Genomic DNA, 68,565 nt, shown 5'->3' on the forward strand with positions numbered 1-68,565 from the left:
TTTAACGGCGTATATACGTTTGTTAAATGAAACCCCCCATTGACCAACAAGTTGGCTGACATTGTGTGGTCAAAAAAAAATTATATTTCATACTGTGCATATGTACTGTACATACTCAGTCACAACTCCACAGCCAGTGCATTCAGCTTGTTGTAACAGCGATTCATTGTCGCTAAACATATACCTGTACTTTTAAATTTCTGAAAACCCGTCGTAACTCCAAGTCCGTTAAGTGAGGACCATCTGTACTTTATTGATTTCAAGGTGGAAATTGCTTATATTTAGCAATGGAATACTAATTGCTAAACCTTACATGAAGGTAGAAGCTGATTACTTTCTGGAAGAAGCCAGTTGTCATCAGTGTTCTCTCCATCAAAGGCAACAATGATCTTCAAAGAAAAGATTGGTATAAAGCATATTTGGCTTTAAATGCTGTTTAACCCTATCCCAACATCAAAGAGTGATCCTTTGATGTTGACATGTCAGGTTCCTGTATAAGTGAAATTTGCATCAATAGTCCAGCTCATTGAGCCAGTTCAGGCAAAAACAACAAATCAACCCATGGAACATGAACCCACTAGTCAAGTTAGTCAACTCTGCATGGTGCAGATGCCAGCAAAGCCCATCAATGTAGTGCTGCCCAACAAAAAGCTTCCAAATGGCCTTCAACGAGTCTCCCAGGTGAAAGTTGTGTGCCCAATTAGCACTAAGAGCCCACGCAGAAGCATCCCACCCACCAATGTGCGACCAGTCCGCCTCCCACCAATTGACCAGCCGATAAAGCATAAAATGAGGACAATAGGGCCATTTATGGAAGAGAAGCCCTCCCCAGCCAACTACCTCAAAAAATATTCTGGAGCATCCAGAATGTTACCTATAGCACGTCCAAGAAAGTCTCATACTGCTGTTACGACGATTTCCAAATCCGTTCCTCTGATAATTCATCTGGCCAGAGACTTTGTGAAAGAAGCCAGGAAAAAAGTGTTTGTCACGGTGAAGCCAGCAGTTACCGATATCAAATACGTGGAGAAGAAGGATTACGGGGAAGTACCTCAGTACCTTCTGAAGCAGAAGAAAGTGAAGCGAAAGGAGAAGGAGGAGACCCTGGTGAAGGAGCAATTCCTGACAGAGGAGAGACAGAATGAAATTCTTCAGCAACTGTGGAAAGAGCGGGCCAAGAAAAATGATGAGTTACGTATGCTCCTAAGGTTCAGAGAGAGCAGGTCAAATCAGGCCCTGAGGTATAAACTACAGGCAGCCATCAAAGACCTAGAATATGACATCAAATTATTTGAGAGAGGCGAGAAGCTGAACATAGCATGCCTGTTTGTCACCATGAATTACGCCCACAAATTTATCTGAAGCAATGCATCTGCCTGAACGGGTGATGTTCAGAATCAGAATGTTTTCATTGCCTTAATTACTTCCGCCGAGGGGGGCGGGGGTTATGTGATCGTGATCGTTTGTCCGTCCGTCTAGAATCAGAGACTTTAGTGCAACTTTAAGTCCCTGATTTTAGGGACAACCCTCCCACCTCTCTCCTTGCATTTATATAGTCGAAAGGTCTGCGTTCACACTGTGGTTGCTTCACGAAATAAACTTTCGGAGCAGCGTCATGTGGGCTGAAAGAGGCGCTGGTCGTTTGGACAAAGTAGAAGGGGGTTAGGGTAAGGGGTTACCTTATGGCGGGTAACTGTTGTTCTGATTGTTAAAGTTCCCAGGTCAGTTCGGAACAACGGAATAAAAAATGTAAAGATTTTTATGCTTCAAAATCGCTGACAGACAATCATCCAATCATCATGTCCCAGACGCTGATGGGCGGGACAAAGCCCAGCATTTATCCAATGACCGTCCTGTTTCGATCGATGCTCATGCTAAGCGCCTGTGCTCCGTGGCGCTGCAGAGAGAAGTCGTGTCAGTTACCGGTGATAAGTAGCTGATTCTGAACAAAGGATGAAAGTATTATAATACTTATGCATTATAATAACTTATAATGCGTTATAATACTTTCATCCTTTGTTCAGAATCAGCTACTTATCACCGGTAACTGACACGACTTCTCTCTGCAGCGCCACGGAGCACAGGCGCTTAGCATGAGCATCGATCGAAACAGGACGGTCATTGGATGAATGCTGGGCTTTGTCCCGCCCATCAGTGTCTGGGACATGATGATTGGATGATTGTCTGTCAGCGATCTTGAAGCATAAAAATCTTGAAGCATAAAAATTAAGTTTTTCATGACATTGTTCTGAACTGACCTGGGAACTTTAACGATCCCCAACGACTTTGTCTGTTAGAAATGACTAGCGTTTTGTAACATTTATGATTTAGGCCAGAACCAGTGTAGGCCAGTGGTCATTCAATGAGCTTCTCTCATTGAATGACCACTGGCCCCCTCCAAACCAAAACAAACATGGGAGAGGGAGGGACTTACCCTAACCCTACTTTGTCCAAACGACGAGCGCCTCTTTCAGCCACATGACGCTGCTCCAAAAGTTCGCTCCGCAAAGAAATCACAGCGTGAAAGCAGACCTTTCAACTAATTATAAATGCAACAATTTGCTCCCAATCGAACCGAGTCCTCTTGGTGCAGTGTGAAAGCACTCGCGACAACCCCCCCCTGCCCATCCCACCCCTCTCTTCTCTCGCTCTACTTTTCCAGGGCAAACAACATCGTATTATATCTTTTGCTTTTAAAGACTGTCCAGCACCAGGACAAGAGACCTGGATAGATGAATCCAGGGAGTCAGTGTCAGATGTTGTCAATGACAAGATGGATTTTAGTTTTAAATAAAATAAAATTGGTTCTCTTTAGAATAAAAAAAATTGTTTTTCATTCACTCTTTGCTTATAGTATTGATGATTTAGTTAAATAGAAATATTGTGATGTAGTTCTATAATTTGATTTAACTTAAGGTATAACTTACATGAACCTGACAGATTTTTATGGGGACTTGTGCATATATCTGATGGCAAGAATGGTGTATAGGCTGTGGTTGACAATATGGAAGCGGCAGATACAGAAGTGCAGGTTCAGAAGCACGGATCCACATGCACATCATCCATTGCAAAAGAAAATTTTGCTCATGGTTTATTATTTGTATTGGAGACCCGGGCACTTTTATTTGTCAAGATAGTTGTTTTTACATAGTCCTTTTATTGTTTTAAAATGATCCGACGAGAGGTGGAGGAGGGAGCCACCCTCACCTTTGCGTCTGATCGGTTTCACCCACTTCGAACTCCGGATCTGTAGGAAACCTAAATAAACTGACACCGTCCTTGTGGGTATTTGAATAAAATCCTGCATCACAACGCGAAGGCATTTCCGAGCACTTTTCTCTGTGAAAAACATAAATACTGTACGTCGGATAAAGTCACCAGTTAAAACTGCTGTCCCGGGTCCATCGTCTTTCAGTGCGACAAATGCTAGTCCGGTAAAAATGCTAATCACAGGAACGTTTTCTTGTTCTCAGTGGGATTATGCAATGCTTGTTTGTAACTTGTAAATATTTCATTGGGTTTGGATTTCTATATTATATATTATGTTTAAAAATGTCAATTTCATATCATATTTAAGGGCTTATTATTCACTGAAAGTAGAAGTACAAATCATGCAACTGTTATAAATAAGTCCCCAGCACTTTGGTTGTAAATGTCTTTCCTGCCTTTTTATGTTTTTAATCGCATAGTGACACCATTGCCCTGTCCCCTGCTACACACTAGGTGGCTACATTTGCATGACAACCAGAGGGAACCGTGATAATGCTGATTACAAAGTTGCCCTGGAGAATGAGCTGAAGCAGATGGAGGAAGAGGAATTGTGGACCTGTGTAGAAGTCACTGTGGAGAAGGACTGGGAGAGAGCGGTGTCAGAGCACGAGCATGGCTACATCTCTGGTGCTGTGTACATCTATAAGAAACTATAAATGGTGTAATGCATGACCATGTTTAAAAAAAAAGTCTATTTCTGTCAGTGAAGCTGTAAATGGACTTTAAATTTCATAACAGTATATTTCAGTAAAAAAAAAAAAAAAAAAAAAAAATTAAATTAAATAAAGGCATTGCAAATACCTCAGCAGAGACCAGTGGTTAATTTATGTGAGATGTAAATGTAGGTGTAAGTGCCTGTTCTCACTGTTCAAGATTAAAGCAAAGTACTGCTCAGCAGATTTAGTTATCGGTGACCATTCTGCAAACGTTATTACATGTAAAACAAAAAAAAGAGAGAGTAGGAAAGCTCTGTGTGAATCAAATGTAAACCCAACATTAGCCTGTGAAATAATATTTAATCTTTATTCAATTGCTAGTCTCTTACTTAAACTGTGATCATCTTTGCATAATATCATTTCCTCCACAGGTATGTACGGACTTCACGGACAATGTGCTACAGTTCATTATGAGGAGATGCAGTACACTTACAAGTGGTTATACTTCTATTTGATGATTTATAGGTGCTTGAATAAAAAGTAACGAAAGCAACTACAGCGGTTTGGTGACTCCCTGCACTTCTGTTCGATGCCGAGGGCTGCTACAGAAACTTTATTCTCCTTGACAGAGTACCATGGCAATTGGGGAAAGCTTTTGAATTGTCCTAAAGAAACATAAGTAACATTTTGGATAATATTTGTTTAACAAGGATACATTTTTCTTTACAAAGAATTCTAAAGGTAGCCAATTAATTCAATTTTTAGGGATTTTTTTTTTTATAAGACTGGGTTATTATTTATAGGGGGGTGGGGGCAAAGTGGTGTAGTGGTTAGCAAGAAGGTACCGAAACCTATCTGTGGAGAGTTTGTATGTTCCCCCTCGTGTCCGCATGGGTTTTCTTCAGGTTCTCCGCTTTCCTCCCACCTCAAAAAAACATGCAATTTATGTGAATTAATTCCTCCAAATTGTTTGTTGTGTATGAGTGTGTGCGTGAGTACGTAATTGTTCGCCTCTGTGTGGCCTCGCGATGCAATCGGGGTGTACCTGCCCTCTCACCCATATGGCAAGCTGGGATATACTCCAGCAACTCCTGTGACCCACAAAGCGGGAAAGTGGCAAGAAAATGGATGGATGGGGATGGGTTGGCCTAGATGCTGGGACTGTCATCAAGGACAAATGATGATGGGGAATGGAAGCAGGTGACTAAATTTAGGAAGTCTGGAATTTTTAACAAATGAGAACTTTTTTTTCCCCAGAGTTATACTGTAAATGTAATAAAGTGGGAACCTTCTTACATATAATGTGGGACAGTAGGTTTATTTGTGTCATCTTGAGTTACACATGTATCAGATATTGGAGCTAGTATTTCTTTTACTGTTTTACCTTTAAGTGATGCACGTAATCAGTGTTTCTAAATCTTAGAGAATACCTCTGCCATGTCAAAATGTTGTTGATGGCAAAGGAGGGCAGTTAATTAAAGGAGGTTGGTGACTATAAGGTTGTGGTAGTGTCGCCAGCCAACATAGACTGGTGGTGTGTAAGATGACTCTAGTGGTGAGGACGAGGACTAGGGCAGAGTAGAGGACAACATGGTGGAGGCTAAAGAATGAAGTGTGGTTGTGTGACTTTCAGGGAAGAAGTGAGACAGGCTTTGGGTGGGCAAGAGAGGCTTCCAAAAGACTGGAACTCAACAGCTAAGGTGATCAGGGAGACAGGTAAGAGACTACTGGGTGTGTCTTCAGGAAGGAGACCTGGTGGTGGAACCAGGAAGTGCAGAAGTGTATATAGGAAAATAGGTTAGATAAGAAGAAGTGGAACATTGACAGAAGAGAGTAAACGGCAGTACGGGGACATGAGATACAAGGCAAAGGCAGAGGTGGCAAAGGCCAAACAGAGGGCATACGATCACCTGTATGCCAGGTTAGATAGTAAAGAGGGAGAGAAGGATCTGTACAGGCTGGCCAGGCAGAGACACAGATGGGAAGGATGTCCAGCATGTTAGAGCAGTATCGTATTTCACAAGATCATTCATTTTTAATAAAGTTCATTGAATAAAAATATTATTACTCTGTGCTACTAATTCAGCCTTGTGTATAATTCTTACTGCTCATTTTTGTAGAATGAATAATGGATGTAATAACTGTGTCCCCCCACACTTCAACACAGTAGGTGAGATAGGGGAGTACTAGGGATCGATATTTGAAAACTGTGGCCGCAAGGAGAAGGACCTGGATATTTACACAGATTTTTTTTTTTTTTTTTTTTACTTTTAGTTAAATACAGTGGAACCTCGGTTGGTTAATTCACGCAAATTATACTGCTGGGAATGCCTGTTGCTTGCAACTAATCATTTGGTGTTTGGAGCTACACTGGATTTGCCAACATAATCCAGCGAACATTGATGCTGGGAAAAGGAGCTCCTTAATATCAAAATCAGACTTTTCGGGTTATCTCACACTGCACTGTTATAAAACAGAGGAAAATTGTGCATGTCCCTGAAGACAGCATGTTCATGTTTAACCCCACAATTTGAATAAAAAAAGTTCACTCTCTGGAAGAAGAGGAAAATGCATTTGGCAAACAAATGACTTTTGGACCACATGCATGAATGGCTGCGTTTATAGCCTGTGGGGGCCTGATACAATTTTCCATTCAGTATCTCCAAAAGATACTGTAAGTTACATATTAAACAAGATAAGAATAATAAGCACAAACCTTTCTGAGGGAAATGTAATCCTGACTACAAACTGTCCCACTTTAAATGGTGAAAGGTTAATAATTAAGGCTCATATGGTCCAAAAGTCACCCGGCTGATAGGCAACTGCTTTCTCTAAAATCTTAGACAGAAATGGAAGGTTTGAAATTGGCCTATACACGTCAGTCTTTATTGTTGTTTTTTTGAGAAGAGGTTTAATGACTGCTGCTTTAAAAGACTTGGGTACATAACCTGTCAGTAAGGATAGATTAATTATATTTAACAAAGGGATATAAAAGGGTTAATTGGAAATACAATTAATTGATTGATAACAACACCATATTGAGAACAAGATCCAAGATGCAATTAAAGCTTTGGGTGCTTTCTTTTACTTTCTGAGAGAAGCCTGAGGTAAACATAAACCTAAAGTGAACTTTGACTCAAATTAAATAATGTATAACTGAGCCGCCATGCCATAAGTACAAATTCCATGTGTGTCACCACAGAGCTTACAGAAGCCTGCATCTCTTGAGAGACAAGTTCAAGAGGACCACTCTGATTTAAAGAGCTCACTCTAAGGTAATTAACACACAGATTTCAGGTGATTTTACACAAAGGAAAATTTAATTATTATGTTCTATTTTTGCATTGATGAATGTTCAGCATACAATATGCATCTGCTGTAATCATTCATTTGACAACATTTTGCTCTGGTTCTTTCTTCTGTGGAACAGGTGTATATAATGTCAGCTATCAATAAAGCCTTTGAAAATGCGAAAGGAAATCTTATACCAGCCTTGAAAGACTGCACAGCAGGAGAAAAGGTGGACTACTACAACACCTGGGCGAAGACCTATGAGGAGGTAAGAAAACGGAAGTACATTAAAACCTGATATTTGATTATCAAGTACCATCTTAATTCTTTTAGATTTAAAGCTTTTGACACAGTGGACCATGCCATTTTAATCGACTGTTTAAAAACATGGGATCACAGACAAGGCTGGTTTAAATCATATATCTTTGAAAGAACTTTTGCGGTCACCAAAGACAACTTTTTTCTTCAACAGCACCGGTGGTTTGATTTTAGGCCCCATTTAATTTTCTATTTATATGCTTCTACTGGACCAGATCATCCGTCTCCTTTCATTGCTATGGAGACGACACACAAATATAATTTCTCCTGAGACCTGGTGACCCAGTAAGCCTAGCTGCTGTTTTTAATTGTCTTGATGATATTAACTGTTGGATGGCACAAAACATTCTTCAATTGAATAACTCCAAATCAGAAATCATTCTGTTTAACCCTTCGGATCCCTTCAGTCATTTAGTGCTTGATCCACTATCATGCAACCTCAAACCAACTGCCAAAAACCTGGGAGTGATATTTGGCTGCAATCTGCACTTCACCTCATCAATTCAACTGTTCAATCATACTTCTTTCACCTCCAATTAATCAGAAAAGTATGATTGACAGTTTGAAACAGTTTGCCTGCACTCCGACCTTGGAATGACAGCTTTCCCTTTATCCAATAGAATGGGTGAATATCACAAGCTTGGCAACAGGAATTCAGCGGCACGGCATGCAGTGGGTCTTACATGAAAGTGTGTGAATCATTGTTCCTTCTTTTGGTACAATGATCTACAGTCTCACGTTAAAGAGTAATCCTTTTTCCATTCCATTCATGGTAAAAACAATGAAGTAATCTACAATTGTATGTGTTAACTTTAGCCACTTATTCAGAATACACAAAAAACACTAAAACTGAGTAAAGGTCGGCTGCACTGAGATTGAATAAACACAGTAAATCTGTTTTCAGATGGTGTTAGACGGTAATTTGTGGCTTTCACTAATGTGATCTGTACTAATTAACTTTGAATCCTGACTGGAAAACCTGAAACTGTTTGGGAAAACCTCAGGCAGCTGACTGGCGACTGCTTTCTCTAAGATCTCTTACAGAAAGGGAAGGTTTGAAATGGGCCTATACTTAGCAAACATCAGGATCCATTGTTGGCTTGAGAAGAGGTTTAATGACTGCTGTTTTAAAAGACTGGGGTAGATAGCATGTAAGTAAGGAAAGATTAAGTATGATTAGCAGAGGTATGTTAATCGAGGGAAAGACTTCTTTCAGTAGTTTTGTTGGGCCTGGGTCGGAGAGACAAGTGCATGGTTTAGATGAGGCAATAGTTTAATTGATGCAGGCTGATGGGGGAGAAGCTGATAAATGTCATCACTAATGGGATGGGCAGATAATCCCAAGGCTTCCGAGCTCGTGTCCCTCTTCCTGAAGTGGAGTGACTCGAAACATCGTGTCGGAGCAACACACCAATCTCACATAACCAAAGAAGTTTGACGCTTCGAACGTCATCGCTGCTTCACTTCAGCTATCATTGCTTCAAAATGTTTCCAAGCATTGCATTGGCTCATAGTCTTTTGGTGCGTTCTGAACCAATGATTGCTTGACAGGTTTGAGTGGTTTGGCACTATATAAAATGCATCCCAGCATTGACCGTCCCCTGTGAAAGGATTTTTTTTCTTCCAAAACTGGATAAGTTCTTTGCAAAAAAAGGTAACCGTCTAAAAACAGTAGAAAAACTATTGCTGCTGAATAAAAACCTCTGAATCCCCTTTCCACAAAGTCCCAGTTACACGAGCACACCCCATCAATCATTCAATTTCCCAAATTTTCCTCTTTCCATATCCTAACTACTAATACTACATTTATTGAATCGCGTGCACAATTGATCAATGTCATTGAAAATGTCATTCAAACAAGCCTGAGTGACACTTAAATTAGAAAGAAAACGTTTGCCGTCTCCCATTTCACCACTAGATGTCATTCAAACGATCCTTTGAATGCATAAATCCATTTTCAATACAATTGATGAAGCGGTTCAATATTGGTTAATGCTTCATTTATCCATCACTACTAAAAGGTTTGATCTTGTTAATGAATTAAAGAAGCGCATGAAATCATCACTACTGAGACCTGTGGGAATAGAAGGACCAGTAGAGCTGGAGCTTTGTGTTAGCCTATCTACAGGATCAATGAGGAACCTATCAAGCTGTGACAAAACAGGCAGCCGGAACCCAAAAGACGGCAGATAGAGGCAGTTGAAGGCAGATAAGGAATCAAAGTTCAGATTTAATTAAACAAGCAGTTTAAAACAAATAAACAAACAGGTAGTCTGGTCAAACAGATCCAACAAGGGATGAGCAGCAGGCAGAATCCGGGGATCAGGGAGATAACAGGAAGGTAGAAACTGGGACAAATGCCAACAATGTGGTGGAGAACTGAGGGCTGAGCAGCGTATATGTAGGGTGGAGACTGACTGAGAGATGGGTTACAGGTGATTCAGGAAGCACAGGTGAAGGGGATGAACTTGATTAAAAGCAGGGAGGTGCAGAAGGCGCTGGAATGAGAGGAGATTCTATTGCAGGAAAACACCAAAAATGAATAGAATAAAAAAAAAACTCAAGTTATGGCAGGTGTCATGAGAGAAACCTTGGATCGCTCTTGTTCTCCTCTATTAGAGATGAACAATATGTTACTCTGGCCTTGCAGAGGTCCTTCCTATATGTTGTGAGGCTGTCTTGTCAGATTAAACAAGACATCTCCAATTTATTTGAGTGCAAATTATCTCTAGGCTTCAGGCTGTTTGCTTTACTGAGCTAATTTGGGAATTAAACCATGGAGCTTGCCTTTTTAGTTGAGTTTTTTTTAATTCCTAAGGGAGCAATGGAATCAAGCCGTGTGCACGACAAATACCCAGAATCAACCACAAGATGGTCTATTTGGGAGGGACTAATGCTACCACATGTCTCCTCTCTGTCTCCTGGTCCTGACTCTGGATGGTCAGGGATTTGGCTGTCTAACAAACTCGGCCCGGTTTCTAGAAATGAGAGCTGCACCATCAAAAGCAGGATCGATACCGTCTCCCGTAATCAGACCAGGTTCCCCCCAGAATGTCCGCCAATTATCTATGAAGCCCACCTGCTCCGACTTTCCTTCATCAGTGCTTGAAGTCACTGTTAATTCTCCTTTGAATAGGATGTGCTTGCTCTGGAGTACCGTGCACCATGTCTAGCAGCGAACATCATCTCCTCCCATTTCAGCGGCGACCGTGAAGCAGCTGTTGTGTTGGACGTGGCCTGTGGTACAGGACTGGTGGCAAAGCAGGTAAACTCACATGGTTAAACGTGGTGATCTGGATCACCACCAAAATGTTATAAATTGTTCTGGGTATCTTTCCGTGCATTTGTTCCTTTAACTCTTTTAATAATGAGAGCAATGAAATTTGTAGTAACATACTTTAATTTCTGAAGGAACAACATGATAATAAATCTTGCTTTATTTAGTTGTTTTCTATCGTTGAGTTTGTGGTATTAAAGAGGAACTTGCTGTGATGAGTGCCATGAAGTTTTTAAACTGAAAACAACTGATTGTGTGACTAACGACTAAATGTGTCTGTTCTACAGCTGAAGACACATGGATTTAGAAAATTTGTGGGTGTTGATGCAAGCAAGGCAATGTTGGCGTTGGCTAGAGAGACTGGGTTGTACCAGGAGCTGAAGCAGTGCATGCTGGGAGATTATCCACTACCTGTTCAATTGGGTAATTTCATGATCTATTAGAAGGACGCTATTAATATTAGGGTCAGACCTTTGAGGGCTCACCCCCATGACCAGGACAGATATTTGTATGCAGAAGGCTCAAAATGCACAGAGAATTGTATTGATAACATTCTGGCACATCATATATTTCTCAGATCGCTATTTCATCAAACTCATAATTTTTGTAGTGCAGTATAAAGGTAGCGCCAATCTCTGGGCTCATACTTAGTTATACAGTAATTAATCAGACGAAGCAAAGAATGCTGACCAATGGGTGTAAATGAACTGCTGGCGTGTTTAATTTAACGGGGTTGGAAGTCAACGCAGTTAGAATAACAGAATATAACATAAATGTAGACTAATTAAACAATTAAACCTGTGCTTGGCTCAGTTCTATTTAAATTTAAATTCTTCATTCTATTTTAGGATCCTGTTATATGTTACAGATTTATGACAAATTTATATTAACATTGGATTTTAATAATTTTACAAGTTGTGGTAGTTTCATTATAAACCCTTAAAGTGTGTGTGTTTAAACATGAAAACTTATGTTAAAACTCTCTAGATATTGTAGCTACTAAATATAAATGTTCACTTCCTATAGATTCGGCTGATGTGATTGTGATTGTTGGAGCATTGAGTGCTTTCACAAAAGTCCCAGTTAGTGTGGTCAGAGAGATGTGCAAGGCTGGCAAATCAGGTAAGAGTTATGCAGGCGTACGTCACACATCTCCGGTTCTATTTTGGGATTTATGCTGTACTTGTACAATGCAAAAGTCAAAATCTTTATGATCACAAACAGCAATCAGTTTTATTTGGTAAATGCACAACTGCATAGTCTTCTCTTCCAAGTCACCTAATGCATTATTGATGCACAGAAGTCTGCCATCTTATTGGTGGTTCCCAATAATGTCTCCCAAACATTTCTTTCAGTAACTAAGTAATTTCCAACAGCAAATATGCATTTATGGTTAAACCTAATCTTGCCTGCATTATTGTAGAGCAATATCATTTTGAAAAGGGAGTTTGATCCTTGAGCACTATGTGGTTAGTTATTTAAGTAGGTTTAGTTACAATGAACTTAGCCTGCATATTATTATAAAATGACTGTGTCCAAGCTGCCACTATCTTATTGTCCAGATTTTACATTATCTATAGGTGAGTTGACTGAAGAAGCTAAAAATGCTATGAACACTAATTGGTCTCTTTCAGGTCCTTTTTTGAATAAGCTCTTCGGATGTAAACAAGTATTTGACTTCTAAATTTAGTTTTAATCACTCGAAGATATTACAGCATTGTAATCTATTTTACACCAGGTGGCTACATTTGCATGACAACCAGAGAGGGACCTGCCAATCAAGAGTTCAAAGCTGCCCTGGAGCGTGAGCTGAAGAAGATGGAGGAAGAGGGCCTGATAACTTGTGCTGAGATCAATCATGTGAAAGAATTTGAGCTGGGAGTGTTAGAGGAGGAGTCTGGCTACGTATCCGGTTTTGTGTACCTCTATAAGAAAGTATAATTGAAGCACTCAGAACGAAATTATTTCTGAAGATAGGAAACCAATCAGCAAGATTTTCTTTAAAATGATTCCTGTCAGTGAAGCTGCATTTGTGCACGGCTCAGTTTGGCTCAGTTTCATGTTGAACCAGTTAAATGAGAGAGTACACTGCAAACGCCAGTAGATCACTTCTGTCATATGCAAATGCCTGACATTAAAGCCAATTAACAGTCAATGGTGGTTGTCTGTGTTCATTGTGTCAGTCATGATAATGTGTTTTGTATTGCATGTTACTGTGGTATAACAACCAACCAACACCAACGCCCTGTTTAATAGGTGAAATGGTAGATGTGTTTCAATTTGTCAGAGGTAGGTCTTGCCAGAATGATGAGCAGTTTACCTATGTTAACAGCTAGGGTCATTATTTCAACAGATATCTGCTAATGTCCATGTCAAGTATGAGTGCCTTAAGCCGTGGGCCTTCACACGATCTTATTATGTTCGCATAATGACAATAAAGAATCTTGAATCTTGAAGTTGTGTAATTGTTTCTCAATTTGTGTAACTATACAGCAAATATGTGAGATGTCTAAATGTGAGGAGATTTGTGAATGTACATGGGAATCTAAAAGTGTGCATTCAAAATCACAATTATGAGTGTAATGAGATTCATAATTGTAAAAAACCCCAGATTGGACTGGAGACTGTAAAAGTTCAGAGTCACACTGTTAAATTTGTATTGTTAAATTTGTATTGTTAATTGTGGATGATTTATGTACGAAGGACTTTCAACGGAAAGACCGCAAGGGCTTTTTTGAAATGCTCCTCTTAGACAGGATGTTTGACTTTATTTGTACTGTAATAAATGCTACTGTGTGACTGTACTTGTACTCTAACATTCTATCTCATAAATATATTCATTCATTCATTCAGGTACAGCACATTTTGCCATTCCCACACATGCTAATCATTACGAAATTTATTTGACAGGTGTGTAGCAAAAGGTTCAAATAAAAACCTAGAAAACGACAATCAGAGATTGCAGACCCTCGCCTCCAAAAGACTATTGGATCTTGTGAGACAGTAAACAGGGTTTCCGGATCAGAGGGGCCAAACCTGCTCTAGCTTGCTGCTCCGGAACGTACTACAAGACAGCTTCTGGACTCTTTTTCCCATCATGCCATTCGTGTCCCTCCCTCTTAAAGTGGCAGTTTACAGCACAGGCATAATTCCAGATGTAAAAATAATTCTAGAATCTGGATCCAGATCCGGATCAACGCAATTCTCGGGGAGGACCGAGCCACGGACAGAACCTTGCTTCTGTAAAAATTTCAAGTCGAGTGGGTTACTAGTTTTTGACTTATGTGCTCGGACAGACAAACAAACAAACAAACAAACATACAAACGCACCCAATTGCAATACCCTTGTCTCCTCTTCGGCAAGGATAACAAGGCTGCATTCAAACTGCAGGCTGAAGTGACCCAAATCGGATTCTTTTTTTTTTTTTTTGCCCCTATGTGACCTGTATCCGATCCTTTCATGACAGTCTGAACGACACTGATCCGACTGCAGGGCTTAATGCTCAAAGTCAGCGATCTGCTTGAAATGTTTCTCTGCACAAAAAGGTTGTTTTCTGACGTTTTTGTTGAAAACCTTTGTGAATTCTACCTCTCTTCTACAGCCAATAACTCCAGAATGGAAACACACTCTGTGTTTCTGATGGAAGATGAGACTTTGATCTTTCATTTGATAGGTTTGATGTTTACAAAGTCATAGTACACAAAAATAGGGCTAAATGAGCAAAAACTGCTGGAACTGGCTGTTCTGAACATGGCTGGCATTGAATGAGTTAATAATCACAAACATATGGGTCTTGCCTCAAAATATTATGTGCTGTAATAGTGACAGTCCATAAGATTCCAAATACAGATCTAAACGACTTATTCTTAATGAATTAACGCACAACATTTCAGATGATTACACACAACGGAAAAATATTAGGGCTAGAATATTCTCCTTCTGCAAATAGACAGATTAAAAGGAAGAGAGGGTTGTCTTCCGGGAATGCTGGTGGTGTAGAGTGGCAAGGTGTGGTGGAGGAGTGTCCCCATTAAAGGACACGGATACAGATGTCCAACTCAAGGTCGTTTTATTTTGCTGTGGTCTGTAATAACACAGTAACAGACATTATAATTATCAACACAACTCAACGGTTAGAACAAAGGACTGTATTTATCTATTAGGTAACTCGGCGACACTAGCATGCACAGCTAAACGAGCACACATTAGCACAATGTGCACATTCAACTTCTAGTAAATAACTGTAATTACACTCACCTTCTGGCATGTACGCACAGCGCTGAACTGAAGGAAGTAGACGTTATCTGTTAAGACAGACAAGCCACGGTAAAAGGGCAAACTATTTCCAGCTTCGACGCTGCACACGAGATATGGTGCATTCAAAGGCGTCGGAGAACTATGGTGCGTTCACGAACGTGGGATATGTGACGATTTACGTCAGAACAAACAATTATCGGCTGGAAACGCGTCTATGAGCCGTGCAACGCCAAACTAATAATATGGGCTTTCTAACACAGCCGCCCACGACTGTCTACATAGACAGTTGAATCTAACATAGAAAGACCATTCAGACAGTTGAATCACCATCAGTGTCTTCAAGCTTAGGGAGCTGGACCAGACGAGCTACTGGTCGAATGTATGTCCGATCCTTCACCTTAATGGCGGCAGTCCAGACACGTCCATCAGCTCCTGGGTAAGTAGCTGTCACTTTACCAACTGGCCATAAACCTTGTGGGCGCTGAGGATCCACGATGAGCACCACTCGGTTCGGTTCGAGGTGTTTTCCATCCTTCTGCCACTTCTGTCTCTCCTGTAGACGAGGCAAGTAGCAACCAGTAAATCTGGACCAGAAGTGGTCGACGAGAACTTGGCTGTGTCGCCATCGGCGACCAATCTTCACAGTGAAGGGGCCAAAACAATCAACTCCAGTTGAATAAGAGGGTGGCTTATAGAGACGTGGACGACAAGGCGGCAGGTCTGCCATTTTAGGAATAGATGGATTGGTACGCCGCTTAACTTCCGCCCCTCGTAAAATCCAAGACCGACGATGTAGTTCTGCTAGGACTCTTTCGGGTCCAGGAGGCAGGAGGTTCTCATCACAGGCCTGGATGATACGATTGGTATGAGGATGCTTTGGATCTAGTAGGACTGGGTGGATGGTGTCTGGCTCTAGCTGCTCCGCTCTTCGTAACCTTCCCCCGACTCTGAGGAGTCCTGTGTCCCTATCGTGCTCTGGAGATAGGGAGCCCCAACGACTGGAGGTTGAGAAGGGTCGATCAGATATGAGCGCCTTCACCTCTTCTGGTAATGTCTCTAGCTGTGCCTGTTTTAAGAGGAGAATCTCAGCTTTGCTGGAATCTGCCGCTTTGCTTGGCGAGCTAGAGCTTGGATAGGCCGTCCCGTGTAGGGACTGCGCTGCTGCTTGCAAGAGCTCATTCCGTGTGGCGAACATGCTCACATCAGGGAGTCGAGGACAGGAGTCAACAGTCACCTGTCCACAAAGGGAGGGTTTCCTCAGTTCGTTAATCTCAGGCTCTAGATAGACTGATCGGTTGTTCGGCCATTGATCCTCCGTGTGACGCAGAAAGTCAGGACCTTGGAGGGTGATGGAGTTGGCTCTGCGCAGTGGCGGTGTGGCATATCTATGGACTCCGTCAACCGTGGCCCTGGAAGTGGGTGTCTGGAGCGGGTTTAAGGCTTGCTGATCCTGTTTCGATCGGGTCACCTGCTTCTCACTTGTATAAGGCAGTGTATCGATCTGCCGGAGGCGCTCAACGTTCTTGAGGAGTTCGCAGGTGGGTCAGACTGTCGCTGCGAACAGGCACTGCTGTTCGGATGCAGAAGCTTGGTCGATACCGGTGGGACCTTGAAGTGACCAAACTAGCTTGGTGTGGACTGCAATGTGTCCTCCTGGTGGGCCTAGCTGCACCGGCTCTATGGGTGTCAGCAGGTGAGGCATGTCAGACCCGATGAGCAGAAGGGGTTGAGCATGGTCTATGAGGGGCAAAGGTAGGTGGAGGAGGTGTTTATACCTCTGCCGTAGAGTTCTCACGGGATGATCTGTTTGTTATATAAATATTTTAATCTTTACCCACGTCCTCCTCATTGACTACGCACCCACGAAGGAGAACAAAGAACCGGAAGAGGGTTTGGTAAAACCCTACAGTTCGGATAATCCTAGGTTGTCAGCCGTGAATGCCTGACATATGTTGTACTTCTCTTCGGGTTTGAGCGGGGAAGACACGGAAAAGGCAACTGAAGCACCATGGAGCTGCACTACGTCTTGGTGCACAGTTCGAAGAGTAAGTGTTTCAGGCTGTCCATGAAGTTTCAGGCATTGCACTGCCTGTAGCAAGATGATGCTTCGCTCCGAGCCATCGTCTAGTACTGCATAGGTCTCCAGTACTCTGTCTTGGTTATGAATTAGAATTTTCACAACCTTAAGCATGACCTTGGGAGATCTATTTGGTCTATCCAGGTACACCTTTGCGGTAGGAGTGTTTACCATGAGCACACTCCTTTGGGTTTGGTGGGCTGCATCATAGAGTACCGTCAGATGTTGTTCTTTGCAGGTACTGCAAGGTCTCTTGAGGGTGCAAACCTCAGGCTTGCGAGATGAATGAACTTTGATCTTTCATTTGATAGGTTTGATGTTTACAAAGTCATAGTACACAAAAATAGGGCTAAATGAGCAAAAACTGCTGGAACTGGCTGTCTGTAATAACACAGTAACAGACATTATAATTATCAACACAACTCAACGGTTAGAACAAAGGACTGTGTTTATTATTATTATTAAAGACTGTGTTCACTGAGATATGGTGCATTCAAAGGCGTCGGAGAACTATGGTGCGTTCACGAACGTGGGATATGTGACGATTTACGTCAGAACAAACAATTATCGGCTGGAAACGCGTCTATGAGCCGTGCAACGCCAAACTAATAATATGGGCTTTCTAACACATATGAATATATTTGAAATTGCTTGCGATGTTGGCAATGAATGTCTTCAGATGAGAAAAATTGAAGCTTTTATAACCAGGTATTCACGGAATCAACCCAAATCCAATTTGGGTCTCTCCTGACATACAGCTTTTATTTCAGCCTTAACCTGTTTCTGGCTCAGCAAGAGGGAGGAGTCAGGTTAACTTATTAAGTACAGCAGAGACAGTTTAAATTACCTTACATTCTAGAACAGAAACCCCAGGACTACCTTCTGTTAAAGAAACGTGCTTCCGTAATACTCCTTTGGTATAATGTCATCGGTCAATAAAATAGCAGAAAGTGCAGAAGCGTATTTTGTATCTTTGTCTACAAGTTCCACACCAAGAGAAAAAACTAACTACTACAACTCCAATGCTGAGGTCTACGAAACGGTAAGAAAAGCAAGGAGCAGTGTAGTATTTTAGATGTTTTTATTCTGGTTAAATTGATACATTTTGAGACCATTTGAGCATCAGAAATTCAATAATTAAACTAATGAAAGTATTACAATATTAATTAAATAAAAATGCATTATATTGCTTTATATCCCATTTTATTTTACTTTAATAATTAGAATATATATTTTCAATTCAACAGTATGATTTTTCTCACGCCATAGTCTGATAAATGTGTCCATCGAATAATTGAATTATGTTCAGAATCAGATACCTCTTCATGTTTGTCTTCTTCATTGGTGATTCATTGGTCTTTCTTAAATCTTATTTGGATAGATTACCACTATGTTAGACTACCGTGGACCAAGTGTAGTCGCGAACATCGTCTCCTCCCATTTCAGCGGTGACCGTGAAGCAGCTGTTGTGTTGGATGTGGCCTGTGGTACAGGACTGGTGGCAAAGCAGGTAAATTCACGAGAAAGAAAAGAATATCACATAACCAAAAAAACAAAAGATCAATTCATCTTTGTGTATTTTATTTATATAGATCAAACTTTTATGTATAGGATGTCAGGATCTTAAAAGTTAAGAGGAATAACATCAAAAACCCAATCAGCTTGTAAATCCCGTGTCCCATTTATTTAACCAATGTGATTGATTAACAACCAAATGTGTGTCTGTTGTGTAGCTGGTGACACATGGCTTTAAACAAATTGTGGGTGTTGATGGAAGCAAAGAAATGTTGGAGTTGTCCAGAAAGACTGGGTTGTACCAGGAACTGAAGCAGTGCCTGCTTGGAGAGGAACAAATGCCTGTCCAGTGGGGTAAATCAATGGTTCATTATTTCACACCAGACATGTGTGTCATGTTTGTGTTTTTTCCCTTCTATTATTTTATGTTTCCATGCCCTGCCTTTATGTGTTGCATTATTTCCTGTGTTCTTTCCCTCTCTTTGTCACACCTGCTCCTGATCCCTGTCCCTCCCTCTGTATTCAGTCGTCTGCCGGTTTGTTGAACCTCAGCGTTGCGTTCAAGTCTTTCTTTTTTTCCCATGCCATAGTCTTGTTCCTGAACCTTCGCCTGATTTTTAGACTTTGCCTTTTGCCTAACGAGCTGGATACCTTTGCCATGGTGGCGCTGTTTTCTGTATACCGAACCTTTTTTCTGGATTAAACCCTTCTGTTGCTCTGCTGTCAGTCTGTGGCTCTGCATCTTGACTCCATACCATCTGTTCAGCGTTCTTGACAATTTGAGATTATATTATAGTTACTTAGTCTTATGCCTATCGATGTGTGTGTCATCAATCACAAATAACATCAGTTCATGCATTACTTTTGGATTTTTTTATTTGCCAAATTAATCCTATGTATCTTCACTCTCCTACCTTAACGCCTTTCATTTCCCACAGGTCTGTTTGACGTGGTTGTGATTGTTGGAGCACTGAGTATTGGTCATGTCCCAATTAGCGTGGTTAGAGAGTTGTTCAACTTTGCTAAACCAGGTAAGACTATGTTCTTGGTTTCATACTCTCTCAAATATAGTTAATACCAGTTTTGAATCTCTCCATAGAAAGCCAGAAATGGGAAGAGCAGACACTCGTCTCCCAGTCTAGTTCCGCCAGCTCCCAAAGAGTTCCCAGGCCAACCAATAGATAGAATTTCTCCAGCGAGTTCTGGGTCTTCATCTGGGTACTCTCCCAGATGGACATGCCTCGAACACCTCTCTAGGAAGGCATTCGGGGGCATCCTGACAAGACCACCCTGAGCCTCGATGACTGAGCTCCTCACCCTATCTCTAAGGCTGAGCCCAGCCACCCTACAGAGAAATCTCATTTCAGCCACTTGTAGTCTGGATTTTACACTTTTGGTCATCGCCCAGAGCTCATGACTATAGCTGAGTGTTGGAAAGTAGACAGAGCCGCAAATGGAGAACTTCACTTTGTGGCTCATCTGTCTCTTTACCACCATAGAGTGACCATCATTGTGGACGCCTCACTGATCTGCCTGTCTATTACCCATCCCATTTTTTCCTCACTTGTGAACATGATACCGAGATACCGATGCGCTGGAGATGCTTCCGTGGTATCCTGCCTCTCGCCGATAGAAAAGCTGGGATAGGCTCCAGCAACCCCTGTGATTCACAAGGCAGATAAAGCGAACATGAAGATGAATAAATCTACTACTACTGCTGTACTTCCGGCTTGTCCCGTCAAGGGTCGCCACATCAAATCAACCTTCTCCACTTCACCCTGTCCTTTGCATCGTCCTCCCCAACACCAGCCACTCTCATGTCCTCTCTCACTACGTCCACGTATCTTCTCCTGGGTCGACCTCTAGCCCTGTTCCCTGGTAGTTCCACCCTCGACATCCTTTTACTGATATAGTCCCCGTCTCTCCTCTGGACATGTCCAAACCATCAAAGTCTGGTCTCTCTGACCTTGTCTCCAAAACGTCTAACCTTCACTGTCCCTCTTATTGTCTCATTTATAATCCAATCCAACCTGGTCACTCCCAGGGAGAACCTCAGTATTGTCATCTCCACCTCTTGTCTTTTCCCCAGACCCACTGTCTCTAAGCCGTATATCATGCCTCGCTGACTCTCTCCTGTCACAGAGTACACCTTTAAAATGCTACACAAGTACAAGACGGCCGTCCGCAAAATCTATTTTATTTGGGACTTAAAGGACATATTCTAATCAAATATAACACTCAAATTATGTGGTTCTGGAGGCCAATGTAATGCCATCCCCAGCACTTGTTTCAATAATATTCCTGAGAAGTTTAGGACTTCAGTTTTATCTGTATTAAGTCGCTGAAAATTTCAGATTTCACCCTTTTTGTTGTTTTATGTCTTTAAAATACGTTTAAAGTCTAGTCACCTGTTTTTTTTTGTTTTTTTTTACTGTACTGTTTCCTATTTTTCCATAGCTGGCTACATTTGCATGACAACCAGAGATACCTGTGATAATGCTGAATACAAGTCTTCCCTGGAGAATGAGCTGAAGAAGATGGAGGAAGACGGCCTGTGGACTTGTGCAGAGGTCGCTGAGAAAGACTGGATAAAAGCGATACCAGGGCAGGAGCATAACCACAAGAGTGGTGTTGTATACCTCTATAAAAAAATCTAAATAAAGCACAACGCATTCCCATCAATATGTGTCATTGCACCCACATAAAGCCAAAACTTTCTAGAAGATAGTCCATAATATAATATACTCACTACACACTTTTATCTACAGATAGATAGATATACTTTTAACTGTCACAGTATGCTAAACAGTCGGCAAGAATAAAATAACTGAACATAATTTATTTCCCTGGGAGGTAATTGATACTGTAAAAATGTTTAGAGGGTTTATGTTAAATCAAGTAGAGTTTATATGCTCGCAAATAAAAGGGGGCGGAGGAATCACGATCAAGTCAAGCTCAGTGAACTTTTTATTTCAAACCGGGCTGCTGCATTCTCAAGCTTTAAAAAAAATATAAAATAGTGTTGGAGGAGACGTGGACATGCAGAGTCTGAAGCATTCTTCGTCTTGAAGTAGATGGTAGTGATTAGTTATGGCAAACCCAATTATTTTTCCATTATCCATTGTGCCTCAAAGTTGCTCAAGAGTCAAGGTCAGGTCAGTATTCACTGTTTCCCACAGCTTCTTGTCAGCAGCACTGGGCCAGTTCACACACAGTCTGTGCCCTGGGAGTTTCCTATCAACGACCCCGTCAGGCCTAAGGCAGGTAAGAACCCAAATGCGAGGCGGTTTGAACGGGAGCCCAAAAACAGGTTTAATGTTCAATACCAGGGAGTCAGTCCAGAGCAGCAGACAGAGCAGGTCAGGGGCAGGCACAGAGACAGGTCCAAGGGGCAGGCGAAGGTCAGGCACCGGGTGACCAGGCAGGTCGGGCAGACAGGTCCGGATCAGAAGGCGAGCAGACGGGGTTCCGGGGACAGGCAAGGTCAGTACACGGGGAGGCAGGCGCTGGAAGGTTGCTGGAAGGAGGACGTACACGACACTACAATCCGGCGTCGGTGTGTCGTCTGGGCTGGGCTTATGTAATGGCTGGGGTTGATTGTTGATCCGCTGCAGCTGGTGACGGGAGCACAGGTGACAGGGATCAGCTGATCGCAGAGCGGAGCCGTGGAGGCGGCGAAGTGGGCGTGGAGAGCGGCACAGCCGTGACAGACCCTCTTGAATGAAAGTCTGCTGCTTAATCTGATCAGATAATCAGTATGTAATTAGGACTTTGCTCCTGTTTCCAGACTGACTTATGTAACAAGATATCTGATAGAAAACTTCTCTCTTAACAATCCACATGGTCTCAAAGGGCAGCCAATAATACACCTTGTATAAAGTGGCGGTGAGATTATCACAGATCTCACCTGCTCTCAGGACTTCAGCTGCAGCACGCCTTTATCCAAGAGAAATTTAACGTTTTTGAGGAGCTCTTTTGAAGAGGACCGCTCCCCTTCATAAAAATACAAAGAGATCATTTTTAATAATTTAAAACAACTTTGAGTGTGTGGCAGGATATTTTGTGACCAAAACAGAGCTTGCCCACCATGTCATCTGCCAATACACAATCTGAAAATGCAAAGAAAACAATTGCATCAGTTCTTACAAACTGCACACCAAGAGAACAGGTCGACTTCTACAACTCCTGGGCCAACAACTATGATACGGTAAGAACATTGAAGTATATTACAATAACTTTGATTTTTCCATCCTGGTTAAATTGCAGTATCCATTTCATAACAACGAAAAGGTCTAAGATCATTTGAGGATCCCATAAATTGATTTTTGTTTTACATTTACAACTAAGATTGTGTATTCAAGGATTTCAATGGGGATTTCTTTTTTTTTTATTCCATACATTTGTTCGTTCTTAACCATACAACTAAACCTGAATGTGTGCGGTTTGTATTTGACATTCCAATAAGTGTGGTATTTGAATTTGTGATCAAGGTGTGGAATGTTGAATTTATTAAGGACTGGCAGAAGTTGATTGATTATCAAACTGATACATTTGGTTTGCATGTTTTGTTTTCTGATGAAAGGATTCCTCTTAGTCTTTCCCCCTAAATCGCTGCAAGCTATGGTTTGAATCTTGGAACTCTTGCTGCAAACCACTAAACAAGATCAGCATTAGCATCATCATCTGCCATTAATTCTTCACTTTGTTTAAACTATGTCCACATACATTAGGTTTAGGGGTGCTGGCCGGCTCCCCTATGTATTTGTTTTTATTTTATTTAAGCAGAAGTGATTTAGTTGAGATTGTTGCCTTTGAGCAAGATATTTTGGTTGATAAGTTTTAAAGAACTTATAAAGTATGTAACATAAGTGGCTAAAGAAGGCAAACATTCCTGTCTTAGTTAAAAAAGATTTATGGGTGATCAATTTCCATGATCTGATGGCAGACTCGGTTAATTTCCGAATACCCCCAAAATAAAAGAAAAAATATAATGCACTTTTAGGGGTATTATCATGAGATAAATATAGTAAAAACACACCTTGGTGAAAAAACAAGGCAGTTCAAACATACATGCATATTTAACAATAAGTCAATTTGTGTTTGTGTGTTTCATAAAATAAAAAGGACTTCTCATTACTTTTCATTTCATGTCATGTAGCTTCACACCCTTCCTGGAAATTCCACAATGTTCTCCGTATAGTATGATACTACATATAAAAAATATTCCTGTTTACCTTCTCATGTTTGTCTTTGTCTTCAGTGCCTAAAGCCATTGTTGTCTATTAAAACTTGTTTGAATAGGATATGGCTTCTGCAGAATACCGTCCACCACTTCACGCAGCAAAAAGCATCAACACCCATTTCAGCGGCGATCGTGAAGCAGCTGTTGTGTTGGATGTTGCCTGTGGTACAGGACTGTTGGCCAAAGAGGTGAACCCACACAATAGAGGGAAAACAACTATGTCTTGTCAGTTACACAAATTAAACATTGTTTCAATAAAAAAAAGATTTTAAAAGTATGTTAATGTATGGTGGTTTCAATTTAGAAGAAAAAGTTATTTCAACCAATGTCTGACTCTGTCCTTGAATAATTCCCTTATTTGTCTTGAGACCTTTATTTAACGTCCTTCATTTCCTTATCGCCGAGCCAATGAGCTTGTCCTTCCCATGTCCTTGACTGGTGTGACTGATTAGCAATCAAATGTGCTTCTGTTGAACAGTTGAAAACAAAAGGATTCAGACATTTTGTGGGCATTGATGGAAGCAAGGGAATGTTGGAGCTTGCCAAACAGACTGGGTTGTACCGGGATCTGAAGCAGTGCCTGCTGGGAGAGGATCCACTACCTGTCCAGTGGGGTAATTGTCATGATTTTCCATTTCCCAAGTCATTGACTCAACCTGAGGTGGGGTGTCTTTATTTAGTTTAGTATTAGATAAGTATTTAGATTGATGGTCATTAGTCTTTAGTCTTTTTTCACAACAGATCGTATCATAATAACGTTAAGATTTAGCATGTTTTATTGAAGTGTGGTTTTCTCAAATGTACAAACTTACTGTAAAATATACACTACCGTTCAAAGGTTTTGGGGTCACCCAGAAAAGGGAAGGTCAGTTTCATAGCTTCTCTAACCAGCTAAACTGGTTTCAGCTGCGCTAACATGATTGCACGAGGGTTTTCTACTCATCCATTAGCGATGTAGATATTGCACCACATATCTACACTGCCACTCCTCCTCCTCACCCCTCTTCCTTTCCTACAGGTGTGTTTGATGTGGTTGCTATTGTCGGAGCGCTGATTGTTGGTCATGTCCCAGTTAGTGTTGTCAGGGAGTTTTGCAACTTTGTCAAACCAGGTGAGATTATCTTTATTGATTTTAAGATGTCTCAACTGAAGTTTTGGGGTGTCATTTTTTTTTAAATGGTGCATAGAATCCATGCATAACTATTTATAATGTTCAGTTTTGGAATCAACTTGGTGAAAATGTGTGCACGTCAATCAGTCAGACAGACATAAGCAATCTCAATCTCACTATCATATTTTTTTAGTGTGGGAGGGGCCTCATTATAAAATCTGGTTTATAGTCGCCACTTCACTGAGTCACCAGTTTCCAAGCGCATAAATATTCATAAACATGTCAGGCACCTATTCTCCAATGAAGTTTGTTTTCTTAGAATGAAACTTTTACATGGAGGGTGGCTCAAATTCTTTTCAGCCCTGACTCATATTTTTTGTATGGGTATGTAACTGCCGCCCCCCCCCCCCTGAACTTTGTAAGTCTGTATCTCACATCTGTATTGCTGTTGTGTATTAATCACTCAATGACACGACTGTACTGTTGCCTATTTCACACTAGGTGGCTACATGTGCATGACAGCCAGAAATGCGCAAGATAGTTCAGACGTCAAGTCTGCCCTGGAGCATGAGCTGAAGCAGATGGTGGAAGAGGGCCTGATAACTTGTGTGGCGGTCACTGAGGAGAAGGAATGGCTGAAGCTGTCGTCAGGGGAGGGGCACGGCGATGATTCTGGCGTTGTGTACCTCTATAGGAAACCATAGCTAAAGCGCAGAGCTTGACAATGTCGTGGTAACACTGCACCCACAGAGGCATCTAACTTAACATTTCAGGAAGATGATATTCATTACACTATATTGACAGAGATCATCAGAACAGCACACAGAAACAACACTCAAACGGCAGGATGTGGCGTTGGGCATATGGGGCTAGACGATGGTTGCCAACAACGCCACTTTAGGACTTTCAACCTAAAGATCGTTTTTTTCCTTTTGGTGCCCAGCTCGTTCTAGCGGGTTTCCCGACGGCACTTACGCACAGGCCCGCTCGCACTGAAGACCGGCACAGCATTAGTAATTCAAAATATTTATTAACACTCCAAAAACAAGCTTTGCGTTAAAAGCACTATAAACACGCAAAAGAAAAGGAGAGACACAACAGTGACAGTCTACAACCAACCTGCCTTCGAGACGGGGAAAACACAAATGAGGACCCTGGAACGAGGGAGGGGAAGCACCTATATACGCCCCCCCCCAATCAGTGGTAAATGGGCCACAGGTGCTCCCTCCCACACCTGCCTGCCCAATTAACTCCAATCATCCGGTCACACAAATATAAGTAAACAAAGCAGCATTTAAAAAAAAAAACAGTCAAGAAGAAGAATAATATCTTCCAAACTCCAAGACAAATGTCTATAATTGTGCTGGGTGTTTTAAAAATGATTCTAAATCTGTTTTTTTTGTGTATGTGTGTGATCAAAAGATGTAAAAGATGTATTGCAACTTTGGATCCTGTTATCTCCAGGTTGGTGTAAATCAAGAAGAGCAAAATAAAAATAATCAACTGGCCTTGTTTTATGTTTCACCTCTTCTGTTCTAAACCTTCTGTTGGAGCAGAAAAGAAACGAAGGACTGACACCACTTCTCAGGAGTCTTGTCTTGACGTTATGGGACACGTTGGCTTTAGCATCCTATATGTGCTATTAAGTTTAGCTATAACTACAGGGTTATCTAACCATGCTTGTCATGACAGAACTAGGCTGGTGTGACATAACATTAGCAGCACCTTTACTCATTTAAACACTAAATGTTATCCGTTTATAATAAAGAGGGTATCTTTAAAAAAAGTGGTATGTTGCTTGTTATAATAAATAGGATATCATTACCGGTAAGTGGCCCAGCGATGAGTTGGCATCTCATCCAGGGTGTAGCCCGTCTTTTCCCAAGTCTGGGATAAATAAAATGCTTTTGATCAGTATCACCCACAACTTGAGCTGCAGGTTGATTCATCTTTTTGATAAGGGAGGGAGGAAGGCAGGAAGGAAGGAAAGCAGGTAGCAGGTGTTTAAATGCCACCCTGATCACCAGATGGCAGTGTGGAAATGAAAACGCAACACCTCAGTTGTGTGGGTATACTGTAAAAGTTGACAGCCCCCTATCGCTATGTCTATTAACTCAACATATTCTGACTGGTTTGGATTTTAAACCAGTTTCTATGGGATTTTTAAAATTACATTTTTACGTTCAGCGAACGTGAGTTAGGACATTAATTAAGTTGAAAAAAGCAACTAAGAGATAAATCTTGTGGGGCTGGAGGCATAAAAAGAAATCAAGCCAGATATTTTGACGATGTCTTCTTTAAAACATGAAACGTTGTCGTGCACGGCTATGAACTGCCAGTTCTACACTATATGGGCAGCTTTAATATGGGCATTTCTTTTCTCAAGCATCTCAACATGATAGGATCTTTGTTTCCATCACATCCTTTCTGTGTACATTTCCAAAGAGAGTTCCAAACACTTGATTTGTGTCAGAAAATGACAAATGCATTTTATTGATGGTCATTTATGATACAAATGTTGTTGTGAATAGTATTCTCAAGTCATGGTGGAATGCAGGTTTTAAACCCAGTTTTATTGTCAGTTATTTATTTTTGTTGTGACTGTCTGAAGTTAAATTTAAATCGTTTGTTTTAATGAATCATTAGCTAAGTTTTAACTTTATTTTTGAAATAATGAACCATTATGTTCCAGCAACTTGATTCACTGAAACCGAGTTTGAATCATCAACGCAGACATTTTGTCTCCTTCTTCAAACAGTTGACTCTGTCGCTGCATCCAGTCTCTGTCAAACCGGTTTGTCCTGTGGATTTAAATAGCTAGGAAGAGGATTGAATGTCCCGACTGGCTTCAAAAGAAGCGCTTGTTTCAGCTCATGTCAAACATGCTAGCATGTTAAATACATTTAGGTACGTGACAAAAAGCGATGACGCACATGATCATTTATTGAAAAGTTCAAAATCAAACATTCAGTATTATCCAAGTGAAATAGACATAAAAATCACATTACAAAGAAGAAAACACTCAAATCAAAAACGCTTCAGAAATCCCTATTGACAGTTTTGTAGCAATGGTCACAAATAGTTTTGCATTCATTTAAAACATGCTGAGGTTTTCATGGAAAGAAACGTAAAAAATGAGCACTTTCCTGAAGTACAAAATGATCACATATAAGCTAAAACATGACACCGCGTAAAGCGCCTTCATTGCTTTTGTCGAATTCAAGCAGCTGCGTATTCAGCAGAAACAAACAAGCTGAAAAGTCTGAGGTAAAAGTCTTCACGAGGATGGTTCCATTCTAATTCAGAGCTTTTCAATAGACAGTTAATGGCAGTTAACATCAACGTGTCAAACCTGACATACCAAATTAATGCTAATGATCAAATAATGGAGTGTACTTATAAAGATGTACAAGTTCACTTGCTTCCGGGGGTTGTTCATTACGCTTCTTCAGTTCTGCTTTTGTGCTTGTTGCCTCATGAAGCTGCTATTCTCGTGCATTTTGATGACATTTTTACATTAAAGCACAACTAAAAATACAATTCAACTACAATGCCAACCTCTGGAATTATTATTATCACTACACAATCACAAGATGGAAAAACTGCCACTTCTAAATAACGTGTGTGTGTGTGCGTATGTGTGTGTATGTGTGTGTACCCACATTACAGGTATGTCCTCACTGGAATTGCAGATTTATCTTCATTTTCACTCTCCATTGTTAAATTCTCTTCCTTTCCCGCTGCCTTCATCTGAGACGCTGTAGATGGAGCCTCGCTGTGTTCAGATGTTGCCGAGTCGAGTCTTTTCATCTGAGACTTTGTTGATGGTGCCCATGATCTTTCTGACTCCCTCCTCCAGCCTTGATCGGACCCGTCCTCCAATGGTGGCCTTGTGTAAAGCTGAGACTTCGTTGAGGCCCCCTCATTGCTTTGAGGCTGGGGCGACACTGCTCCGAGAGCCGGTCTCATTGCTGCTGTTGCTCTAGTGTGATGAGAGACCAACTGGCTTGTCCCACTGGAGGAGCGGACCGCCACGTAGCGAATAGAGGGTCCCTTTTCCACATTCTGGCCTTTGAGGGGACACGCAGAGCTGATAAACAAACCCCCTCCCAGTATTAGCAGAATGGACGCTCCCCAGCCGATATAGAGACAGGCTCCAATCTCCCGCCGCTGAGCATCAATAGAGGCGCTGTAGAACTTCCTCACAACGGCCCCAGCTGCCCACGACGTGGGAATCAGGCACAACAGACCGGTGGCGATCAACACCGCCCCTGCTGCGATAGCAACCTTGCCCTTGCTGTCGCCCTCTTCGTCCAAGAAGCGAGTGCATTTCCCCCCGACAAAGGCCAGGATGAGGCCCACGCCACCTACAGCGATGGCAAGGACAGTCAGAGCTCTGGCAGCCTGCAGGTCTGAGCTGAGAGCGAGGAGCGACTCGTAAGGCTTACACTGCATCTGGCCAGTGCTTTGGACCACGCAGGTCATCCAGATGCCTTCCCAAATTGTCTGGGAGGTGACAATAGTGCTGCCGACAAAAGCCGTGACCCGCCACATGGGTAGCATGCAGCTGACAATGACACCCGCCCAACCAAAGAGGCACAAACCACTGGCCAACATCTGCATGCCAAGCGACGCCATGACGTGCCGGTGGAGCGATCTCTGCAGCAGCTTGAGAAATCCTCACGGTACTGAAAGTCCTTGAACACTGCTGGGATATTCGTATCTTTCCCAGGGCAGCTTCTTTTGCTTCTCTTCTTTTGTATTTTCCCCCGAAGATCTTAATTGCCGGTCTTTCTCAATATGATGCTCCCCTTTTCATGCGCCTCCATTTTTGTCTATCTTCTCTTATTTCTCTTTTACCGCTGTTGCCATTTTTGAAGTAACCCAGAGCCTTGGCTGGCTGTTTAAGCTGTCCGTCCAGCCTCCAGCAGCTTTTACCTGCATATAGGTGTGCCTCGATTCAGCTCATTTGTTTACGACCTTCCCTTTGTCTGCCTCTTCCTTTGTATTACTGATGATTTCTCATTCCGCTCTCTCTCCAAGATTCTTCCCTATGTATCTTTCCACCTGAGAGGACTATTTCGCTATTGTCACCTGAGCGGTTGCCTGTGTGCTAATGGCTGTGTGCAAATCCACCACGCCTATCCTACTGGGAAGAATGAGGGGAGGAGGATGACAATGGTAGAGCGAAAGGCAGCTGTGAAACCATGACATCATCAATTCCCTCCCTCGTTGTCTTTGTGTGACAAGATTATTTTGGTGATATTTTGGAAGAAACTAGCTACAATAAATTTTGGATAAAGCAGAGAGAATGATCGATTATGAGCTTTAAGCTTGTTTGGCAGAAGCATTGTTGTCTTTATTCAGTTGCGCACCATCTAATTGTATAAACGCTTACTTTGAATGATTTGATTCAAAAGTGAAAACATTCTAGTTCATGTGAGTAATTGATTACACACATGTAGAATGTATCAATGTACCAAAGAGAAAATGACATGAAGCAAATCTCCTACGAGAAAAGTCAATTGAAAAACGGCCAATGTGCAGAGAAACCTGTTTGAAACATGCAAAACTACTCCGACCACACACACAAACACACACACACACACACACACACACACTAACACACACACACACACACACACACACACACAGTCCTTCTTAACCTTATAATCTGGCTCAACATAATCTTTCATCTGTCATTTTAAAGTTTGGTGATTTACTTTTTGTTTGCATTAAACTAAATGAAATGTTATAAATAAAATAGAATTGTGTCTAAAATAGAAAGGCCTTCATCTAGTGCATGCATTTCCAGACCAGGGAACACCAGATAGATTTGAATTCAGAACACACACACACACACAGACACATGTTGAAGCATAGTCATTGCTGTCTCCATTTATTCGTTTCTTTGACAGGAAGGACATTCATTGTCACATAACCAGTTCTTAAGGATTCTTGTAAAACCGGATCACCATGCAGTGAGACTCTGACATTCTTCAGCTCTGTAAAGGCTGCTCCCTTTGAAAATGTTTAAAAAATGCTGTGACTCACTTTAAGTCCCATCTCAAATGTGAGCCTGTGTCAGTTCTCAGGAGTGGCCTCAAAATAGCATTTGATCATGGAAAAAGAGATAATGAATCAAATAATGACAATAGCTGTGACGTAATCATCAATACTCAACGAGTCAGAAATGTAAAGAAAGAACTATATTGGCAGATTAGTCATAAATATAAACATGTTTAATGTGACTCACATGAATCTCACACATCACACACATCGTGCTGTGTGCTTGTGTTGGATTAATAAACAACAGTAACAGAGAATATAAGTGTGAAAGGCATCAAAATGGTGAAACACATATTTCTTACATACAGAGAGTTTAAACAATGGGCTGAAAGATACACAGTTGTACAGTCAAAGATGTTTTCTTTTTTCACTTAGATCATACATGTTATTCTAAGCAATTAAAACTCTAACTCATTGTATCTAATATCTAAACATAGGCCCTGCTGCTGTCCACAGACTGGGCCTTGGCATACTTCACATCGTAGATTTTCTCCTCTTTGGGGGGGCAGGAGCTACAGAGAAGCCCTCCGCCTAGGAATAGCAGTGCTGCAGAACCCCAACCGATATAAAGCGAGGCCCCCAGCTCCCTCTTCTGAGCGCTGACAAGGGTAGGGTTGTAGAAATCACGAATGATGGCGTGGGCAGTCCAGCAGACGGGTATGAGCACCAGGACGCCCGCGATGATGAAGACGATGCCAGAAGCAATGCCCACTTTGCTCTTTTTTACGTCATCCGCTAAAAAGTTGGTGCACTTTCCCCCAACCACACCAAGAAGGATCCCAAAGACCCCGACGATGATCGCTATGACAACGAGTGCTCTGGCAGCCTGCAGATCTTGCGGAAGGATCAAGAGCGAGTCGTAGACTTTGCACTGCATCTGGCCCGTACTCTGGGTAACGCAGTTCATCCACAAGCCTTCCCAGGTCACCTGGGAGGTGATGATGTTGGAACCGATGAACGCGGTCACTTTCCAGGTGGGGAGAGCACAGATGATGATGCTCCCCAGAACTCCAATGAAGGCCAGGATCAAACCGAACATCTGTCTTCCACCAGATGCCATGATGAGAGCTCCTCAATCCAGTAGTTGGTTGCTGAGAGTTAAAGTGAATAACCAGTGAGCGAGACAAAGGAGCAGGTCGTGATTTTACAGCCCACTCAGTGACGGCGTTGATTGTGGATTCCTCCCTTGCTTCTTCTGTTCTTGAGAGAGCGAACAGAGGAGGAGTTTTTCAGCATGCCTCTATGATGAAACTCTACCCTGAAGAAATCTCACCCGACCTGATTCACAGTACAATAAGAAACTGATCCTCACAAAGCGGATAAAAGAGTGATTTTAAAACAACGTATCACTAATCAGGACAGGATTTGCTCTGATAGGCAGGAATAATGCAAAGAAGGATCAACACTGCAAAAATCCCACAAAGTTTTTCTATGTCCACTTTTATTTTGATATATACATATTATTGATTGACAGGAAGGAAATAAATAGATTAAAAATACTAATAAATATAGTGATAGAAATTATGTAAAACAAGTAAACATTTCACAACAGACAATATGTTGTAAAATAGTAATACAGAATGACGATGAAAATCAAATATAAGGTTGCCTGTTCACAAGATTATACAAACAATACACAACAGATATTTGTGAAACTAGCAGAAGGGTTTGGCACATGATTGGCAGCAACTCATCACAGATGTGGATTTTCCAAACCCTCAGACAATTCAGCTGCGATTTATGATCAACAAATTCAGTACAATAGCTCATACAACTTTTAAAATACAAAATGTAATAAATGATTAGTCAGGTGGTGATGCTTACAGCCTTACAGTATCGCTGAAACACCTGAAACTCGTACTCAGTGGCTCCAAACACAGGATTCACTTGAGACTATGAAAGGATTAATGAAAAGTGACGCATCGCCTCCAGAGTGACGACACACTGTCCATCGATACCAGCAGCGGTTACGTCTGTAGGCGTTGGAATCCACGCATGACAACTTGGCTGCAGAGAAAAGTCCCTTTTATCCTTCCCCCAGCAGAGGGAGCACAAAAACAGTGCCCCCTGCAGGGGGGGGGGGGGTCATTGCTTGTTGAGAACATATTGGCCTTTTGAATGCACACTTCACCTTTAGTCACGAATCTGAATTAATTAGAGCATGTCCACACGTAGCCGGTTATCTCTAAAACCAAGATATGTTTCTACGGTTTGGCCTATCAGCCAGTGCCACACGAAACCGTGTATTTCTGTCACTGAAAACGATGGTTTTTGACAACTTCGATTACGCATTTTAGGTTTGGAAACGTCACTCCGCGACAAAAACTGCTCTGGCGTCACATGTGCGACCCAAGTTTACATTCAGAAACAGCACGGATGCCTTCCAAACCTATCGCTTATTGTTTACTTGTTGACTTTATATTCCAAAACTACGTTTAGGAGCAATTCTGCCTCCTTGTCGGTCCACACGAACGGGACGCCGACAGATCTCACCCTTCGACATTACACAAAACATTCACATCTTCAGAGATGAAAATAGAAGGAAATCTAACAGTAACAGTGAGGAATATATCACTAATACAATTATATGTGCAAAAGGAAGGAAAGAATGAGAAGTAAAATAAATAAATATAAAAATAACCACATGGCATGACATTGACCGGTAACTTGTAAAGCAACATATCAACACTCTGCACTCGGAGAGCACAGACCTCCGCCAAGCACCTCAGTCCCCCATATTGTGATTTACACCAAAAAATATAGTCCTACATTTATTTTATCTTTATTTTTAGATTCCTTAACCATGCAAACGAACCTTTAGCAATTGGATTCACATCGATATCATTATTAGTTTGGAAGATATTCACAAAAAGCACTCTTTGACTCTGCCAAATTCCATAAACATTGGTCAATTATCAACTGAGATATTGAGGAAGAAATTTTGAATCCAGAATCTATTCTCGGTCATCACCAAAATGTAATCATCTGTTCCTGGAAACATTCCCAAAATCTCCTAAAGATTCATCAAGATCTGTCTGTAACTTTTTGAGTTATGTTGCTAATAATAATAATAATAATAATAATAATACATTTTATTAAAAAGGCGCCTTTCTCAGCACTCAAGGACACCGTACAACACATGTCAGGAATAACATATCTAAAATAATAGACAGACAGATGGACAGACAGACAGACAGACAGACAGACAGACAGGTAAACTCCGGCACAAACATGACCTCCTTGGCGGAGTAAAAAATATTGAAAAGTGAAGTCAAATGTTGTCCAAAAAAGTATTGGAACGAGAAATCTGATTCAGACATTACGTTTTCAGTCTCATTCAGGATAACAATTCGTGAAGGGCGATGCATCCAGTTTTAGGGTATGGAATTTAGTAATATTTCATCAACATACGTTCCCTTTCTCTTTTGTCCCCGATATATTTTACAGATTACTATCCGAAGTCTCGGGGTTGCGTCCCATGAGGCTGACCATACATTCTGCTCCCGCTCCGAACTGTATTCGGGTAGTTATAGCCGTGAACTTGGGCGGCGTGCTCCACCATCCTCTTTGGTGAGTCATGATCAAACACACTGGAGTGGTTTGATTTAATGGTTTCGGACCTCAGAGTGGGCGTACGAGATGCACTGTTGAACAACGGAGTGTTGGTGCTGTATGGCATGTTGATGTTGTAGAGAGGTTGGAGTCTCTTCTTCTCCCCGCAGACTAAGCACAACAGTATCCCACCGAGCAGGAGCAAAAAGGAGGAGGCCCAGCCTATGTAGATGGAGGAACCCACCTCCCTCCTCAGGGCTGCAGTCACCAGGGGATCGTTGAAGACCAAGATGGTTGCTGCTGCTGACCAGCTGGCTGAAATGAGACACAGGACTCCAGCGAGGATGCACAGAGCTCCACCCAGCAAGGACACCTGGACAAATAAAGGACATTTTTAGAAGTGAGCCTTCGATATGAATTTTGAATAAACAAGTCTGTGTGGCAATGACTGTCAAAAAGACAAAGTCAACTGAAATGGTAAAAACGACTCAAGCAGTTTGCAGACTTTGCACCAATGTGTCAAAATCCAAACTCTGTCATCATTATTATTATTATGATTATTTGATATTATTCCCACATGGTGCATATTCAGAAAACCTGTTAGAAAGACAATAAATATCCTACAGTTCATTTTGGAACCAAACCCAGCTCTGCCATTGTTTTTAGGATAAATATATTTTTTAATTTTTAAATAAATTCTTCCTTGTTATAGAAATTGCATCACTTTCTTTCAGTCCTTTTAAGTTACAAACATGACTGCAGCACCTTCCTTCTTGAGGACGAGGTGCTGGGAGGTGCTAAAGGGTCAGCTGGAGCACCACTACAGTTGGCGACGCCTCCGCCAATTAGGGCAACAATGAAGCCCAATAGGCCAGCAAGGATGGAGAGCAGCGTGAGGGCACGCCCAGCCTGGATGTCAGAGGTCATAGTGATGGACGTGGTGTGTCTCTTGCACTGCATCTGGCCTGTGGCCTGGAAAATACAGTGTAACCACAGACCATCCCAAACCTGCAGAGGCACAGTGAAATTCAAGGAATGATCATCATGATGTAAGATAGAGGTTTCATCACCTTCCTGCTTATCATCCATTAGACACCATTTTGAAGGAAAAGTTAAAAAGAAAATATATCTGATATTTTATTTCTTTGGGTTGTGTTTTTAAGACAAAATCCAGAATTTTCCATTACACCTTAATCTTGGATTACATTTTGGCAAATGTGCATGACAATGTAGATTATATAGATTACTGTATGTAGATTTTCTTCTCATCAATGCCCTTTACTGACTCACATGATTGATCATGCAGCCAATAAATTGTTAAAAAAAAAAATACAACAGTAGATTATTAAATGTAACTTGCATTTTACTTACCGACTGTGCTGTCACAATGTTTGCTCCCACAAAAGATGTCTCGCGCCACATTGGAAGACCACATGCCAAACAAACTCCAAAAACACCCATCATAACCAGCACCAGGCCCCCAATCTGCCTGCCCTGCCTCCCCATTTCAAACAAATACGCTACGCTGCTGTATTATTACACAAAACTGGCTAATTCAGCAAAGAAATCCACCGTCCTGAAAATGTTTTGGTCGCAGGATTTCAGAAGAGGAGCTGAGCGCTTCCCTCGACTCTACAGACAGAAGGATCGGGTCGTGTTTTGCTGTTATGTTAAATAGTCAGGTGATTCAAAGATCAACAGAAATGTGCCAGAGAGCCAGCTTGTAGGCACACAGACAGGTTCAGGTTGTTTGAAGCCCTGAATTAGGTCTAGTCTCGGTCTCTGTTTTTTGTGCCGTGGCTTTTTTAAGGATTTGCATTCTCTGACATTTGGAGAGACAAGCGCTTTCAAACGGCTGACGCAGTGCACTGACAATCTCAGTACTGAATTATTTTGGGGAAACTCCTGTTTTAACTCAAATGACTCGTAACGTGCAATTAATTAAAATGTATTAATTTCGTAAGAGAGAAAAACGCTGTACAAACTGTACCGCTAGAGTGAATGCCTGCACTAAAGCCATTCAATCCTGCATGGATGTTTAGCTTGACTAGCCCGTCACACACTCCCCAACATTTCATTTCCCTACATGTTTACATAATTAAGGAAAATGTCAGGGGGGAAAACAGTGATAAGTGAAAACAGAAAAATTATTCCTTTACTGGGATCTGCTCCAAATGTAATGGGTTTCTTCCCGACTCATGGCACGTCCTCCTCCCAGGTTTCCAGTAATTATTTATTTTGGATGCTAAAAATGAAAACAACCAAACAAACAGACATGAGTGACGATACAACTTCCCTGCGATTCTTGTGAATGTATTGGCCGAGAAGGATACAAGGATAAAAAAAAACAATAATAGTTTCCTCCATTCCATGTGCAGAGCATGCTCAACAACTGAGCAACAAATGCACAGTACATTTGAATCACACAGTATTTAATACAATAAATTATAAAACTGATCATTTGCAATACAGTTCAACTTCAACTTTTATTTCTTAAACATTTCCAAAAAAGATAAAAACAGTTCTGCTGTAAAACGAAAATTCTCATTACATTTCAGAGACATTCAAAGTGATACCAATGTTTTTGACAACAAAAATGAACTAAAAATAAAATAACTATTTTATACTACCATAAACCCCTTCACATAAACTCAGATTTCTGAGACTTCACTGTAAATCCTTCACTTCAAAAACATGCCTTCATAGTGACAGCAAACTAAAACTTTAGAATGCAATGCATTTTAATATTTACACAGCATTTGAAATTATTTGCTCTAAATATAGTGCACTTAACTTAAGATAAAAAAAAAAGAGCTTCTCTTTATGGATGAAAAACACCAACAGTTCAATGCATTTCTGTATATTTTCGACTGTGTTGTCCATCTCCTCCATCTGCTCATCCTCAGTATCTGGAGGTGCCACATATCATCCCTCCTCCAATGATGAGCAGAGATCCAGATATCCAGCCCACATATATGGAAGCCCCGAGCTCTCCCCTCCTCGCGTCAGTGTTCAAGGGGTTAAAGAAGCCTGTGACGATGCTGTAAGCCGACAAGCTGACAGGAATGAGGCATGCGATTCCGGCTGTTATAAACACCACGCCACCGGCCACGCCAATATTAGATTTAGTCAATATGTCATGACGGAAGAAATTGGTACAGCGTGCCCCCACCACAGTCAGCCCGATGGCCACCACACTCAGGGCGATGGAGACGCAGACCAGCGCCCTGGAGATCTGCAGGTCTTGTGGCAAAGCGAGAACAGAGTCGAAAGCCTTACACTGAGCTTGGCCGGTGCTCTGGATCACGCAGTTCATCCACAGGCCTTCCCAGAACACCTGCGATGTGATGATGTTCGACCCGATGAAGGCTCTCATCGCCCACAGGGGCAGTCCACAGATCAGGATGGTGCCAAGGAAGCCGAGGATTGCCAAGAACACACCGGCAATCTGAGTCTTCTGAGCCATGTTTACAGACGTACGAAAATCCAAAGCACAACGTCAAAATATCAAAGTCTGCCTTCCGTTGAGCTGAAGATCATTTTCCTCCCGGACTTTCCCTCACCTGTCGAACCTGCCGGCTGTGTTCAGAACAGTTGTTGTAAGGGTGTGCGTGTGTGTGTGTGTGTGAAGGAGGACAGATGGGGAGGGGACTCTGCTAGTTCGTGGATCAGGTTTCTAGCTCGTCCTGATTCCTTCTCTGCGTGAATAGGTAGGAGTGGCCATGTGTGAAAAGTGTTGCCGTGTTTGAAAAGAAAAGGCTTTGGTTTCAAATATAAAATGAAAAGAAGTTTTAGGGCTGCGGGTGAAACAGCACTTCATGGACTTTTTTTCCAGATTTGAATTCTAACATTGTATTTTTATTAATTTAGGAACATGCCAAGGCAGGCGAGGCCGGAAAAGATTGTAGACCCAGAAGGTGATTCAGGAGCTTAATGATAGTTAGGATGTTTAATTACCATTTAAAAGCATAGACTGGTCAAGCTAGGTACAGACCACAGAGAGAGAGAGAGAGAGAGAAATAAAAACACAAATGGGAAAGACCTGAACCAGAGGCAATAATCCAGAGACGTCAGTCCGAGGCTGATTAGGAGTGGATCCGCGAGTCGTGTGATTGGCTGCTTCACTTAATCAGGATCATGCAGAGTCCTGCTGACAAGTCAGGCCAGTGGACTTGTGAGGGCGGTGCTAGCCCAGACCATGACAGTATGTTAGCCCGTATTTATATTAATGCGTTTCACATGTGCGCCATTCCCAAAACATTTTGGCTACCCCAATTAAAAATTCTTAGGACTGCCACTGACAATTAAAGAGTTCAGACTGAAAAAAAAAAAAGCTCAGACTGAACGAGAACTCAATTTGAGCGGCGTTACCCGTTCTTCCGTTAGTTGCTTCAGTTTGGGGGCCTGGTATTGTGCCTTATTGCAAATGTTGTCTCAGTGGAAGGATTTGCATTCCAGCCATCTAAATAAATCATGGTCTAATGAAACGGACATTCTCATGTCAAACCATTAAGATCTTTTCAACACTTCATTTTTGACCATTCCCGTTAACCTGCATGCAGTATTTTGCCGTAGTCAGACTTCTATTGGCATAGAGCCAGTGAACAGTTTGCTTTACTCCAGTTCTTCTCTAGTTTTGACATCCCCTTCCGCCTTCCTATTCATAGGCAACCACATTCAGTTCAACTTTTAAAGCCGCTTTAGAGAGTGTAACCTGGGAGCAGGGTCATTCTAGTTTACTGGTGATTCAAAGGGGGCAGGCTTAACCAGCACACCTTTCCTGCAGCTTCTCAAAGACCTGCTGTAGTTGTAACGCGGAACTAGATTTCAGAAGCATCAGACTGCTTAATTCTACCACAAATGCAAGAAGCTAGCCTCAGAGCACCAATAAGAAACGTCGGCACCTGTGGCTTGCAAAGAAGCTGAATAAAGGAACTCAGACTCAATCTGCCAATTAAGGTTTGTCATCTTAAACCTTTACCTTGAAAAGCAAGTACCAGCACAAAATATGGATCAAAGGGAGGCTTCATTTATTACAACACAGCAATTAAAATTAACATTTAAATAAAATTATTTAAGAGTCCAGTTAGACTACTTGCAGGCATTTCAAACGTAGGCTCCGCCGCTGGCTGCCGAACGAGGGGCGGAGTACTTGACGGCGTATCCGCTGCTCCTACGGCGGTTGCACTGACAGCAGAGAAGAGCCCCACCAATGATCAGGAGCGCAGCCGACCCCCAGCCAATGAACAGCGATGCTCCAAGCTCTCGCCTCTGTGCGTCGCTGACAATGGCGTTGTAGAAGGTCCTGATGATCTCGTGAGCAGTCCAGGACACAGGAACCAGGCATAGGATGCCACCAACAATGAAGAACACCCCAGCAGCAATGGCCACCCTGTTTTTGGTCTCCTCTTCTTCAATACAGTTTGTGCATTTCCCACCTGCAACAGCAAGCAGGATTCCCATGAAGGCTACCAGGATGGAGATCACAATCAGGGCCCGGGCAGCCTGCAGGTCCCGGGGTAGAGCGAGCATCGAGTCGTAGACCTTGCATTGCATTTGCCCAGTGCTCTGCTTCACGCAGTTCATCCACAGGCCCTCCCAGAAGATCTGCGCCGTCACAATGTTGTTCCCAACGAAAGCAGAGACCTTCCACATGGGCAGGGAGCAGATGATAATGTCTCCCACGAAGCCAACAGTCGCCAGAAAGATTCCCAGGAGCTCAACGCCCGCAGGAGCCATTGTTGTTGAGAGTACTGCAAAGAATCACCTGCACCAGCACCAGCAGCTGTGGGTGTGGTCGTCACCCACAGGTTTTATACACCGTCAGTGGCAGCAGCTTCTGATTGGTCACTCATCAAACTCAAAACAGCTGTGATCACTTAAGTGCCTGGAATTATTTTTTAGAAGCTTTCCACAATAAACTGTTCAAATACTATTGGATTTTCAAACAAATTCATATTTATGTGACATGTATTCAGTTTAAAAGTCTATATTTAATACGTTTCTTCTTAAATAACTAAAATTATGTCACAGCCTTCATCTTATTAAAGTCCAGAGGTGTGCTTATAGATTTCGTAGAATTATTTCATTTTCATATCTCAATTTGAGAAAACTTCAATATAAAAATATAAATTGATTTTTTTTATATATATAAAAATTGGTACAGCAGTGCCACCGTCATCCAAACCATCAAAGGGTTGACACATAATGAAGCATTTCCACAATATTTGATTGAATTTCTGTAACATTTTCACAGATTTTACTATGTTAAATGTCTAAAAGTCCGTGAATGGGGCGTTTGAGCGCCGAGTCTCGTAACATGTTCTGTGATCAGTGAAGCAATCAAGCAGAGTGGTTCCACCTGTGCTGATGATGTCATCGGCTCTCAGACGAGACATGAGGGCTTTCGATGCACAGTCCATAGAGTGTGAATATTGGCGGACAGAATTTAAATTGATAGATTATAGTGATGTCACTATTTTATTTTGTCTAACCCAGATATGCAAGGTATGCATTTTAACCAAACCAACTTCTACTTAATCAGACAGGGTGTGCCTATAACCTTTGAACCATCTGAAAAGGTTTTATAACCTCAGACGATGTGGGAGTTATATAATCACCAGTGTTTGTCTGTCTGTCTGTCTGTCAGCAAGATAACTCAAAAAGCTACAGACCGATCTTGATGACATTTTCAGGAAATGTTGGGAATTTTACCAGGAACAGATGATCTGCAAGAGATCCCGGATTCTGGATCAGTTTGAAATTTTCATTAACATTGCAGTCAATAGAGTTTCAAAATGTGTTCCTCAATATCTCGTTTGATTATTGACCGCTGTTTATGGAATTTAACACAGTCATGTAGCGTGGGGGCCTCTGTCTCGCCACCGAAGTTCATCTGGATCTGATCCAGAAAGAGGTCAGGAAAATGTTTTAAATTCTAACATTGAAAACTCCATTTATGGATTCAAAAATCAGCTAAAAATACACATCAACTCTGATTCACTTTTACTTTTCATGGTTGGTGTTTAAAGATACCAAGATAAATTTAGAACCTTTTGATGATGATCCAGATCACCGTGTGGACGGTGTAATAAATCTAATTATGAAGGGAATGAGCTACTTGGCGGAGGTCTGAGCTCGGAGTGCTTTTCTAGTTAACTGGCTGCTGATTGACACGCATACGCTGCAAAACAATATGAATAAACATCTGGCCTATATAAACAAAATAACTCCATACTGTATATAAAGTTTGATTTTCATTTTGCAGGTTCTCAGTACTTACTATAGGTAGCCTTTCACTGAACCACTCTATTCAGGCTTCTTTTATTTCTCAGAGCTCTCCAGAGGCACCAGAGGGCTTCTTTGTCTGAGAGAAACACTTCTAAACTCAAAGGCAGCATGATGGGTGGACATATCTGAGCAATGAAGCCAAAGCCCACCCATAGGAGGGGGCTTCTGGGAGACTTCTGTATAAGACTTTCCTGTAGCCAGAAAGAATTATTTGGAGCCCAGAGAGCAAGAAAGATAAGAAGCACCAACAATGGCATCTTTAGGGCTGCAGATATTGGGCGTCGGCCTGGCTGTGCTTGGGTGGATTGGAAACATTCTTATCTGTATGTTGCCCACGTGGAAAGTGTCTGCTTTCATTGGGAACAACATTGTGGTGGCTCAGACCATCTGGGAAGGGCTATGGATGACCTGTGTGGTGCAGAGCACTGGCCAGATGCAGTGCAAAGTCTACGACTCCCTGCTGGCCCTGCCGCCGGACCTCCAAGCAGCGCGGGCCATGGTGGTCATCGCCATCCTCTTCTCTCTGTTTGGTCTGCTGCTGTCGGTGGTCGGCGGGAAATGCACCACCTGCATTGGGAACAAGACGGCAAAAGCAAAAGTGGCCGTTTGTGCGGGCGTTTTCTTCGTGCTGAGCGGGGCTTTGTGTCTGGTGACTGTTTCTCTGCCTGCTAACACAATCATCAAGGACTTCTACAACCCCACGGTTCCAGATGCCCAGAGGAGGGAGCTGGGTGCTTGTTTGTACATGGGCTGGGGGGCTTCAGGACTCCTGCTCATCGGCGGGGCTCTTCTCTGTTGTCAGTGCCCATCAGGAGGAGACCGCTATAACGGGGCAAAATACTCTTCTGCTAAATCCACAACACCAGGGAAGGAATTTGTCTGACTTTCTTCAGTAAATCAGAATCGAGCTTTGAAATGCAAACTTTCAACTTTACTGTTGCGTATTAAGATCTGTGACTAACTTTGAAATATACAAGAGTCAGTGTGTGACATGTTAGAATTTCATGTCATTTCCTTTCATGTTATGAATACAATTCAGATTTCATTCACATTGTATTGATTCTGAAACATTGATTTGTAATTCTTTCAGTATTATATGTATAAATACAGTATAAACAGTATTGCTGTCCATTATTAATGTATGAAAGCTGTACTCATGAAAGCACATTTATGTATTCATTTTGATTAGATGATTAGATCATTCTGTGCTGCATTTACATTTTTGTTTTTGCTTCAATTATATCTATATCTACTAATTTATTACATTCATTAAACATTCAGATTTTTACCCGAAACATAGAAGCGATAAAAGAGATCACTACCTAAGAGTCATCCCTGATAGCAGAGGGTGCCGTAGGATTTATGGCCAAATGTATCATATTTGCAACATAAATACAGAATCTAATTCATTTTATCTCCACCTTCATAGAATTAATCCCCCACCTCCTCTTTACTTAGTAATCAAGTACTTATTTTTTTATTTGTGGCAATAAAAAAAGAAAAGAAATTCTGCTAGCACTTCATCTGTGTGGCCAAAATGGAAACTGTAGAAAAACGGAATGTCTGTTCACTAATTGTAAAGAATAAATTGTTGTTTTGTTCTTCTTGTAACTTGAGCAGCATGTCTCATCGTTTTGCTTCGTCCTCTGACTCCTAAACCAGGACGTAACACAGAACCAAACAGAAAACGATGTTTCTGCTTCTCAGACGGGTTTCAGCTGAAAACGTCTGTAAACAAGAAGAAAACCATTAAAAAAGGTTGAGAGTTTATCAAGCTGACAAGCCTTGGCAAATGTGCCGTCATTGGGCCAAGTGTAAATATCCATTCTTTGGAGCTCTATAACGGTTCCTTAGCAACATCAATCCAAGCATACACAGAGCTCTGTTGTCTCAGAGAGTAATTCTCGTTTCACTGAAGGCAGATGTAGTAAATTACCATCTTATTACCACCCCAGCGGAGCATGGCAAACATCTCAGCCAGATACAGTAAATGTCCTGTAGTCTACTCCCCTGAATTCCTGAAAAAGGCACCACAAGCTGTCAGTGAGAAGCTCAGTTTCACAACAGTTTCGGAATACAAAAAAAAAGGGGGAAGCGGTTGGGAGGAACAAGGAAGCTTTATTTCTCACATAAATCAGGCAGTGATTGTTACATCAATACAATTGTGTGTATATATATATATATATATATTGAGACATTGCCAAACAATATAATGAGCTTTTGAAACTGATTTGTTTGAGTTTCATTGCCTCTCAGGACAACAATCTCTGCAAAAACTGATCCATGCTGTTCAATGGGATCTTGTTCTTGATGCAAATATTGTTTCAGAGAAATATTACATTACAGCCTATGCTAGAGACTAACAAACATTCATTCGCATACTATCGTGCTGTCTGTTCTTACTTTAATGTTCCCAAGTGTATATTGAGTTTGAAAGGAGGGAGTTTTTTCCCGTATCAAACAAAACACAGCTTTCTTGCTTTTATTCATTTTAAGGAACAGATTGTGTGCAACGTTTTGATGAGAAAATAAATGAAAGCCGAGATTACAGCTTTAATGAAAAGCTGTAATCTCATAAAGCAGTTCTTTTTTATTTATTATTTTTATTTTTATTTTTTATAAAGCAGTTCTTATAGCATTTATACTCACACGTAGTCCATATTTGAAGCTACGGATCTAACGGGGACAAACTTGGCTGGTATAGCGTGTCGACCGTCTTTTGGGGGACAGTTGTTGCACAGCAGACCCCCTCCCAGTAACAGCAGCCCGGCGGAACCCCAGCCAATATAAAGTGCCGCCCCGAGCTCCCTCCTCTGAGCTGCGATCACCATGGGGTTATAAAAGTCCTGGATCACTGCATGAGCGGACCAGGACACTGGGATCATGATTAACAACGAGGCGATTATGAAGATCACTCCAGATGTGATGCAGGCTTTGGCTTTGGCCACTTCATCCTCCATGCAGTTTGTGCACTTCCCTCCCACCACGGCCATGAGGGTGCCGAACAGCCCGACGATCACAGCGATGATCACCATGGCCCTGGCAGCCTGCAGGTCTTGAGGTAGCGCCAGCATGGAGTCGTACACCTTGCACTGCATCTGACCCGTGCTCTGGACCACGCAGGTCATCCACAAGCCCTCCCAGATCACCTGAGCGGTGACGATGTTCGCCCCGACAAAAGCAGTGACTCTCCACATGGGTAAAGCGCAGGTGATGATGGTGCCCAACCAGCCGATGAAGGCCAGCAACACACCCATGATCTGGAGACCCTGAGATGCCATTTCAAACGGATTCAACCAGGATGTCTAAAAGAACAGAGGAAAAGGTTGTTTTTGCCGGAAGATTGACGTCTTGCAGGTCAGACAGAAAGCACACAGCATACTCCTCTACGCTTGCCTGTGGAAGAGTCTTCAGTGCTCTGATGGGTCCCACTGCCAAGGAAAACCGACTCCCGTCGTAGTCCAAACTTTCTGGGTGGAGTTTTTGAGCTGTCAGACAAAAGGAGCAAGCTGAGACCTAATATTAACCATTGTCCTCCCTCTGTGCTCGTTCCCACACACAAGCTTTGTTACGTCAAGAATGGCTTCAAGACTGGATCCCACCTGTGCGTATACACACACACACACACACACACACACACACACACGCACAGGTCAAGTCTTGAGCAAACCCAAGCACCAGAGTCTGGGTTAATGTGTTCAGGTAACCAAGAACGTTTAATGTTCACTCAAACAACAAAGAATTAATTCCTGATTTGTATTTATTTATTTACAATACAGATCACAACAACATACATGATCTCAGAAACACAATAAAATGAGTTTGAATGACCCTGAAATAAGTTCTGCTTATTTATTTCTTTTTATTTCAAAACATAGCATAATAAAAAGCAAGGACATTTTTGTATTTTGGGAATTTTTATATTTACAGCACCGATATATAAATTGCTTCTTTGAATTGTTAAACAAAGGACACTCTGTCAGTTGATTCGTAATGTGAGCGGCCATCGTGCCTTTCTCCACGGCCACACCTAAACCTGATCTACCAGAAACTCAGACAATAGTTTCTTCTCAACGACTATTCAGGTTTTTTTCTAAACAAGTTCTTTGCACTTTGCACTAATTAGAATACAGGGATAATCTGACACACCCAGAATGTTCAAAAACGCAAATAGAATCAAGTTATTTCATTGCTTTGTTTCATTACTGAAACAAAGTGCAGAATGGATTCTATTGAACATGTGAGAGTTGACAAAATGTTTATCGGCAGTTTTATATATAAAAGAAAACTGATATTATAGTACGCAATGTTAAGAAAAGAAATACAAAAGGACTAATATTCATATCAGTAACCACACACATACATGTAGGTGGATCAACAGCAATAAACTGAAGTTTGGCTTTGGGTCTGGTTCCTTCTCTTGCTGTTTCTTCTTTCTTCTTCCTGGTGCACTCATGAGAAGTAAAACTCTGAAAACGTTTCTCGAGTACCATCCCGAAATCTTGACACTCACAACCCAGTCGCACCAGTTCATCCGCCCCAGTAAACATTTACTTTCAAACGTAGCCTCTTCCAGACGCTGGCGCTGAAGAGGCCTCGGATCCGGCAGCTTTGTACTTTGCAGTGTAGGAACCTTGATCTTTAGGGGGGCAGTTGAAGCAAAGAATCCCTCCTCCGATTAGCATCAAAGCCGCAGCCCCCCAGCCGATGTAGAGAGAAGCGCCCAGCTCTTTCTTCTGGGCCTGGACCACCAACGGGTTGTAGAAGTCTCGAATGATGGTGTGGGCCGACCAACAGACAGGGATGAGGCAGAGGACCCCAGCGATGATGAAAGCGACCCCAGCAGCGATGGCCACCTTGCTCTTGGCTTGAGGATCCTCCACACAGTTGGTGCATTGGCCTCCGGCCACAGCCAGCAGAATAGCCAGGACACCCACAATGATGGAGACGATGGTCAGGGCCCGAGCAGCCTGGAGGTCAGAGCTGAGGGCCAGCAAGGAGTCGTAGACCTTACACTGCATCTGGCCTGTGCTCTGGACCACACAGTTCATCCAAATGCCTTCCCAGACTGTCTGAGAGGTGATGATGTTGCTGCCGATGAAAGCACTGACCTTCCACATTGGTAGAGCGCAGACAACGATGGCACCGATCCAGCCCAGGACCCCCAGGGCTGTCCCCAGCATTTGTAACCCAGCAGACACCATTGTGGGCAGCAAATCTTCTCTTCCACTGCCTCTTTGACTGATCTCTTTGTAAATGTGGTTCCTCACCTCCTGCGAGGTAAGCCTTGATTGTCTCTGGCGAAACAGGTGCCTAGTTTGACAAAGGTGATTGCTAAATGAAAGAACACTCAGAGAAGAGCAGGTGCATATGACTTCCTCCCCGAAAGAGGAGTGGCATAAGGTGAAAACATGTCACAGCCGTCAGTCCCTGCTCTCCGGGTCCACCCCCAAACTACACAAACCTGAAACCTGTTTGCCCACCATTAACTAGTCATTGAACAAAAGGACAAAAATGTCAGACTGCTTTGCCCATGGAACTATTAGCACGAGTTAAAAACTCAAATTTGATGCGATATAAAAACCTTATGAAAAAGTAGCTTACATAAGCTGATTTTTTTTTTTAATACAATATAAAAACCTTGTGAAAAAGAAGCTCACATAAACTGAAATTGTTTTTTTTTTCATGCCCCTCATGGTTTCCCCTGAAGCAGCAGGAGGGAAGTGTGACGTTCTCGGTGAAACATGACTCAGCCTGATTTGAATGAAGATACTGCCGACATAAACCTCAGACTGACCAAATATGGTGTTGTGCTCAGGGACTTTTTCAGCATTGTACATTCACATGACTTTGGACGTCTTGCTGCTGGAGTCTGGATACATCAAAAGCACTTTGCGCTGCATTAGGAGGAGACGGCGGACTGAGTTCAATAATAGAATAGTACAAACCTTCTGGTGCGAAGGAAGCTAACCATAAACCTTCCAATTAAAAAGCCAGTAATATCCAAAGTTGAAAATGAAGATGATAAACTAGCTGTGATTTGTTTCGTTTTAATGGAAATGTTGTGTCATTTGTTCTCTGACTTTTATAGGCCCACGTGTCAGCGTGCATCCTCTCATGAATGATCCCTTTTGTTTGGCATTAAAATGTAAATGTGTGAAAATTAGATTGTGAATATTTCAATCAGAATTGCAGCTAGTTAGAATAATATTATGTATTTTATATCACTTGGTATTTAAACTAGTCAAATTCGGATTCCACCTCTGACCAAAACATGGCTGTACTTTTGGGAACTTAAACTGAATTGTTTTGTACAGTAAGTCTCAAATCCACAAGGTGCCACTGACCAGATCTTATATACACAAGGTCAAAACAGTTCTTGTACAAATTATAGCAAAAAACGTGACATCAAAAATGCTATTTTCTTTTCTTCTAACCTGACCTACTGTACGTGCTGCTCTGCATGCTCAGTTTGCTTTACTGTCTGTCTTCCTGAGCAGCTGCTGTCTGAATATGAGTAATCAGGTTATGCTCCATCGTGACTCATGGGTTTACCCACCTCTCCTGAAACTGCCTGTCTTCCTGGTCATCCTCTTTCACCTTTGGACAGAAAGTTATAAAATTATTCTCTGTAAATCTAAATATTCTACTTATCACATAGCTTCATGAAATATTCTCAGGCTGAAGTTTCCCCTGATTAATTTAAGGACATTTATTTACCCTCACATATTGGATATTGTACAACTTCTAAATGATCATGGCTGTGTTCTTGTGCCTCATTCATACACACATACAAACTCATTTTTAGATTTGTTCTCAACACTTAATAAATGTGAACAGCTAATGAGACAGAATCTTCATTAAGGCTTTGTCATTATATGGAACTTAAATTCTACCAAATGAATATATATAAAAAATTAAAAAATATCACCATGTTGCCTTGGAAAATAGTAAAATCACTCGCACATATTGTGTTTTATTAATTCTCTGAACTTCTCTGTGTGTAATTTATTCTCTCTAATTCTCACACTCTACAGTCTGGTTTTGATGATTTCTACTTTTACTGAATAAAATGAAGATCAGTCATTCAGTGTGGCTGTATTCGGTCTTTTCCCCTGTTCATTGCTGTTGTTCACTTGAGTGTTACTCGCAAATTGTACGGTGCTTGTGATCTGAAACCTTGAGATAAAGAAAAACATAATGTGTAAAGCATGTGAACTGGTCCTCCCACAGGATGAGGTCATTTAATGGATGGCTCTTGCAAAAGAAGTAGAATTTCTATAAAAAATAAAAAAAAGAAGAAAAAAAAAATCTGTTGGAATTTAATGGCAAAAGTGAAAAATGAAGAAACTGTCTAACGTTAAGGCCGAAGCTGGTTTTGAACTCTGTATTGTTTGGTTTGTTTTTGTTCTGTAAATCAGACTGAAGGATGATTGTAAGTCGGAACATAAAAGGTTTTTGTTGAGGAGAGATCAGAAGAGAAGGCCTTGTATTTGATCTCTATGTGAAACCAATGTGGGTGGAGAGCATTAAAAAAGGACGGATCACTATAAGTGCAAATATATAACGAATTTCACGGGTAGGGTGTTTGTTCAAAATGTTGTGACATAAAAGAAACTCTCTGAAGGTTTTTGTTCTGCTGTTCTCCATGTCGGCCAAAGGGAGGCAGGCCTCTACTGTCTGTCATCTTACAGTGTGTGTGTGTGTGCGTGTAGGTGTGTGTGTGTGTGCGTCAGTAGCTTCCTGGAAGTCTCTCAGAGGCTCCACTCTGATTCAGAGAATCAAATTTCCTCTAAATTCTTATCTTCTTTTTTATCTTCTATATTGTCAGTTCCACAGCACTTGGTGTGAACTTTTCACATTTCACTTCCAGTCCCATAGTGCAGGAGAAAAGGGCATACTATTATGGGTTTTGCTTTCTGTCTGTGCACGGAGAGAAAGAAGGATGTCTGGGAGGTTGTGAAAGTGGCACCACCGAGTGTTCAAAGCGCTTTTAATTATTCGGCTGAATGTGTCCCGAAGTCTCACAGCAGCCATGAAGTCCGAGGCTTTCTTCATCTGTCAAAGGATTTATTACTTAGAAACTGAGACTTATAGAACAAATACACCACTGACGATCCAATAAATGCTCCCAGTGGAAACCCTTATCTTTATTTGAAGTGGCAGTTTGAATTGAAGAACGGTGATTGGTTGGAGATGTCTAAAGGAAGAGGAATGGAACTATGTCAGTCTGGTATCAACCAGTATAAAGCGTGTTATGGTTTGGATTATTTAAACATGGGGTGTGGAGCACATCCGTTCAGGTCACCAGTGTCTGTCACGTCGTGCTGCAACAGAAGAGGTGTTTCAGTTTCCATGATAGTCCTGCACAAGTTTAACCGTGCCTGTTGTGCAATCTCTGGTCAGAGTAAACGTTTGAAACATGACAAACAAATAAAATGAACGACTCAGATTAATGAAAGCATTTTAGAAATATTTCGGGTTTGGCTCATTATGTGTTCTATATTAATATATTTGGGAATTTCTGCAGAATAAAAATGCAAATATGGGATTTAATAAGTGATGGGCCTGCTGCCACCCGACATGGCGCCTCCCTGAACGGGAAAGAGGTATATCGTTACAGATATGAGTGTAGGCTACATTCACCTAAGCCTTTTACAGCTCTTCCCAGAGGACAAGCCCAGTATCAGCACTCCCATTATGAGTGCATGTTTTATAACCTTCTCCCCCCCCCCTGCATTTACTCTTGGGAGTAGTTGCAGACCCAATGCACGTACGCTATCTTAGCTTCCCTTGGCTGACCAAACAGATAAACCTGTCATAAATGCAGTATGCTGAAATATCACCGCCACGCACCCAGCTGGATTTGATCATGGATCATTTGTGTGTTTTTCTCTCCAGTTGGGAAAGTTCAAGTGTCCAAAAATATCTCAGTCCACACAATTTCACAGGGAAATAGATACTCCCTGCGCTAACTGAAACTCACTTATCAGCAATTACAGAGATAGAAGCATCCAGTGCAACTCCCCTAAAGTCACGGATCTCCTTCTTTGGAAAATATCTGCAGAGTTGTTACGGTATTGAGGAGAAATATATTTTTTCACTAACATGGAAATAGCTCATGTTCAGCCGTTCACTCAGACTTGCAGGTGTTTTAATAATAACGATGTCGAGCCTGTTTTCAAGCGTGTCTCCCTTACAACTAGTTTAAAATGGCGATGTCATCTCACTGAGGTAGAGAAATGGCGACGGAAATCAGCAGCAAGCGTAGAACACTGTGGCACCGCACTGCGAGCCAGTTGTCGGTCAGCTGAGAGAAATGTCAACCTGTTATGTCAGTATGATTCATGGGCTGGTCACATGTCACTTACTCGGGTGATGTGAACTTAAAATGTTGCGATTAAAGCTGGTGAGTCTGCCATTGAAGTAGGTAAATAAAAAACAACAAATATACATTTTAAATGTATTTTTTATTGAATGTGGCATAATTCCAATCCAATTGAATGCAAAAAACAAAAAATCAATAAAATGGGTGCAAAAGAGGAAGTTAGGAATGAGGAGGTGAATGAAAAGAGTACGGTATTTAGAAGCTAAGGAGTCAGATATCACCAGGAGTTGGTGAAAAAAAAATACTATAAAATAAAAGCTGCAGGAAGTGATAATATTGAGCTGTGCCCAAATACAAATGTTGCCTATAAACATTTGCTCAGTAGAGCTGTTTGTGAAGAGCACACTCCAACAGTTGTCAACCAGCATCACAAATCTCATATATCTCAGGCAAATAAAGCATTTGATAGAACTGGCTGCCAAATGTGATAAGAAATGTTGGAATATTATTTGTTTCCTTCCTTATTGCCAGAAATAATCTCAGTACCCTCAATGCTTTTATCTTATCGCGGTCACTGGGTTAACAATTATTCGGCAGAGGTGTTTGGCTAATCCTGCAGCGTCACAGTTCACAAATGTGCCAAGTGTGACGATGGTGCTGTGCTATCAGTGCAGAATCCACACCATATCCTGCCGAGTGCCACAACGCCTGAGCTCTGAAGTTACGCCACACACAATGTGCTTTGGAAGTTTCTGCTAGAATAAACAGGAAGTTCCCTGAAAGCATCCTTATCTGAGTAGCAGCATATATTGCTCTAAAACTAACAATACAAACTTTACTTTCACATTAGCGCTGCCTTTTAAATTTTTAAGACCTATAGATGTTTAAGATTTAGCATGGTGTTCCTCTTTCAGAAATAGGATTTATGAAATCAGGTAAGCTAATATTCATCGAATTAATGAATGATACTGTGCGTTTGCATTGAGGAACATTGTTCTTGAACTGTTGGACTACTTGCCCACTCAGAAGTGGTCGTCTCCAAATCTGTTTCTGTGAATGATTGAGCCTTTCCAGCAGGGTATTTTAGACACAATGATACTATCGCCTTTTACCAATGGCCTCACGTACAACATTTAACACCTTTACAACGATGCTGCTCTAATTTGTCATTTGTGCCTTATATGTCCCTTAATTGTGTCTTGCGTGTCCGTTATATGTTGTGGAAAATGTGTGTATATGCTGTAAAACAAATTGCCCTCCGAGGGACAAATTCAATAAAGGTGAAGTGAAGTGAAGTTTCCCTGTGGAAGATTTACAGGCTTGGATTTGTGGATGTTGGTTTTGGTTCTAACACTGGACTCGTATTTCACTGTGGCTATTGAAGAGCTCTGTTTACATAATTTTTCAAAGCTGAAAAGAGTAAAGTTTGTTCATAGAGCGTTGCAAGATCTACAAAATAATACATTACATCTAGTTTGTCAGTAACCCAAATTGTATTTTATGACTTGACCCAGTAAACATTGTATAATGTTTAGCTTTAAAAAGTGAACAGTTGTCATCGAGTCTGTGAAGACATTACACATCCTAGTACCAAAAGAATGAGGACAGAGTGTCTACAGTAGGAAACACACATAAAGATTTATATTTATTGCTAAAAGGTTTGATACAAGCACAGACGCAGTCTCATGTGGTCTCCCATGAACCACATAAACGCTTCAGCCTTGGCCACTTATTACCTCTAACAGCAATAAAGAAAACACACCCACAGCTACCATGGGCAAAAGGTTAAACCATAAAAATACTCTTCATGTGACAGGGTACACAAATGATCACAAACACTCCCAGGTGGTAAATGAGGCCAATGCCCAGAACTCATCTGATTGGCTCAGTTCAGTGAATGATATCATCGCTTAGGAGGGCCTGACCGTTTTGCAATAAAGCAATACATATATATAAATATATATGAGCAGAACACAGGATTACAACGCCTGACAGGGCACAAAGACGGAGCAGAGTTTGACGAGGACGCACGCACGCTGCGATAAACGACACCCCTGGATTAAGCAGCAGGTGCTGGGGGCAGCAGTAGGAGATACGCCGAGGGGAAAGGAGAGGACGGCCGACAAAGGTAAAAATATCAAGAAGACCTTCAGACACCTTGTGGAAATTAAAAGGTGGGAAAAGAAGCCAGAGAAGGGAAGGAGGGAAAGAAAAGCGATTAAAGAGTAACCAAACGGACAAATAAAGGAGCTCCTGTCTCAGCGCACAATGGCGTCGTTTGGGCTTGAGGTGGCGGGTGTCACTCTGTCAGTGCTCGGCTGGATACTGAGCGTGATCAGTTGTGCGTTGCCGATGTGGAGAGTCTCTGCCTTCATCGGCGCCAACATCGTCACCGCTCAGGTGTTCTGGGAGGGCCTATGGATGAATTGCGTGTTCCAGAGCACGGGCCAGATGCAGTGTAAGTTCTACGACTCCATGCTGGCTTTACCTCAGGATCTGCAGGCAGCCAGGGCACTCACCGTTGTCTCCATCATCATCGGGATAATAGCGCTTCTCATAGCTGTGATGGGAGCAAAGTGCACCAACTGCATCGACGATGATGGGGTTAAAGCCAGGGTGATGGCCGCCTCTGGCGGGGCGTTCATCGGAGCGGCGCTGGCCCAGCTGGTGCCGGTTTCCTGGTCAGCACACACCATCATAGTTGAGTTTTACAGTCCAATCATCCTCTCTGGTCAGAAGATGGAGATCGGGGCAGCGCTGTATCTCGGCTGGGCCGCATCAGCCCTGCTCCTGATTGGGGGGTCCATCCTCTGCTGCAGTTGCCCTCCCCAGAAGGACAAACCATTGAGGTACACCATACCAGCCCAGAGTCGTGCGGCGTACTCCGTTGCGCCGAAGTCAACCGCCCAAAGCTCCTACAACAGGAGGGACTACGTGTGAGGGACGGGCGGCGAGACCGGGAAGAATCGTGTACATTCTTCTTATTCATGTCTTTTGAATGAATTCTGTACATACATGCAGCAAACGTAAACACAATGGTTTCACTGGGACCAACTGTGTACTGAAAGAAATAGTCAAAGAGCCAAACCATGTGTTTTGTGAATATTAAGGGCCATAAATATTTGTGAATATGAACTTTTTTGATGCTACACAGATGCCTGATCATTATGTTTACAATCGCTATTCGTCTAAGTCACATTAGATCTAATTCAGGATCTATGCAGTCATTTCAGTTCAGCCGATATATATATTTATTAGTGGAGAATGATATGTACATCGTGGATACATCACTATCAGTTATTTACTGTCCACTGTTCTAAAGCAAATACGGACATTACAGATTTATTTTTTATTACAAAATGCAGACGGTGACAGAGTCATGTGTGTGAGATACGCCACAATCGAGCCAAATGGGGCTTATCTTGGGTTTAAACGCACAGTCAACATGGCAGATTGGGCTGTAAGGAGAACAAGTGATGAAAAAAGAGTGGTAAAAGGAGTTGCTTCATCTGTATCACATTTCACTGTGTTCAGACAAGTGTCATACAGAATGTCTGTTGTTGTGTTAAGTTTAGTTTTGTGTTTGACTTTATGCAGTTTATGATTGACTGAAATTACGTGTCTGATGTGAAAATGCCTGAAAAATGAATAAAGACTTGCATCGTGAAACATCATATGGGCTTCATTTAAATAAACATGATCACTAAGGTTTATATATATATATATATGTCTATATATATATATGAAGACGGAAGCTTTCGATTGTATTTTACATGTGATGAGCAATACATTTGCTGGTAAATATGTACCGCTATTAATAAATGTGATTTCTGGTGGGCAAGCCGTTCGGTTTAGTGTCTGACTTCTGGCCCGCGTGCAGCCGACCTGCCTTTTCCTGTTTTGAATAGACAAATGGATGCAGCAGGTGTCCTCCTGAGGCGCGGCGCAGCAGCCTCCTCCAGCCTCCTCCCTAACCGGGAACATGAATGACGAGATCTGAGCAGCAGTGAGGAGAATACGTGCAGCGACCAGGAGAAAGCTTTTTAAGCTCCTTTGTGACAAATGACTAGCAATTTAATCAATCAAGTAAAGAGTGGGGTCAAATTATTATGCTGTTATGTATTATAATATTAGTATATAGCAGCATAAATGTGGCTAGTTATTTCCACTCGGTTTAAACACATAACACCAGAACAGGCCGATACTTCTGTTCTTGTTTCCATAACACAGCAGCTGGTCGACTCGTGTTCTGATAACAGACGGCCATGGTGGTTATCTCGCTCGCGATGGATCGACTGCCGTTGTTTCGTCAACACGGAGCACGTGAAAGATGCAGACAATGTTGAAATAAAGAAAAAGCCTCCATTTGTTCTCTGACTTTGTTTCTGCAAGGTTGTGGGACATTTCGGCTCCTCAAACATTTGTGAGAATATTCAGGAGGACATAATCTTGTTTATGATGACCGAATGGGGGTGATGAGGTGTTGTTGTCCGTGATATATATGTATATATATATATATATATATATCAGTATTTGAATTGTTTGTCCCTAAAAAGGTGGTTGGTATATAAATATTTTGTAAGAGTTCCAATTCCAAGACATTTCCTGAAAACCGTTTAACACTAGAACTACCAAGGCAGTCATGTTGACTGCTTTCAAAATTTGCAATGTCATAACTTGGTTTAAAAAACAAAAACTATCATCGAATTCCACACTTGCTGACATCCCCTCAGCTAATTTTCAAGGTATGAGGCCTAAATGAGGACTCCTTATCATCATCATTATTACCGGTAGGCTATATTTCTGTAATGTAATCCTCTGCTAGTTTGTTGGGATCTTGTGAGCTTCTTAACCTTTATTTAGGTATTCCAGGGGGTCTCCAAATTTACAAAACAGCATGATTTTCTGATAGACAGCTTTTTGGTCCACATTTCTGCACTACAGAGGTGCTGAACTGTGCAACTCTAACAGTCTATCAATGAAAACCAAGGAAAAATATCTCCATACTACGCACTGTCTACACAGCTGTCAACTTCACAAGTGACCGCAAGGCTAAGCCGGAGACTGTTATACTACAACAGAACCAAGCTTGAAGTAGATGTGCTTGATCAAATGGCGAGGAAATACTCAGTGAAAGCACCACGAAGATGGTCAATAATATTCTTGACCTGGCTAACATAAATGCTTCGATCCAGTTCACGAAATGCACCAATGAGATGCTGTCATGGAGGAACTTCATAACGCAAGTCACAAATGAGCTTTGCTCCGGACACATGACAGCAGAAGATGGAGAAGAGAAGTCAGTGCAAAATACGAAGGAACTGGAAGGAAAAAGGACACTTGTGTCAAATGTCACAAGGTGGTGCGTGGGAGCTGCACATGGGGGGTGCAGGTTACCTGCGTTCACTGTGAGTGATTGTGAGCCATAAACAAAGCAAATTGGCATCGCAACAGCAGAGTGTCTTCAGCTGGCTGGCCGCCCCCTCACAGCATTTTGGAATAATAGTTAATAATTATCATTGTTAACGGTCTAATGATGACACCAACCTGTTCTGAAAGCAGGATACATGTTTTCCACAGAGATAATTGTTGCAGTTCGAGTTGGCATGCGTCATTGCAGAGACGTTATGTTGTGTCAGTGAAATAAATAAAACACTCAATCATTATAGTTTTCATTTAGTGGCCTGATGGGGTTTTTTTTTTTTACCGATTCCACCTATTTTTTCTTCGATCATTATAACAATAATCCAAATTATAATGTCCGAGCAGTCAAAATGACTGCTATGGTCATTCTAGTAGTTGCAGAATTCTGGTAGACCGAGTGTTAAAAATAAATAAATTAGTATTTCGGAAATAAAATGCATGTAGAATAAAGCTGATAACCATGAAGACAAATATTTATTTGTACCGGTACTATTTATTCGCTATTGGATCTATTAGTTTTCAATGAACACATAATTTACACATAATCTTAAATTTTAATTCCAGAAATTGCATTGCCAATAATTAAAAGATTGTTTTTTTCCATACATAAAAACGTTTCTAAAAACATTTAAAATCTGATAAAATTGTTAAAATTACTGCTGTGACATCCAAACCCTCCTCATTTGTAGTGTTATAAATAAACAAGCAAAGAAACAAAACACAGACATCTTCTAAATCTCCAGATCAACCATTTCCTGAATTATTTGACCAATCCTCATAAAGGCATTCAAACAGCAACGTATGTAACAGTGAAATATGAACCTTTTTCCTCCCAACTAATCTTTTTTTACAGTCTCCTGAACCGTGATGTCTCCGTATTGTTTGGTCAGAGTAGTGTTTAACCGATACTGAGAAGATGGTGCTGTCTGTGTGCTAAAGGTGCTTCAGAATCGGCCCATTATATTTTCCCGCTGCTCGTATTTACTCTGGGTGCAGTTATTCCGGTTTCCATCTTAGCTTTGGGATTGTTTTCCTAACACTGAATCCTGACTGTTTAAGAAACTCACACTACAGGAAGTAACAAAAAAACAGTATCCTTATCACCCGAGCTTGTATTTATACCGGCGTGTGTGTGCGCGCGTGTGTGTGTGTGTGGGTGTGCGTGTGTAGGTGTGTGTGTGTTTGCCATTGTCAGAGGGTGAAGCTTCCATTCTGATCTCCATTAATTAAAGTATTAAAATCAAGACTTAAAGAACTACAACTTTGCAGGGGTCATGTTTTTACACATTTGTGTTGACTTTGTGTTGATGTTTCTTGGTAGCCAGTAACAGACTGCCATCTTACCAGTGACCAACCCCCATCAACCACACAGACAGACACACCTTCCCTCCATCACATCCCTCTGCTCTGGCTCCAGCTCCCCTCCTCCGCTGTTTGAGCACAGGTGGTGAGTTTTTTTTTTGTGTGTGTGTGTGTGTGTGTGAAGACACCCTCTTGCTGACATCATCACCAAGGGACTCCTCCTTGCTCCCCTGAGCTATAAAGGATCTCTCGTTTCCGTGACAGCGTCTCAGAGCTACATCACACCCTCTTCCAGACGCTCACACCTGCCAAAGGACGCCAACGCAACACAGGAGGACACACCTTATTATTATCGAAGAGGGTTTTTGCTAATCCCAACATCCGTGCACTATTTCAAGTCTTATCCTGTCTTCAAGGAGCCAGCATGTCGATGGGCATGGAGATCGTGGGCATCGCCCTCGGAGTGCTTGGATTCATCATTGCAATAGTGACGTGCGCCCTGCCGATGTGGAGGGTGTCGGCCTTTATTGGAGCCAACATCATCACGGCTCAAACCATCTGGGAGGGTCTGTGGATGAACTGCGTCACTCAGAGTACGGGTCAGATGCAGTGCAAGGTCTACGACTCCCTGCTGGCTCTACCACAGGAGCTACAGGCCTCCAGAGCGATGATGATCATCTCCATCATACTCGGGGTGCTGGGGGTCATGATCTCCATTGTCGGAGCCAAGTGCACAAACTGCATTGAAGAGGAGACAGCCAAGGCCAAAGTGATGATCATTGCAGGAATCTTCTTCATCCTTGGAGGCCTCTTGGTCCTCATCCCTGCCTCCTGGACCGCCAGTGTCATTGTCCGGGATTTCTACAACCCCATTCTGAGCAATTCTCAGCGGAGGGAGATCGGGGCATCGCTCTACATTGGATGGGCAGCAGCTGCCCTGTTACTGATTGGTGGGGCCATGTTGTGCAGCAGCTGCCCCCCAAAGGAGCAAAAGTACAAGCCACCTCGGATGGCCTACTCTGCCCCGCGCAGCGTCAGTGCAGGCGGAGGATACGATAAGAGAGACTATGTTTGATGGGATAAAGGTCGGAATGGGTCAAATCTAAATGTTAATGAGTGTTCTTGTGCATCTGTGTTCATTTTTGTTACGTGAAACCGAAGGGCGAACCTTGTGGAAAGACTCCGAGATGAAGACGCTTGTACAGATACTGGTTTTTCCTGCTTCCTGTTAATCATTTTAACTCTTTAACTGCTTTGATCTGTTTCAGAGGCTGTTGTGGTCAGTTGGCTACGACACTGTACGGCGTGTTTTCTCCTAAATAACGGCTTAAATATTTAGAAATGTGTGAGTACGTGTTGTATTTCTATTATAGCCTCTAAGGGATTATCTTTAGAAAAGCACCTGCTTCTTGTTTGTGTTCTACTCTGTCATTAACTGTTGGGCAGCTGGTGTTGAGTTTCACCGAGACGTTCAGGTGAAATGGTGTGTGTCCCACCAAGGACAATGACGAGGAAGAGCCAGCTCTCGTTTTGTGGGGATTTGGTTGTGCCATTGTTCAGTGTGTTTGCGTGCGTGTGTTTGCGTGCGTGTGTTTGCGTGCGTGTGTGTGTGTGTGTGTGTGTGTGTGTGTGTTTGTGTGTTTTGCATGAGTGTTTTGCATGTAATATTTGCTTAGAAGAGTTTCTGCTGAGACTGAAACTGAAGATGGATCCATGACATGGCCCCAAGCAATGACTTTGTCCTTCTCCCCACAGTTTTGCTGTTGAGGACTCCGAAGTGCCTGTTTCACTCACTATGCAAGCTCTTTTATGTGATCTTTATGTGATTATATGCAACTTTATTTCATATTTATAAGATTTAAAAAAATATTTGTCATGTATTTTAATGCATATATCTACATATTCCACTGTATGTCTGTGTTCCAAATAGCCTTGCATTGTGAATTTGTTTGTTTGTGTATCTTTTACATCAAATACAATTGACTGTATGTTCCTCTTTATGTAAGTATGTGTATGTGTGTGTGTGTGTGTGTGTGTGTGTGTGTGTGTGTGTGTGTGTGTGTGAGAGAGAGAGAGAGAGAGAGAGAGAGAGAGAGAGAGAGAGCGTGAGAGACCCTGAGGGATGACTGCAGCTGTTGGGATGTTTGTTTCCAGGTCAACAGGATTAGTTTTGTACATAGAACTAAAACATTTCCCTAATTTGTCTCTTTTAAATAACATTGTTGTACATTAAAATGTTTTCCTAAATAGATATGTCAGTGCTTGTATGGCAAAGGTGTCAAGATGGAACATTTAATAAACATTTTGTCAGAACGAATGCGGGTGTTTTCTCTCTCTTCCACTGTAGACATGTGCTACCTGAGATCTAAAACAAATAAAGAGCTGTCGGATCGGTTTGACAAGGGAGTTGAGTTTCTTTGTGTTGCTGACGTCAAAGTTGTTTCATCTCATCGCCATGAAGTAAGTTTGGTGTGGTGCAACATGTATGTCAATTAGGAATAAAAAAAGCTTCCCTGCTTACTACAGAAATGAAAGAGGGAATCTCTATCTATCTATCTATCTATCTATCTATCTATCTATCTATCTATCGATCTACCTGAGAACTGTCTGCATGGGTTATCTCTGGATTACGTGACACTAACTCGGAACTTTAGGTGTGAGCGTGAATAATTATTGTGATGAATCAGTGACGCAACCCAGTTCTCATCCAGAGTCAGCCTCCTGTGAGTCCACACAGAGACATGCATGCACACCATTCATTCATTCATTCATTGATCTTCCGAACCGCTTTGTCCGTTACCGGGTCGTGGGTCGTGCTGGAGCCTATCCCAGCAGTCAATGGGCAAGAGGAGTTGTACACCCCTGATGAGACCCCAGCTCATCGCAGAGCCTCATAAAATAAAAACAGCCACTCATATTCACTCCCCTGGACAATTTGGATCGATCAGTTCACCTACAATGCACGTTTTTGGATGTGGGAGGAAACCGGAGAGTCCAGGAAGAACCCATGCAGACAAGGAGAGAACATACAAACTCCACACAGAAAGGAATTGAACCCAGAACCTTCTTGCTGCCTGTATACTAAACTCATTTTCATAGTTTATGGATACACACGCACGCACGCACGCACACACACATACACATATACCTTGCTGTATTCCCATAATCTCAGAGAGCCGTGATTACTGTAACGTGAGTCAGCGAGTGGAATTTGACCAATTTGATAGTAGCATATGCCAAAGTGTGTCATTTTCTGATGATACAATTTCCATTATGTTTGAATTCACTTCAATACTGGATTTAATTGTTCTAATATTTTATGTCTCATTGTGAGTTATAAAACCTAAAGTGAAGTCAGTGTTCAACGTTCAATTTATTTGTCATCCCAACATGTTAATAACACAACAGAACGGAATTTGTTCCCGAGGCTCAGTGATCGTAAAAACCTAAAAATATAAATATAAATAAATACTAAAAGACAATTCAAAATACGTCGTATAGCCATAGTGATGATCAGCGAAAACAAGAGCAGCAGGCGTTGAGAAGCATCAATGTTTATTGTTCTCACTGTCTCCCTGTCTTGGGAAAGAAACTGTCCCAGGAGGTTCTTGCCTTGATGCTCTGCAATCTTCTCACTGAGGGAAGAGGCACAAACAGTTTATTGGAGGGATGAGAGCAGCCTCCCATGATCCTCATGGCCCGTCCTTTGCAGCACTCAGCGTAGATGTCACTGATTGGTGTAAAACTACATCCAATGATCAACTTCATCGGACTGACAGAGTAGAAGTACAAAAGTATTAGCATCAATGAAAACAACAGATATTGATGCATGCATACTTTAATGTTGCAGATGAAGTAAGTATTGCTTACTGGTATTTTAATTACTTTACATACTTCATACAACTGTTGTAGGGTCATGAAGTTATCTCAAGATATCACTAAAATGTTATCTTAACATGTGATAATACATCATAAGTTTGATTACTGATTTGGATCTTTTGCTTGATTTGTAATGATGCATGTCAAAACACTCTGCCCAAACTCAACATTACGGTCATTTCTACATGTGGTGTACAAAATAACTGACTTGGCTTGACCTGATATAACTAGTGTGACTTCAGAGTTTCGATTATCATTTTCTATTCACTCTCAATGGATTATGATGCTTATTGGTCATTCACTAATGGTTTAATAAAGTTGTGTAAGCGAAGTTCTGCTCTTGTTACTAACATTTGGCATGATGTATATTATCCTCAAATGATTCTCCTCATACGCTTTTCTTTCATAGAGAAAAGTGAAGTAACTTAATAAACTGTGGGCTTGAATTTATTTTGTGCATTTAAGGAAAACTGTCGTTCAACAGGATAAAAAATAAATAGAAAACGCACACTCATCCAGCAATCCTCGTTTGTTGTCTTAGGTTGATCTGTGTCGACTCCCCCCCGCAGGCCTGTGTGTCTGTCCATCACCATGGAGACAACTCACAGCATGCTTTATCCCAGCAGACCAGTCTCCCATAGCAATGCATGTTTGGAGAAACAGCAATGGAACCCAGGTTCCCCAAGCCCACAGATCGATGTTGTTTCTTGCTCATTACATTCCTGTGTATCGCAAGAGCCACAGACACGAAGACATTAACTCAAGAGAAGAGTGAAACAGGACAGCAAACTGATTACAACACTAGCAGGAAATGAATGGTAATTTAATACCTAACTCTGCTGCTTTGGAACTGTAAGACTCAAGAGTGTGTCGCCTTCATTTAGTTATAAATATATATCTATGTTCAGGTGACTGTATGTCTCAGGACTAAGAGAAGATAATCGAAATTAATTTAAGCGAATCTGAAAACAACTAAAATCAGCTGTGTAATAATTTGTAAAATAAATCACTGAGTAGCCATAGCAACACACTTAAGCAAATATCAGACATGTGGGGTCATTTACCTCGTAATGACCCCACATGTCGGTCAAAGACCACTTTAACTCTGTTAGGAAATGAAAGCACTGTAGGATAGATTGAATTTAATAAAATGACTGTTATAAGATAAGACGGGCCACCCAGAGCAAGGAAAGCAGTAGAAGTGTTCTAATAAGTCATTTGATAAGCCTTGAACAAATTAATGATTTGACATTTTTAACAGGTGAACTGTTGTTAGAGCAGGTTTTTTTTTTTTTTTTTATGCAGAATGAAAAATAATGTTGCTGGGAGCGGAAAATAGCACTACGATACTGCAGCGTCACCCTGCGGCTCAACGCCGTCATTCTTTTACTTCCGCTGTGTCTGCGGGGGAAGTGAATGCCTGTACGGCGATACACAGTGAATGAAGTCGAAATCAAACAACGGATACACGCTTTGATGTGAAGTTAAACAGGTAAGCACCGGTCTTTGAACAACAAATGTTTTACACACACCCTCATTCACGACATTTATTACGTTCTGTTCCCGTCGCCCCGGTGGCTCTCTTCTCCTGACAGACAGGCGAAAGGGAGAATTTTACACTCACTCACATTGTACGTCAACGTCATGACGCACGATCAGCTGTTGACAAACGTACGTCTCCTTTCAAGCTTGACCTCCGGGCCGCTGTCTGTGTGCGTGCATTGCACAGTCACGAACCTCTGGCTGCCTGGAGACTCCTCAAACGCCCATGCTGGTTTTTTTGACTGCCTGTTTTTGGGTGCTGCCATGAGTGTTTTGTGTCGTTTGATCCGGAGAGGCCTCCCGAGCGGCCGGCCGTCGTGTCGATCGGTCCCCGTGCGGCGGGATGTGTGTGGTGAGGCTCCCCTGGTCCGAGCAGCTAGTTCATCCAGGTACCTCTGCTAGCTCTGCTAGCTTGGCTCGAATTGATGTTTGCGCGCGTCGTAGTTGAATTTATTGGCTATAACCTTCTTTATTATTATTATTATTATTATTATTCCACCTTCAAAGCAGCAACTTACAATGAGTCACCTTTGTCGCATCTCTGCGTCGTTATTAACTGTGTGCTTTACGGAGTGAGACCCGAACATCTGGCTAGCTGGAGCTATTAGCTCGTAATCATAGCTAAAGATTTTCAACTCCAGCTTAATTCTGCTCATTAGCACACTTATCATTTAACTGCATATTGTTTGTTTCTGCGTCATTATGCTGTTGTTCTTATGGCGCAGTATCGTAAACGAACAATAAACAAGTTAGCTTTAATTATTTTTATCCTAAAGGAGCTCGAATAACATTAAAAAACTGTTTTTCCTCCATAGACTGAACACAACTGTAGAGAAAATCCCCAAAAACTACATCAGAGAAGGTTTTAAGAAGCTTATGAGAGCTTTCATCATGCAGGGACACTCCCCTCCCCCCTGCTAAATAACACGTTGATGGATAATGGAAATATTTTCACAGGATTTTTTTTAGTTTGTTTATTTCAGTAGAACTGAGTCTTTCTGACTTAATTAACAACACTAAAAAGAGATTAAGGCTACACAAGGATTTTTTAATGAGGGTGAGCTATTATGTTTCTTTATTCCATTTTATACGTGTTCATGTCTTCTCACTGACAGTGATGTCTACAGCGGCAGACGAGCGTATTGAAGTCATTGTGAAATGTCAACTTTTACGTTTTATTGGAATGCAAAATTTGTGTTTATCTGGAAGATTACCAAAATTATAACTAATAATAACTAGAAAAGCACTCAGACCGCAGACCCCCCCCCCCCATAATTAGATAATTAATAATTAATGAACAAACAAACGCTGGGGGGTTATGTGATCGGACCTCGGCGGGGGTAATAATAGTTCCCTAGCATGGTCCAGTAGGTGGAAGCAAAACCCTTCCTGCCAGATCATTCAGAAACCATTGAACGTCCTTGTGATCCTCTCTGCGTGGGACGTAGGTCAAATTAAGAAAGCAAATGTTTAATAATTTAACGTAAAGTAATTCAGTCCGAATTTTTCACTCCCTGATTGCTTTATTAGTTTTGGGGGACGGTAATTATTTCATTTTTTTAAATGGACATTGTAACGTATCTCTCATTTGTCTCCAGCCCAGTCACCTTGACCTATGATGTCTTCGACGGGAAGGGGGGGAGCACGCCCCTCGTGTTTCTCCATGGCCTTTTTGGCAGCAAATCTAACTTCCACTCGATAGCGAAGTCCTTGGTGCAGCGTACGGGCCGAAAGGTAATGCACTGATGAAGACATCACACCAAAAACAATCCATCTTCATGAGGTTTGTTCTCAGATAGCAGCCATAGGAACGCCCCGGTAATGCGGTGTGGCTCTTCAGCTGTCGGTTCTCTGATATATCATCTTTTCTTTGCCTTGCTTTGGGAAACCCAACACTTCAGTTGCGAGGTATAATCTTAGTTTGTGCTGTCACCTGTCAGACAAGGGCTTTAAGAAAAGGATTTGACCTCAATGATTGAAGCTCTATTGCATCGTTTTCCCCAATCCCAAGTGTCCTAACTGTCCTTTGTCTAGTTAGGTGCTGACTGTAGATGCCCGTAACCATGGCAGCAGCCCTCACACCCCAGCGTTGACCTATGAAGCGATGTCCAATGATTTAAAACACCTTCTCGCCCAGCTGCGTATTGAGAAGTGCGTCCTGATTGGCCACAGCATGGGAGGGAAGACGGCCATGATGACTGCCCTGACACAGGTTCGAGTTTATTTAGGCACGACACACTGTCTTCGCTGGCGTCACCCGACGTTTCTCACGGCTCATTCCTGTCCACTGTGAACGTAACCCCCCCCCCCGGTCTCACCTACATGCTCTATTTGCGTTTCGTCGCTGGTTTTAATGTTTAATGTGACCCGTTTTGTCCCCGTTAATACCAATATGTCCGTCTGTTTTCAGCCGGGCTTAGTGGAAAGGTTGGTGGTGGTGGACATCAGTCCGACGCAGTCATCAACGCGCACCAACTTCCACTCTTACATTCAGGCCATGCAGGAGGTAAAGATCTCCAGTGACATCCCGCGTTCCACTGCCAGGCGGATGGCTGAGGATCAGCTGCGTGGTTTGGTAAAGGTGAGGATTCCTTTTCATCATTTAGAGACATGTCAGCTGGGCTTGAGTTAATATAACATAGGATGTCATCTGTGTTGACTATATATGTTTTTTTCTTTTTTTATCAAAGAGCTTCCTAAAAGGATGAATGAACCTGCAGTAACTGATCCACGGGGTCAGTTGGGGCTGGCAGAAACCTGTTGTGACATTAAAATTTACATTAGCATTTATTAGCAACCAGATGCTCATTTAATCACCTTAAAATGGTAGCATATATTTGGATTTTTATTTAAAATTCTTTATTTATTTGTTTTTTCTTTTCATCTCATGAAGGTATGCACAGTATCGCTTTTAGCTCTGTTTTTGGCTTTACCAAGTCACAAGAAAAATATCTGAACGCTAAGCTGCTAAATGCCAGATTTTATCCACCAGCTGGTTGGATATTGTTTATGTCTGCTGTTTGCAAAATGTAAAATATTAAAATGAAATGTTATTTAGAAAGCTGTTTGGTCATACATGATCCTTCCCTCCCTCAGGAGCGCTCGGTGCGTCAGTTCCTGCTGACTAACCTGGTGGAGCAAAACGGCCATTATGCCTGGAGGATCAATTTGGAAGCAATCTCGGCACACCTCGACAACATCATGCGATTCCCCAGCTTTGACACCGTATTTGAGGGGCCTACTTTGTTTTTGGGTGGAGCCAGTTCTGCTTACATCAGGTATAACACACACACAGGTGCACAAACGCTGTCTTGACGTGTAAAGTCTGGAGACAATTTTACATTCTATTGAAACAAAATTTACACTTTTACTATATGCAGTAAACAGGATTCTGTTTTCTATGAGAAACTCGTGTCTGATTGCGGGACATAAACGATAGCTGTAACAAAAATAAATAGGATAACATTCATAGAATATGTAAATATTAAGAAACTAAAAAATCCGACTTCTGCCGACACACAGCCGCATCTCTAACCTGATTTTCTGACCTGTCGTCTCTGTACCTTTACTCCCGATCCAGCTCTGATGATTACCCAGAAATCCAGAGGTTGTTCCCCTACGCTGACATCCAGTATATCCCAGACGCGAGCCACTGGATCCACGCAGATAAACCCTTAGATTTCATCAGTTCCATCATCTCTTTCCTTCAGTCCTAGCTGCCCCCTGCCCCTTCACCTCAGAACACTTTTAAAGTTTAGCACCCCCCCCCCCCTGAGAGTGAAGATTGAAACTCAACCGCTTCCAAAGAGTGAGGGGAGGCATTAATGATGCTAAAAGTCGCGCTGGACCAAACTTATATTACAGCCGTCAGCTCTTACCTTCAAACACTTAGTGTGATGTAGGGTAGGTGAAGCTCTCCTTTTCTGATTTTCATTGATAGAAGATAACGCCGGTTTAACAGACCTTGTTTTGGAGGTGTTCCACTAACCCAAAGGAGCGTTTGCACAGTGCTGTGTTTATGTTGAAACGGCCGTGCTTGGTATAATCCAGAGGTGGATTGTGGTGACGGAGAACGAGTGATTGCTTGATAGTGGAAAAGAAAGTTTTGACATCGCAGGTATTAAAAAAATGTTGTATATCTGAGAGGAAGGTGGTGCTTGTTTAACACTAAAGTTCTTTTTTTTACACGGGGAATTTAATGTCAGAAGGCTGGAGTGAGTATTTTATGTGTACAGATAGTTTGTCATGGGAACTTGTTACGATGAGAATTGCGATATGTTCAGTGTTTCGGTCTGAAGGTTATTTCTCTCGGATGATTTGCATCTGAAGGACTGTGTTACAACCTAAGATCATTTGGTCATGTTTTCAGCAATCTGCTACGAAACCAGTTTAAATCATTCAGATGCGGCACTCGCATCCGTTTTCTGAATATCTTGTGTTACAAACTGGATATGCTATTTATGACACACCTTTACTGTTCTTGTGTCCGTGCGTGGCAGTGAGCCGTCGTAGAGTTTCTCTGTCCTCGTGTTTGGGTCGGTCCGATCAGTGTTTTGATGAAACATGTTTCTGTTTCTGTATCTGTATCTCACTTATCTTTACAACTAAGGTGCAGGTTGTCTCACAAATAACTGCTGCAACTATACATGTAGTTTTAACAGCAGTAGTATCATCGGTTGTGATGGTTTTGAACAGGGCGGTCCACCATAGTGAAACTGCCATCTCCATAAATATGCAGGGTGTTGTGAATTTACATGTGCCTCTTTCGTTAAGAGCTCCTTTTCAAATTCTGTACGACTTGGTTCAAAGGTTTTATTCTAAAGTAACAACTAGCAGGCTTTGGATTGGCAGCTGGGTCGCCAGTTCTGCGTGGATTTTCTCACAAAGAAGCTCGGCAGATGAGTGTATTGCTTTCTTGGCGCTAGATGTTTACTAAAATCTTTTTTTTTTGTTTTTTTTGTCTTGTTTGAAAGGCTTTAATGTATAAGAACTCAGCCGAGTGACGTGGATGTTATTCTGTACGTTGGCAGAGAAGCACCCCGCGATCAAAGGTCAGATTGATATTGTTGCACAATGCGAATATATTTTTGGGAGTTGGGCATCGCTGCCATTTAAATGCAGGCTCTCCTTTAGCTCCGGTTGTATTAAAGAAAGTCTATAGAAA

General features: G+C 41.9%; 12 protein-coding genes across 14 annotated transcripts in view; 7 read left to right on the forward strand and 5 right to left on the reverse strand.

Annotated features, from left to right (window-relative positions):
• Positions 1–4,471, forward strand: part of LOC137900617 (methyltransferase-like protein 27) — an 8,369-nt gene extending 3,898 nt beyond the window's left edge. For both annotated transcript variants that reach the window (XM_068744735.1, XM_068744736.1), the window contains exon 6: positions 3,724–4,471. In XM_068744735.1, coding sequence (XP_068600836.1) covers positions 3,724–3,926 — 203 coding nt within the window. In that variant the 3' untranslated portion in view covers positions 3,927–4,471. The remainder of the gene's footprint in view (positions 1–3,723) is intronic.
• A 2,894-nt stretch (positions 4,472–7,365) lies between these two features.
• Positions 7,366–12,753, forward strand: LOC137900589 (methyltransferase-like protein 27). The gene is made up of 5 exons (XM_068744701.1): positions 7,366–7,485; positions 10,672–10,800; positions 11,100–11,235; positions 11,839–11,934; positions 12,551–12,753. Exons 1-5 carry the CDS (start codon positions 7,366–7,368, stop codon positions 12,751–12,753), a joined length of 684 nt encoding a protein of 227 aa, XP_068600802.1.
• Positions 12,754–18,069: 5,316 nt separating this feature from the next.
• LOC137900590 (methyltransferase-like protein 27) lies at positions 18,070–21,319 on the forward strand. The gene is made up of 5 exons (XM_068744702.1): positions 18,070–18,189; positions 18,529–18,657; positions 18,881–19,016; positions 19,601–19,693; positions 21,120–21,319. The coding sequence occupies exons 1-5, from the start codon at positions 18,070–18,072 to the stop codon at positions 21,317–21,319; spliced, it is 678 nt and encodes a 225-aa protein (XP_068600803.1).
• Positions 21,320–22,749: 1,430 nt separating this feature from the next.
• Positions 22,750–25,719, forward strand: LOC137900200 (methyltransferase-like protein 27). The gene is made up of 5 exons (XM_068744263.1): positions 22,750–22,869; positions 23,964–24,092; positions 24,383–24,518; positions 24,923–25,015; positions 25,517–25,719. Exons 1-5 carry the CDS (start codon positions 22,750–22,752, stop codon positions 25,717–25,719), a joined length of 681 nt encoding a protein of 226 aa, XP_068600364.1.
• A 2,239-nt stretch (positions 25,720–27,958) lies between these two features.
• LOC137899976 (claudin-4-like) lies at positions 27,959–33,021 on the reverse strand. 2 transcript variants are annotated; one of them, XM_068744011.1, is made up of 2 exons: positions 31,650–32,361; positions 27,959–29,656 (listed from the first exon to the last, which is right to left on the reverse strand). In XM_068744011.1, the coding sequence occupies exons 1-2, from the start codon at positions 32,142–32,144 to the stop codon at positions 28,679–28,681; spliced, it is 1,473 nt and encodes a 490-aa protein (XP_068600112.1). In that variant the 5' UTR covers positions 32,145–32,361; the 3' UTR covers positions 27,959–28,678. The 2 variants fall into 2 exon arrangements, with proteins under 2 accessions (XP_068600112.1, XP_068600113.1); XM_068744012.1 differs by lacking the exon at positions 27,959–29,656 and adding an exon at positions 32,726–33,021 and having other exon boundaries at positions 30,899–32,123.
• A 1,514-nt stretch (positions 33,022–34,535) lies between these two features.
• Positions 34,536–36,142, reverse strand: LOC137900201 (claudin-4-like). The gene is made up of 3 exons (XM_068744265.1): positions 36,008–36,142; positions 35,402–35,644; positions 34,536–35,009 (listed from the first exon to the last, which is right to left on the reverse strand). Exons 1-3 carry the CDS (start codon positions 36,140–36,142, stop codon positions 34,536–34,538), a joined length of 852 nt encoding a protein of 283 aa, XP_068600366.1.
• Positions 36,143–36,927: 785 nt separating this feature from the next.
• Positions 36,928–38,183, reverse strand: LOC137899981 (claudin-like protein ZF-A89). Its single transcript, XM_068744017.1, has one exon. It carries the CDS (start codon positions 38,100–38,102, stop codon positions 37,539–37,541), a length of 564 nt encoding a protein of 187 aa, XP_068600118.1. The 5' UTR covers positions 38,103–38,183; the 3' UTR covers positions 36,928–37,538.
• Positions 38,184–39,742: 1,559 nt separating this feature from the next.
• On the reverse strand, positions 39,743–40,375 carry LOC137899979 (claudin-like protein ZF-A89). Its single transcript, XM_068744015.1, has one exon. The coding sequence runs from the start codon at positions 40,373–40,375 to the stop codon at positions 39,743–39,745; it is 633 nt and encodes a 210-aa protein (XP_068600116.1).
• A 1,801-nt stretch (positions 40,376–42,176) lies between these two features.
• On the forward strand, positions 42,177–42,809 carry LOC137899980 (claudin-4-like). Its single transcript, XM_068744016.1, has one exon. The coding sequence runs from the start codon at positions 42,177–42,179 to the stop codon at positions 42,807–42,809; it is 633 nt and encodes a 210-aa protein (XP_068600117.1).
• A 1,762-nt stretch (positions 42,810–44,571) lies between these two features.
• On the reverse strand, positions 44,572–47,252 carry LOC137899978 (claudin-4-like). The gene is made up of 2 exons (XM_068744014.1): positions 46,652–47,252; positions 44,572–45,214 (listed from the first exon to the last, which is right to left on the reverse strand). The coding sequence occupies exons 1-2, from the start codon at positions 47,128–47,130 to the stop codon at positions 44,572–44,574; spliced, it is 1,122 nt and encodes a 373-aa protein (XP_068600115.1). The 5' UTR covers positions 47,131–47,252.
• A 6,270-nt stretch (positions 47,253–53,522) lies between these two features.
• LOC137899977 (claudin-4-like) lies at positions 53,523–60,297 on the forward strand. Its single transcript, XM_068744013.1, has 2 exons — positions 53,523–54,010; positions 58,404–60,297. Exons 1-2 carry the CDS (start codon positions 53,523–53,525, stop codon positions 59,053–59,055), a joined length of 1,140 nt encoding a protein of 379 aa, XP_068600114.1. The 3' UTR covers positions 59,056–60,297.
• Positions 60,298–63,665: 3,368 nt separating this feature from the next.
• LOC137900664 (sn-1-specific diacylglycerol lipase ABHD11-like) lies at positions 63,666–67,117 on the forward strand. Its single transcript, XM_068744788.1, has 6 exons — positions 63,666–63,790; positions 65,000–65,135; positions 65,440–65,613; positions 65,812–65,982; positions 66,498–66,679; positions 66,982–67,117. Exons 1-6 carry the CDS (start codon positions 63,666–63,668, stop codon positions 67,115–67,117), a joined length of 924 nt encoding a protein of 307 aa, XP_068600889.1.
• Positions 67,118–68,565: the final 1,448 nt, after the last annotated feature.

This window comes from Brachionichthys hirsutus, chromosome 10, assembly GCF_040956055.1.
Source record: "Brachionichthys hirsutus isolate HB-005 chromosome 10, CSIRO-AGI_Bhir_v1, whole genome shotgun sequence".
NCBI lineage: Eukaryota > Metazoa > Chordata > Actinopteri > Lophiiformes > Brachionichthyidae > Brachionichthys > Brachionichthys hirsutus.

Excerpts from the sequence above, each read along its gene's own strand:
- LOC137900589 (XM_068744701.1), top strand. The coding sequence starts at position 7,366 with ATGTCAGCTATCAATAAAGCCTTTGAAAATGCGAAAGGAAATCTTATA. Across the intron at positions 11,236-11,838 it reads TCCACTACCTGTTCAATTGG|ATTCGGCTGATGTGATTGTG; the intron begins GTAATTTCATGA and ends CACTTCCTATAG. Across the intron at positions 11,935-12,550 it reads GTGCAAGGCTGGCAAATCAG|GTGGCTACATTTGCATGACA; the intron begins GTAAGAGTTATG and ends ATTTTACACCAG.
- LOC137900590 (XM_068744702.1), top strand. The coding sequence starts at position 18,070 with ATGTCATCGGTCAATAAAATAGCAGAAAGTGCAGAAGCGTATTTTGTA. Across the intron at positions 18,190-18,528 it reads ATGCTGAGGTCTACGAAACG|ATTACCACTATGTTAGACTA; the intron begins GTAAGAAAAGCA and ends TTATTTGGATAG. Across the intron at positions 19,694-21,119 it reads GTTCAACTTTGCTAAACCAG|CTGGCTACATTTGCATGACA; the intron begins GTAAGACTATGT and ends ATTTTTCCATAG.
- LOC137900200 (XM_068744263.1), top strand. The coding sequence starts at position 22,750 with ATGTCATCTGCCAATACACAATCTGAAAATGCAAAGAAAACAATTGCA. Across the intron at positions 24,093-24,382 it reads CAGGACTGTTGGCCAAAGAG|TTGAAAACAAAAGGATTCAG; the intron begins GTGAACCCACAC and ends TCTGTTGAACAG. Across the intron at positions 25,016-25,516 it reads TTGCAACTTTGTCAAACCAG|GTGGCTACATGTGCATGACA; the intron begins GTGAGATTATCT and ends ATTTCACACTAG.
- LOC137899976 (XM_068744011.1), bottom strand. The coding sequence starts at position 32,144 with ATGGCATCTGGTGGAAGACAGATGTTCGGTTTGATCCTGGCCTTCATT. Across the intron at positions 29,657-31,649 it reads AGCTGGGGGCCTCGCTTTAT|GTCATGGCGTCGCTTGGCAT; the intron begins ATCGGTTGGGGT and ends CTCCACCGGCAC.
- LOC137900201 (XM_068744265.1), bottom strand. The coding sequence starts at position 36,142 with ATGGGGAGGCAGGGCAGGCAGATTGGGGGCCTGGTGCTGGTTATGATG. Across the intron at positions 35,645-36,007 it reads ACATTGTGACAGCACAGTCG|GTTTGGGATGGTCTGTGGTT; the intron begins GTAAGTAAAATG and ends GTGCCTCTGCAG. Across the intron at positions 35,010-35,401 it reads CCTCGTCCTCAAGAAGGAAG|GTGTCCTTGCTGGGTGGAGC; the intron begins GTGCTGCAGTCA and ends TTATTTGTCCAG.
- LOC137899981 (XM_068744017.1), bottom strand. The coding sequence starts at position 38,102 with ATGGCTCAGAAGACTCAGATTGCCGGTGTGTTCTTGGCAATCCTCGGC.
- LOC137899979 (XM_068744015.1), bottom strand. The coding sequence starts at position 40,375 with ATGGCTCCTGCGGGCGTTGAGCTCCTGGGAATCTTTCTGGCGACTGTT.
- LOC137899980 (XM_068744016.1), top strand. The coding sequence starts at position 42,177 with ATGGCATCTTTAGGGCTGCAGATATTGGGCGTCGGCCTGGCTGTGCTT.
- LOC137899978 (XM_068744014.1), bottom strand. The coding sequence starts at position 47,130 with ATGGTGTCTGCTGGGTTACAAATGCTGGGGACAGCCCTGGGGGTCCTG. Across the intron at positions 45,215-46,651 it reads CAGGCCCAGAAGAAAGAGCT|GTTTGAAATGGCATCTCAGG; the intron begins GGGCGCTTCTCT and ends CTGGTTGAATCC.
- LOC137899977 (XM_068744013.1), top strand. The coding sequence starts at position 53,523 with ATGGCGTCGTTTGGGCTTGAGGTGGCGGGTGTCACTCTGTCAGTGCTC. Across the intron at positions 54,011-58,403 it reads AAGATGGAGATCGGGGCAGC|CATGTCGATGGGCATGGAGA; the intron begins GCTGTATCTCGG and ends TCAAGGAGCCAG.
- LOC137900664 (XM_068744788.1), top strand. The coding sequence starts at position 63,666 with ATGAGTGTTTTGTGTCGTTTGATCCGGAGAGGCCTCCCGAGCGGCCGG. Across the intron at positions 65,136-65,439 it reads TGCAGCGTACGGGCCGAAAG|GTGCTGACTGTAGATGCCCG; the intron begins GTAATGCACTGA and ends TTGTCTAGTTAG. Across the intron at positions 66,680-66,981 it reads GCCAGTTCTGCTTACATCAG|CTCTGATGATTACCCAGAAA; the intron begins GTATAACACACA and ends CTCCCGATCCAG.